Raw genomic sequence first — 60,948 nt, 5'->3', positions numbered from 1 at the left:
TTTTGGTATTTCTAAAAAGAAATCTTCGATATATTAATTTAAATATTTATTTCAAATTTTATAATATATTTGTTTATTACTTATTATGTTAATAGATTAATGTTATTACTTATTATATAAATAAGTGATTTTTCAATAAAAATATTTTATATACTTTTAGAATTACAATTGAATTGAATATAAACTATAACTGATCATTATAATATATTGAATGGAATTTTTTTTCATATTTATAGAATTTACTTAAGACCTAATAATAGTGTTATTAAACGGCTCGAGTTGGCCGATTTTTCAAAACAGCTAACTCAATATTATAACCAGAAAAATATTGCTTATACCTCTAGATTTTGATAATATATGTCTAAAACGAGCCACAACACTACCTAATAATATAGGTATATTTTTATTATATATTTATAATGTATAGATAAATTAGTATTTTAGAAAAAAATATTATAAAAATATAATGTATTAATAAGCTAAATTTCTTTAGGCCCTAATTCATTTTTTAAAGATACTCATAAACCCTTTCATAAAAAATTCTTAAACAATATAAAATGCTGAAGTTCAAATTGGTACTGGGAAAAAATACCCCAGTAAAATATTTCTTATTTTCGTAAAGATTATTTGCTATAGTAATAAATACAACCTAATTACGAAATTAAGTAGACTAAATTTGACAAAATTTTGTAATAAAATATATTTATTTTATTGATAAATAATGATTATGTATATACAAATTTAATAATTTAGAATAATAATTATATTAATTAACATCGAATATTGAAGGAAATCGCTCTTCGGTATTCCTTGCAAAGTTTCTTTAACCGAACGCATTCCATTTTTTTAATCAATACCCAGATTGATGAGTGTTTATTCCCAATTAGATTAGAAAAACGATGATTCCAACCGCATTGATTATATGTGTGTTCTTCACCGGATAGAGTGCTCTGATTTACGTTCCAAGTTTCTGGAGGAAATCGAGGCTCAATTCGACGTGTTTGGAATTGAGAATTGCTTCTTGTGACAAATTCTATAAATATGAAAAAAAAAATCCGGGGGTTTATTTTCGGGGTTTTATTCCTGGGGGTTTATTTTCCGGGGGTATTTTTTCCTGGGTTTTATTCCGGGGTTTTTTTCCTATTACCGTTTTAATTAAATATATAGATATAAAAATTATTTTAAAAAAAAACTGTATTCTTATAACATTTTTGATATTTTATTTGATTAGTTTAAGAATATTTGTACTTCTTAACATAACATCAATTAATTCTCATATTATGTATACAGCAAATACAAAAAAATCTACTACTAATACTAGAAGTAATTTCATTAAAAAATTAGCAATGGACCTTATTTTAGAAAATTAAATTATAATTATCCTCATCATCTTTAATCTAAGCTTAAGAAATAAAAATAACTAAATATTATAACAAGTTTAAGGTTATTTTTACCTTATATCAAAATATTAAATCAAAATAATGAATTTAACTGGAGATATATACATTAGAAATTGGTGTCTATTAAATAAAACCTACCAGAGTACTTGTACTAACGTCAATTTTTTCACCTAAGTATTGAGGGTTAAAAAATTATTTCCTCACTGAATAACACATAATAGTAGAAATTTTTACTATGATGAGCAAAATCAGTTAAAGGAATTTCTGATAGCAGTAGTAGGAAGCTGCGATGTTAATTGAAATTTATTGAAATAGTTCTTTATTGAAGATTGTTTTTTCATCTATAATTCTAAAATATTCACACAGCTGTTTTGATAAATTTACAAACACAATGATAAAATTATGAACAAAATGATGTTGACTTATTATTGGACAAAAATACACAGGATAGAAAGAAATTTACATACTAAACATGTTTTTCGAATAAATATTTAAAATATATTTTAAAAATATAAAAATAATCAATTACTGTCTAATTATTATTTATATATTAAAAACATTAAAATGCTAAAAAAAAAATTGCGGAAGAAATAAAAAAATTGCGATATATTTTTGCGGGAGATTTCCAATTGCGGTAGTTTTGCAAAAGTAAGATGTCTGCGTGTAAACTAAAAAATTACAGGAGTCTCCCGTTGATGGGGGGAGACATGGCAACCCTGATCGTGAATGAAAATAATCGTGATGTGAAAACTTTAAAAAAATTTATTTAAAAAAAAAATCATATGAAAATAACCTAACTAAAAAAGTGCGCAATATTTCTCAACACGATCAGCTTTTGTCCAAATGCAACGGAGCTACCCCATCTAATTTTAAAAAATTATCAAAATATTGGCACAGCACGTTTCTTAAATTTTTGATGGCTTTATTATTAGATGCCAACTTCTATAATTTGAGCGTTTTATTATTAAGTAAAAGTCGTGCTTTACTATTTACAACGACATAAAATGACAAGTTTTTCCTGGCAATAAGGCATAGGTCATAAGCCACAAGTCTAAATTTTTTAAATATATTTATGGGTTATTAAATTCTTGGTTGGGTCGAATTATCATAATTTTTGGTAGGATTTTTGGTCGAAAAAATAAGCCAGACCCAACCTATTCAAATGGGCCGATCTGTTTTTTTCTAATCTGAAAATATTGCATATTATTTTTATTTTACTTTAGCAACTCGAGTCGCGAAATGCAGTTTTAATTATGAATCTTTACTGTAAACTTAAGGAAATAGTTTAATATTAACATCGAAATGATTATATTAATTCTCTTTAGTATCTTTTTTTTTAAAATTCAACCCAAACTTCTTTGAAAATTCATCCCAATATATTAAACTTTTAAGCAAATTTCAAATACCTCTTTTATATCTCTTCTTTTACAATTCATCTCAATATATTAAACTTTTACCCAAATTTCAAACACATATTTTGTATCTCTCCTTTTTAAATTCATCTCAATATATCAAACTTTTATGCAAATTTCTAACACCTCTTTTGTACATCTCAATATTTTAAACTTTTACGCAAATTTCTAACATCTCTTTTGTATTTCTCCTTTTAAAATTCAACCCATGTATAGATATTCCAGCTCAATCCTTCCTCGATTTCCCCGATATCTCCCCAATGACCTCCCCTATTTCTCCCCAATGAGTCCCCCGATTTTTTAATTTTTCCTTTAAAATCCCCCACCCCCTCCCGCCATTTCTCCCCAAGAATTCTCTCCGATTATTCCCCTAAAATCCCCCCTGCTCACAAATACAGTTTTTTTTAATTCATTTAAATCTAAAAAAATAAATAATTCTCCACTTCTTATATTATAAATTTCTACACAATAGTCTATATATGTCATATCTCTTTTTTTTATACCCCAAAATTTTAAGTTAATTTAATAGTCTCATAAATCAACTTTTAAATTAATTTTTCTTTCATTTCGAATATATATTTTAGATATTCGTCAACTCATTTTAAAAAAAATTTATGCACAATAAAATTAAAACATCATCTTTTCTATTCCCCCTTATTTAACCCTATGTTCATTAATTTTTAAAAAAAAATTATACAACACACTAATTCTACTCAATTAACCAAAAATGCTTTCCAAATTATTTTTTTTTCTCATCAAAAATTATTACTTTTATTAACCATTTCAATTCCCTTTTATTCCTTCACTTTTTTATTAAAAAATATTATTCTACACTTTCAGACTTTACCCAAACTCTTGAAATACTGAAAAAAATCAAAATTAATTTTACACACATATACTTATTTTAAGTACTAAAGTTTTTAAAATGACTGGGGTCTGCATAGTCCCACCTTTGCAATGAAGGATAAATTTCTTTTTTTTCAAAATCATGTTCTTGAAAATTTTATATAAATATATAGTGATGTTAAGCGGCTCAATTTAAGTCGATTTTTAAAAATGGCTATATTTAATAAAGAAAAAAACTAAATATATTTGAAAGAAGAAATAAAATTAAAATTATGATTATAATAAATGGGGTATTTATAATTTTTTTAAGGAAACTGAATTGAAAAAAATAACGATTTTTACCAGGAAAATATCACTCTACCTTTTCAGATTCTTAAAAAGATAGAGGCCCAAATTTAGAAGGATTTTTATAAATTAACGCCTTAATGGTAAGGGATTTTCTTCGGCAAGCGCCTGAAGATTGAGCCGAGTTAGCCTGTATCTAGACATTACCAAATTATAGCAATTACACAAACAATATAAAAATTGTGAATCCCCCCCCCCCTAAATAAAATCGATTCAAAAGCATATTAAATATCCCATTCAAGCTCAATCTTGCCGAATTTAGGAACTAATGTTATCAAATGTATTTGTCTAAGATACATTTCTAAAATTAAAAAAAAATCAATACGTGTTTAAAAAATAGAGAAGAAATTAAACAAATCCGGCCATAAAGTTCGTATCTAATTCTGAACTAGGATGTTATAGCTGGAAATAATCGCTCGGCTAACCAACATAATAACTCATTTTAATCCTTTTTTTTGGTATTTTAGCCATAGGTGGTCGAGTAAAAATTTTTGAGTTGCTTACAGGGTTTTACTATCTAACCACAGAAAATGCCATTGCATTTTTCACTTTCTATACTTTTGGTAAATAATTTTTATTTGAACTATTTGGAATAACATTATTCATCTGAACCCCGAGTCTAAACTACGGGTCTGTACCCCGGGTCTAAACCATGAGTCTAAACCATAGGTCTGAACCTCGAGTATACACAACGTGACTGAACCTAGGGTCTAAACCATGTGTCTGAACCACGGGTCTGAACCCCAGGTCTAAACCAAGGGTCTGTACTCCATGTCTAAACCACGAGTCTGAACCCCGAGTCTAAACCATGGGTCTGAACCCTTAGTTTAACGGGTGTGGACCCCGGGTTAAAACCACGGGTCTGGAGCTGGACCCCGTGTCTGTGTCCCGGGTTTGTGCTCAGAGCATCTTGAGAACGACCAAGAAATATTACAAAACTACCCTCTATCAAAGTAAATATGCTTCTGTTGAAACAAAAGTAATTGTCATCTTTTTCAATGTATGAATTTGTTGTCACATTTTCTACAAATATTTAATAAAAATTAAGACTTAGTTTATTAATAAGTCTCGATGGTGTTCTTTTTCATTGTCATCGTCAGTACATCGATTATTTAAAATAGGGGTGAGAAACCATAGTCAAAGGCCTTTTTAAAATCATTAAATATATCTAAATCTTCTATTAAAAGATCCTTTTATTGGAATAGCTAACGGTTGGCCAAAATGCAGATTTGTTTGAATTAAAAAAATTTTTTAAGAGAATAATTTTTTTGTGCCTCCTCCTGCCCTGCCACGATAATTTTATTCTGTTAAGGAATAAATTTATTTTAAAAAAATTATAAATAATCAAATCATAATTCAAATTAATATCTTTTTACAGTCTCAATTAGTGACCATGCTTGAGACAAAATTTTTTGAACCGACCTGACCAATAGGAAAAAAAACATTCCAACCCAAGTTCTTTTTTAAATTCTAAAAAATAATCACAAAATCTCGACCAAACCCACCGAGTTTGCAGACCTATAATTTTATTCATTTTAATACTAAAATGGTTAAATAATGATGAGAAACAAACTGGAATTAGAAACAACTGTTGGATCAATAGCCGCGTTCCATTCATGTTCCATAATTTTCCCTAAGTTCCATTCCCGAAATGTGTTTGGAAAGTATGGCTATTGACCAAATTCAGTCAATTATTCAATTATATTTCCAAAGCCGTAACTATGACAGGAAAGGGGGAAGGGCATTGGAATTTTTTTTTAAACATAATATTGCAAAATTGTTTTTTATAGCGTTTTAAGCTAAAAAGATTACAGAATTAATTTAACGAAATAAGAAATTTTCTGAAAAAATGCCATCCTCCTCATCCAACTGTTTCTCAGGAAAACGTTCTTATTTACAGTCCTATATGTAGTCGAAAAAAATAAAAATATTTTTAAATTTCTTATCTTGCTAAAATTTATTCAAGCCATGAAAATTTTCAAAAAGGTTTTAAGATCTGGCCCGACCAGTAAGCCAAGTTCGGCCTGCAAAAAATTTTTCCCAAATTGTCAAGTCCGGGCCTTATTAATTTTTTCATGTGAAGGTTTGCCTATTTCTAAGTTTTAAAATTTTTTGTGAACATCAAGGCTGGTCCATAAAAATATTTTGCACAATATAATTAAATAATATAAATAATACATAGTATAAAATAAACAGAAAATATTCATGTAATCGTAATATATTTTTAAAAAAATCTTGTTCTTCACTTCTAGCTTGCGCACAAGTTATGATTCCACATATTTCGCTAGGTTAGAAAACTTATGCTTATTCAGTTTATTTAGACAGATTTTATTTCATCATTTTCCGAATCCCTAAATTTATCGAATAAAGTAAAAATGATGAACGTTTACATGATGTTTCTAAATTATCCCAAATTCTTCCAACTAGGCACGGTGCTAATATCAATGGGTTTTCGGTTGTCATAAAGTGTGGGAGCTTGTAAGATAATACCACAAGTGCCCAAAACGCAAGATATGGTAAAAATCCATAGAAAAAGTCGATCGAGGACCATTGCTATATATTTCCAGTCTTCTTTGATCTTTAGATTAATACAAAAAATATTTATTAGTATATTTCTATAGTATTAATTTCATCTTGAAAATAAAATATTCTTAGTTTATTTTTTTAAGTGATCAGATCACAAGAAAAAATAAAATAAACTACAATTAAAGTTTTCGCTGGTGCAAATTTAGGATAAAATATAAAAGTTTTAAAATTTTAATTTCCATTACTATATTTTCATATAGTTGTGTAGCTATCTTTATTGATATTAAAAAAAATAATTATTATAATTATTCGAATAAATTATTTATTCACATTCAAACGAATTGATTAATTTACTATTCCTATTTAATTATTATCTGAATTATTCGATTCTTACTTATATATTTATATAAAAGGAAGAAAAAATTTTATATTTTAATTTTGGCTTGTGATAGATGAAAATGACGAGAAACTTTAAAGAATATAGTATAAAGGGAAAATAATAAATTATATTTATAAACAATTGTTATTCTGTTATACCTGTTGGCATTCATCTTCATGCCTTAAATGCTCGGCTATAAAGTGTATTCCTTCTATAGCTAATTCGACTTCAGAATTGGGATATTTGTCGAAATCAAAGCTTTCATCGAAGGAGGAAATTTTTGGGCCCAGGCTTTCATCTTTTGACAATTGGGGTCTTTAAAAAATAAATGTTTTACTATTAATAAGCTTTTTGAGTATTAACTTTCTCATAAGTTATATAATATATGTTAGGGTCAATGTGTTTTCTCTATAAACGTGTTATTTTTTTCAAAATTAAATCATTTATTGTTTTTTAATTTTAAAATTTGATTTAAGTAAATGTATTTCAGCAGGTTTAGAATGTTTATTTACCCTTTATAAGTATTATTTTGCTCTGAACTGTTAAATCATTTCTAATTTATATTTTAAAATATATTTATATAATTAGAGTAATTCAAAAGTTACCTATAAAATTGCTGAAATTTACAGTTGTGGTATACATTTGTGGTAAAATCAGATTTTTATAAATTTAAAAATCTCCCTCAATAAAATATTTAAAATTGAGAGATTCCAAATTCCCGGTGGATTTCTAAACCCTATTATGATGTATAATTATTATATATAGATTTTTTTTTACAAATAAGGCATTATAGATAACATTCTTAAAAGATACTTTTATGCACTTATACTCCATTAGGTCTCTATAACCAAAAATAATAAAATAATCAAAAATATTGACTCTTTTGTTGTTACTTTTGGTGCTCGCTTTTCATTTGCTCCTAATTTTTTTTTTTTTAAATTTAATTTTTTTGGTTCGACAAAGATTTTATTACTTTTTGAAATAAGATCGATTTCTATATTATATATTTAAAAAAAATTAAGTAATTGATTTCAATTTATTACTCTTTGGCGGACCTTTCCGATTTTTATCTAAATTTTTTTTAGTAAAAAATCTTTTTCAAGATTGTTTTTTAATTTAGTATTCTTTCAAGACTAAAATTGAACTAATTAAGAAAAATTCACTTTTAATTTGGAAATGAACCATAACTTTTTGATTGGTCTAAAAATTATTACAACTATAAAATTTGATATAAATAACATTAAAATTATCAAAGAAAAAAATACTTATCAATTTTTATTAGAAAATAAATATTATATTTTTAAAAATAAAACTATCGAAATTAGTAGATTAAATTATTCGCCCTATTTTCTAATATAATAATTTTTGGATTAATTTTGTTTTTTAATGCTTTGTCATCCTTTTGGGTTTTTTGTTTTGATTTTTTTTTGTTCTGCCTTTGGTTAATAACAATTTTTTGCTAGAGCCTTCTTTACTACGATTGTTAAAAAGCCGGATTCGGGTAGATTTATAAAAACGTCCCGATAAGATTTTAGTCAAAATAATATTATGCAAGCCTCGAGATTTGCCAAATAAAGGTCCAAACCTTTCTGCCATCTATGAGCAAAATCTCCAGGCTTGCATAATATTATTTTGGTTAAAATCTTAATTGGGTCGTTTTTAAAAATTCTACTCTCTACATTTTATTTTTTATCATTTGATATATTATATTTCTTTAAACCAAAAATTGAATCAAAAAGTATAAATTTTTATAAGTCAACGAACTAAACCGTATCCCAAAAATTAATGATATGATGGATCAGAATTTACAGAGATTATAAAAATCGAAATAAATAAGCCCTCTGACCTCCCATATGCAGATTTATTTGCCTCCATTATTTTTATAGTTTGTATTTATTGTACCATACTAAAAGCCATTTACTAAAATGGAAGGTAGAAATTTCATAGAATTTCATCTTAACTTAAATATTCTGCTTTTAAAATTTTTTAATTGCTTTTAGTTAATTTTTTGGTGGGAAATTAGCAGTACTTTATTTATTTTTTGTCAATATCACATCTTCTAATTCTGCTGCCAACCGGATTAAAGCCCTTAATATTGGCATATTTTTTTATAATTATAATGCCTTAAGGTTTTGCCACCATGCGATGATACAGTGTTAGTAGAGCACATTAAACAACATTTAAAAAAATTATTTTATAAAGTACTTATTTAAGTTTAGTAATCAAGTTATAATGTTATAAAATCCTTTTCAACCTGTTTCTAAAGCCACCATAACCATATTTATAAAACTCATTCGGATCTCCTCCTATACTTTCACCGTGTTCATCAGTCGTTCTCATGTAACTCGTATCATCATCTATATAACGTCTAGTGTTTGGTCTATATTTGTTATCCCCGAACATATTGAGATGGGGGGAGGGGGTAATGAGTCAATTTAAAAAATACTATTGCAAATATAATAAAGGTGCTGCTCTCTATTCTATTAAGGGGGGAGGGAATATCTTCATTGAAATTTTATAGGATTTATTGCAAGTATGCAGATAGTTATTTTTTTATTTAATATATTTTTTTGTCCTATGCAAATTGTTTCTTTTATTATTTTATTTAATTTTTGTACTGATGCAAATAACTTTTATTTATAAAATTAAAATAAGGATAGTTATTATTAGGAAATTAAAATTTTAATAAGTATTGTCTGTAAAAATATTAGTTATATTTTGATAAATATATAATTTTATTTTATAATAGACATGTAAAATATTATATTTATATTTATTATTATTAGAATTAGAATTTAAAAATTGCAAGTGATAATGAATTCAAATTGCAAAAACGAAGATAATATATATACATAGCGAGCGAAAAATATGTTTCGATCGTTTTTTAATAATCTTAATTGATTAATTTTGTAGTTATAATTTAATTTAATTCGTCTACCATTGACTTCAAAACAGGTGTAAAAGAATATTAATAAAAAATATATAACCTAAGAAATATAAGGATCACAACAGAAATCTAATTTAATTAATTTTATAATATTCAATCCGTAAATAAATTTAGGATCAATTTTGGAAAAATAGGCATTTCACAATAATTATAATTTATATTTTCATGAATAAATCTTAAAATTTAAGTATAATTAATTATAATAATAAAAAAAATTAATGGTAAATTAACCTAAATAATATATTTATTTTACCATAAATTTAATTAAAATAATGGGGGGAAACATATTTACTGACAAATCAACAGAGTTGTTAAAGTAGCGCGCTAGTTAGCGCGATCTTTCTTGGTAGCTATAGCTAATGCGCTACTTAGTTACTTTCAAAAAATATAATGAAGGTAAGTATAAACATGAAAATTTAAATATAATATCATAATTAATTATAATTTTTATGATTTATTATTTAATTTTGAAATTGAAATATATTTTCAATTTGTAATTTATATTTTCATTTGTATTTTAAACCTAAATCACGTGTTAATAATTTTAAATGTCATCGCCTATGGATATTCAAATCGTTGAAAGTGATTCAGACAATGATATTTGAAATTTTTTTTAAAATAAATATAAAAACCAAAACTGGCTTCAAATTTGTTTAAAATGTAAAAAAAAATTTCCTCAAATCAATCCAGTTATAACCTCAAGAAACACTTAAAGGTAAATTGTCATTTTTACACACTAATAGTATTTATTTTATAAGACTGTTCATGCCAATAGTTTTAAGGAAATGGAGAAACATCTAAATAATTTTGGCATAGCGACTCTACAACCAAAAAGACTAATTCAATTCAAACTAAATTAATTAATAATACAAATGCCAATATTTCTCAGAAATTGGCTGATAAAGTTATTGTTGATTTTATAATTGATACAGTACAGCCAATGTCATTGGTTGATAATCCATCATTTACCATGATGATAAAACTCTATCCCCTTGTACAACAATTTTATGTCGCCAGACACTAATGAATAAAATAGCAGATAACTTTAAAGTGATGAAAGATGCTCTAATAGTAGAGTTATCAGAGATAATCTTTTCTAACACATTGCTAACATAGTTTAATTGATCTTAAATTATTTCCTCACACTCCATTTTAAATTTGTATTTTCTCATTCTCAGAAATAGACTAAGGAATTGCATTTTTACTCAGATCAGAGTCACATCAACAACACATATAAGAAATATTCTATTGATTTTTATTATAATTAAAATAAATTTGGAATGCAAGCAAAATATAAAGTATGAAATATAATAAGTTAGAATTCAGATTTAGCAAAATTATAATTGTCATGAATAAACAGTATTTTATCGAGATTTGTGGGACATAAAGAAGTCCTTTTAGCATTGAGTATTAATCCAGCAATGGAAAAATTTTTTTCGCTGGGTGTACTGGTTGGGTATACAAAGAACCATCCTAGCTAAATTAGCAAGCATAGGAAGTTCCAGTCGCTTTTTCTTCCAAAAGATTAATGCATTCTTTTCTGGGATATTGTTTTAGCTGAGCAAAATATGACATTCTTGTTCTAGATTACTAATATTGTTATAATCATTACTTGGAAGGGAATGTTTATGAGCTAATTTAGCTATATAAGAGCTTTATGTTTAACCATTATCCTCAACTTGAATTTCACTCTGTGTATTTCTATCATGCTCTAAAGTTTTGTCGAATTAAAAATTGCAATGTTGTCGTAGAATTCGAATTTAAATATTCTCAAACAACTTTAAGATTTTGAAATCTGGGATCAAGTAGAGTTGCTAATATCTAATGTTTAATATATAATTATATTAATAAAAATATAAAATAACTTGAAGTTCAGTAATGGGAAACCTATGTGTTGTAGCTGTTGAAAAAAAAAAGAAATAAATTTAATATAATACATCAAATGTCAGTTATTTTCTGACAGGGGAATTAATTTTCCTGGTGGATGGGAGAAAAACGAAATGATCACATGGGTTGTTTTTAGAAAAGAACAATAAAAGTTTCTTTGTTTGCGATTTGAAGTGAAGAAGACATGATATTGGATGAAGACGGGATTGATTGGGAAGATTTAATATGTTTATGAAATATAATGTTATATGTTTTGACAAATAAAGAGGATTTGTAGTAATGTTTATTATATTTATTTAATATTATTAAAAGGATCGTTTTGGATTGTTAAGTTATATTTTTGAGAGTAAGGGGCTTTTTTTTCAATACTATGGTCAAGCTTTTTTTCAAATTTTCTTTTAAGCATATAATATCTGAGCAATCAGATATATTGATTTGTATATGAGCTTCTATTTCACTGCGAAATAATAACCCTAAGTTTATTGTCGATCCTTTTTAGGAGGAAAGAAATTCCACCGACTCTCGGAATGGATTTAATACTGCGTAAAGCTCATCAATCATATCCCATTCATTATTAAAAAGTTTTAAAGATTGTTTTCCTATTTTATTTAGAACATTATTTATAGGAATTTTGTCTACACTGCGAACACTTTCTAGCATAATTAATATGCTATGCCAGCGGGTAGGGCAATTTAATTTAAAAGTTTTGCATTAATTAGATTGGTTGGTGAAATGCCATTTCTATTATCCGATTCATCAGACATATTAAAATGGTCATCAAGGTATGGATCAGAATCATCAATATCCAAGATATTACCTGTCTCATAAATTGACTGCAGACATTTATATGTTCACCTCAATTTCACATTCTAAATCAGCTACTCGATATCTAAGGGCTGAAATAATTTCTCTAATTTTTTTAATGAGAATATCAATTTTGGTAACTTTTTTTATGCCATCAACTGTAACCAAATTATGAAGTCCATGCCCTAAGCATAAATGATGCTCATAATCCCTAATCTGACGCTTCTTTTAACATTGGCCCCAGCTACCATTTGTATTATTTTGGCTTTTAAATGGAACTCCTCTTCAATACTATCAATCTCAGATAATATTGTTTCCCCAGTATGCTTTTGAGTCACTTTCCAGTTGCTAAAGTAAAATATTTTAAATAAAAATTTCCATTTAAATGATGAAGACTAAATGTGATATAATTTCGACGCTTGAAATGATCGGTTCATAAATCAAAAGTGATACAACAAAATTTTGGTCCAGAATCAATCAGATTTAAAACATTGGCCTTTATAGACAAATAAACATCGTCTAGTGCACCCCGACTAATGGTTGTCCTATTTGGCAATTATCTTATATTTCTATTTTTTAGGCAATTTATTTTTTAATAATCATTTTATATAAATTTTAAACCTTTAGAAAATCTGTGATTCCTTTATTGTTTATAGAATCAAATGGTATTAACTCTAATCAGCACAAAACATAATTTCGCCCTATTAGATTTGATATTTATTTTAAACATTAAAAAGATATTTAAAAAACATCAAAATAATTAGAGCTGGAATGAAACAAATTATAAATTAGATTTAGTTTTAACTTTAAAAATAAAGCTTTACATAATTAATTTAATAAATTATATATTAAGTTAAGCTTATACTTTAAAAAGATATTTAAAAACAAAATAATTAGAGCTGGAATGAAAAAAATTATAAATTTGATTTAGTTTTAACTTTCTAAAATAAAGATTTAAACAGTTAATTTAATAAATTATATATTAAGTAATACTTTATAAAGATATTTAAAAAACATCAAAATAATTAGAGCTGGAATGAAATAAATTATAAATTTGATTTAGTTTTAACTTATAAAATAAAGTTTTACATAATTAATTTAATAAATTATATATAAAGTTTATACATTAAAAAGACATTTAAAAAACATAATAATTAGAGTTGGAATGAAAGAAATTATGAATTTGATTTAGTACTAACTTTTAAAATAAAGTTTTACATAATTAATTTATTAAATTATATATTAAGTTTATAATATTTATTCTATCCTAATTTCACCAGAAGACAAATTTATTTAAGATTAGATTAAAAAGATCTCAAAATAGAGCTGGCAATAAATAAACTAGAACTTTCAAAATAAAGCTTAATAAAATTAATTTAACAAACCAGTTAAAAATTTTAAATGAATAATAATAATAAACAATAATACTAACCTAAAAGCCATTTATCTTTTATATTGTTGCTGCATTTTGGTGTTGGCTTTAAAAACATCTTTAGACTTTGAATGGATTTATTATTATTTATTTTTTCTGAAAGTTTGTGATAATTAATTAAGTACCGAGATAGATTACTTGTACTTATATTTTTACTAAAACTTTTTATTTCATAACTAAAATATAAAAAATATATAAATATAAGTCTAAAAAAAAATAAATTATTGTGAAAATGAATTATGTTTATTCGAATCTTCTTCATCTTTTTCCGCCAATTTTAAGCAAGGTTCACAATAAATATAATCAGGCATTATTGTGCTTTTCTTATTTTCATTCTTCAAAATAAGATTTCCAAAGTACCTCGAGACATAACTTGATTCATGATTAGTAGAGAGAGTTGTTATTTTATAATTGTATATAGGGTGGTTTAAAACGTGCAAGTCCATAAAAATAATTAATATGAATTGTTTGTGGAAATAAAATATGAGGTATGAATGAATGTAAATGATATACACTAGTCTATTATATATCGCAATAGAATACAATTTATATTTTAATTTTATTAATGTTAGTATTCAAATTAAAATAATAATAATTTAATATATAAATATAATTAATATGCTTTCTAAAAATTACACACGCCGCGCCGCTACCATAACAAAAAGGCTTTTCCGGCGTGAATAAAAATACCGGTGGCACCGGAGTGAGCCGGCGGCGCACAGGTCTACCCGAAGGACGAGCTTGCAGGTCTTTGAAAAAAAAACATACCTAAGAAGTACAACTTCTGAAAGTAGATTGAATGGTATGGATCTTTTGAATATTCATATGCATTTGACGCCAAGCAAGGATGACATAATTGAAAAATTAGCTCAATCCCAATGAAGATTGTATTTTACATTGTAAATATATAACATAAAAAATACAATTAACTTTTTGTATATTAATTTATATTTTCAACATTTAAATTTTTTATACTTTATATATAAATTTTAAAGGCTCAAAAAATTCTTTCTATTTTGGGTCATTTAAGTGATTCATATGGTAGTTATATTCACTTTAAATTTTATAATTCACATTTATTTTATAGTTTTTCATATGCCGCCAGTTATATCCAATTCACCTTTATTTTATAGTTTTTTATATGCCAGTTTATATATATAATTTTTTTCTAATTCACATTAATATAAAATTGTGTATTAGAAATAGTTATTAGTCCTAATAAATGTATGCTTGATATTTTTAAATAACAATAATATTTCTTAAAAGAATTTATTATCCCCCCGCCCCCCCCTTCACACCAAATTCCTGCGTACGGGCTTACATTTATATGTAAGCAAATGGCAAAATTTTTAAGCTCGGCCCGGTTGGAAATCCAGTCTGGCCACTCCAAATTTGTACCTGCCCTGCCAGTTTTATTTTTTTTTATTAAGAAGGCCATGCAAATATTTAACTACCTAATATTGTAAAATATATTTGATCTTGCAATAATGGTAGATTATTAAATTTAAGTGTCTAAAATATTTTATATGTTTCAATACCAGTCATTTATTTATACAATTACAATATACTATGGACAACTTATAATTATTGAATGGAAATGACTAGGAGTAATAAAAAAAAGATATTTTTGATTGCTGGCACTCTAAAATAGCAAAATACAAAAATATTTAAAATGGTAATTGATTGATAATACACTTTAAAAGAGTTAAAATTTTTAAATTCAGACTGGTTCACATACCTTTTTAATCGATTCAGGTTCGGTTTAGGTTCAATTAACGACGTAATACTTGTGTACAAAGTTCTGTTTGATTCCTTAATTTTTTCCTTCCAAAATTTTCATTCTTTTAAAAAGAAATAAATCAATTTATAAATAGGTTTTAAGGGTAAAAATTTGGTCACAACTTTGGTTGTTTATTTGTACGAAATATTTATAAATAAATATATAATTAAAAATAAGCGAACCCCAAATTATGAATTTTGCGTTTGGGACCGAAACCGTAACCCATCCTCGAACCAGAACCAGAGCCGGAAGAATTGACGGGAGATTTATTAGACTTATTGGATCCATTGCTGGTGTTTTGGTCCCTGGGAGGTCTTCTCATCATCAAAAGCTTTGGTAGAATCTTCAAAAATATCGTTCTAACCCATGGAGACATTTTTTTGTGGGTAGCGGGAGTTCGAAAGTGAACGTTGAGTACTATAACGGTCACAAATATAGAAAGGGTGACTAGGATCATAGTAAACAATAAGTATTTGCCAATCAAGGGAACTACGAGGCTAGTAGGAGGTATGATTTCTGCTAGAAGCAAGAAAAAAACAGTCAGGGATAGAAGTATAGATATACAGAGCGTTATTTTTTCGCCTGTGTCCGAGGGTAAATAGAAGACAAGAACAGCTAGGAAGGATATTCCTGTAATTTCAAATTATATTTTTTTTGTTTTAAATATATTTAATAAGTTTATAGCCGTTGATTAATAAATTTAAAAAATGTAACTTAACTGTTATATTCATTTTACAAAAACGATATAAGATGTAAAATATTTTCAGCATGATCATAATTTTAGTCTAAACATTTGCAGACTAGATACGTATCAAATGTTAAAAAAAGGTATACAAAATAGAGATGATCAGGAGATAATGCAATGAATCTACCTACCTACACATGGAATAATGAGATTAACGGTATAAAACAAAGTTTTCCGTCGAATGGTGATATTAAACGTTATATCAGGGTAAGGTTCCGCGCAACATGGATAATATTTATTTGTTTTACGCGCTGGAACAGCCAATAGGTCCCATTCAACGCTGGGATAATATTCTGAAAGATCTATTCCGTACTCGTAATAATCTTTATCTTTAACCGGAACTTTTGTGGAAACGTTACTAAATTTCACAAGGGACGTGGAGTTTGGATCACCCGATGCAAGGAAAGTAGTTTTTTCGGATGGCGATGACGCTATAGCCATCATATCGATATGAGCTATATCCACCTTTTGATATATCCGTATATAAATTTAGTTTTAAATTTTTTTAAATGGCGCCAAGGAGTAAAGTTGACTTTAATCGTATAATTTTAGTTTGCGCAAGCCAATATTAAATCCTAATTTGTTTGACCATATAATAGTATATGTGCATTTAAATTGGTTTCATAAAACCTCTGCAAATAATTTAAAACCCGACGAAGCTTGAAAAATCAACATTGTTTAAAATTAAGGGTCGAAAGATGTTAGACATTGATTTCTATTAATTTAAAAATACACTAAAACTTTGTTTAATTTGAGATCTTTATACTCCGATTTCCAATTTGAGCAAATAACTTTTGTCTGTGATTAATAAATTAAGCAAAATATCATCATTTTAGATCAATCTAAGAGAAAATGACAGGTTCCCTTAAATATTTAAATTATATACATATTTTGGTTGCATCAATGCAGCTTTTGGTAAAGACGTTAAGCTAGTATATATACTTGATAGCCATCATAAGTCCAGGACCCAAATTTCATGCTACAAAGTTGTTGATCAAAGGGGAAATATTCCACATCGATCGGACAATAACTTTTGTATATGGCTGGTGGTTCCCATAATACTCTGCCACTGAAATGCAAGGTTGCTTTCGTCATTAGCGTTATTTCGTAATTGCCATCCGCACTTAATTTTTATTAATTATAAAAAATAGGAGTGAATAAAATAATAGAAACAATATAATAATTTGCTTATGTGTATCTTTAGACTAGTTATGAAAAATTAACAAAAAAAATATCTATATAATAAGCTTGACCAATTACTAAAATAATACGGAAATTTTAAAGGAACAATTATATATAATATTAGTGATTGTCTTATGACCTGAGCAGTATGTGCAATCAGCAAGAATGTGAATATCTTATTAAATTGTCTAAAATTGGAAAATAGAAAAATAATTTTGCTGAGCGCGTTTTTTAAATTTGAAGATCTATGAATTTCTAGACAATTTAGTAATGAACTTGTTATTTTAATTTGTATATGTTAGTGTCGGTAATAGAAACCCACGGAAAGAAACCCTGAAAAAAATACCCCCGGAAAAAATACTCCCAGAAAATAAACCCCCAGGAAAAAAAAACCTGGAAAAAAACTCCCGGATTTTTTTTTCATATTTATAGAATTTGTCACATGAAGCAATTCTCAATTCCAAACACGCCTCGATTGCCTCCAGAAACTTGGAACGTGAATCAGATCACTCTATCCGACAAAGAACGCACAAATAATCAATGCGAAGGTTGGAATCATCATTTTTTTTTCTAATCCAGTTGGAAATAAACACCCATCAATTTGGGTATTGATTAAAAAAAATGGAATGGTGGCTACGGATGAAACCAAACTTGAGTGTAGATAGCTGGACACCAAAATTAAATCGCAGAGCTATAATGCCCAGATTCGGTTAAAGAAACTTTGCAAGGAATACCGTTATGGGGTGCGAAACCTTCCAGATTTTATAAGAGCGATTTCCTTCAATATTCGACATCGATCAATATAATTATTATTTAAATTATTAAATTTGTATATACATAATCATGATTTACCAATAAAATATATATATTTTATTACAAAATTTTGTCAAATTTAGTCTACTTAATATCGTAATTAAGGATGGATTTTGTATTAATTACTATAGCAAATAATCTTTACGAAAATAAGAAATACATGGGTTATTTTACTGGGGTATTTTTTCCCATTACCAATTTGAACTTCAGCATTTTATCTTGTTAAAGCGAGTAATCTTTAAATGATGAATTAGGGCCTAAAAAAATTTAGCTTATTAATATATTATATTTTTATAATAATATTTTTTTCTAAAATACTAATTTGTATATACATTATAAATAAAGTATATCCATTATAATCCAAATAAAAATATATCTATATTATTAGGTCTTAAGTAAATTCTATAAATATGGAAAAAAAATCCAGGAGTTTTTTTCCGAAGGTATTTTTCCTGAGGGCTTTTTTCCGGGGGTATATTTCCCTGTTTATTTTCCAGGGGTTTTTTTCCGGGATTCGTTGCGTAAATGTGTTTTTTCCTGCAATGTGTTATTTTTACAACTTTAAATCATTTTTAGAGAGCGTTTTATAAAATTTAAAAATCTGATTATACCGAAAATATATTCCATCATATTTAGAAAACCTATCTTATGAATTGTAGACAATTTTGCTGTTAGCCTTTAAGTCATTTATAATTTATATAAAAATATATGGGAAATTTAATATAAATTATATTAAGTTTGAAAGTTCATGGAAAATTCATAGGATAGGTATTCCCAAACATGACATCCTACATTTCCTTAAAGTTGAAAAAATAACACATTGCCGGAAAAAACACATTGATGCTAACATATATATTAAAATTACACAAAAATTATGCACATTGTCACTAATATAATATATTGCTTTTATATAATAGTCGTTTATTTACTTGTTATATAAAACTATGTCTGGTAACCATATTTTCTCCGATGGTATATGAAGCTTTTCAACGCCTCCGTATTCTTTGGGGTCCCAGACTAATTTGTAGTCAAACCATTCCTTATAGAATTTTAAAAATAATTCAAAATCGTTATTTATTTCCTTATTAAGGTTTGAAGAAATGGCCGTTATCAGAATAAAATCCTTAAATATATATTTTTACCTGTCTGACCCACATATTAGTTGTCATTATTTGGTCTTTTTCGTGCTTTATTATTGTTTTTAAAATAATTATATTTTAATTATATATTAAATGTTTCATAGAGCTTAGTTATTTAAAATGACTATTTTTTAAATATTCAATTAATCATGTAAATGGACTAATGAGGCGGTTATAATAATACTCCATTCCATCTTTGTACAACTCAATTTTTTTTTAATACTGAAATTCAATGGATATAAAGGGAAAAAACTATGCTATTCTCCTTTTCTCCAGCCAGAGAGAATTGTTGAGTAGATTCCATAACCTTTCAAATTAGTAACCTAATTCTTTCATATGGAGAGCATAAATCTTTGGAAAATTGCAAATAATTTTTTTAAAAAAATGTTTAGTTTTTCGTTTAATAGACCTTTTGCTAATGTTTATAGGTAATTTTTAAAAATATTGTATCACTTTGATTATTATAGTGGTCTATCTTCATGATTTCTTTCATTTATTTCCATATTTATATTCAATCCTCAAACCCCTTGAAAATCTGAAGCCCCTGAGAATTTGGAAAATTTTAAAAATTAAAAAAGGTCATAAACAATAAATTAAAAAAAAAATTGAGAACGTTGAGATTGCAAAGACTAGTGACGTCACTGCCCTTTTCTAAATAAAATATTTGCTCAAAGTGGATATTAAACACAATATAAATCAAAATATCTATAATTATTGAAAGTTGTTTTGTTTGTATGAGTTTTACCCATTATAGCGATAGGTAATCTGAAATTCCCCCTATCTTAATTTTTAAAATGATGTTCTCATTTTTTAAAATTAAAGTAAATGTAATTAACAAATTTTTAGTTACCAACTACTATACGAATTTTCCAAAAAAATCACCAAACTAAAATTTCTAAAATTTCCCACTAAATTATTTAAAAAAAAAAAAATTATTTAAGGCGTCCTGAACCAGAGGTCTACAAGGGGCAGGTTTTTAAACCGCCAGTCCACGCTCACTCATACTTTGAACGAGTGTAGACAGGTGGGTTTATGATCATTTAAACATGGAAGGGGATTAATGGGCCGATTAAAAATATTTTTAAAACAATGGGTAAGCTGGCGGGTGAATTTGAAATATATTTACGGGGAAATAAACAGAACGAGTTGATATTTATTAAAAATTATTTTTTTCGTAATATAGAAATAAATTGGCGGGTGGGTAAATTTTTTTAAGAAACTATGGGTGCTAGTGAAAGGGTTAAGTTTTTTAAAACATTGAGTGAGCGGGCTTTCGGGTCGATAATTGCATTCTTTTACTCTAGACCCAAGTCTTTGACTTAGAAGCCTCCTCTCTCTAACATTAATGATGTGGACAACCACCCCCTTTTCGATATTATTTTTATCTTACATGATGCAGTGATACTTTCAGCATCTACTTTTTTATAATTTTGTTTTATTGTGGTAATTATAGTAAGAATAAAATATTGATAAAGAAAGTTGTTAAAGATAGAGTAATACCTGTCTAATTTTGGCAACGTTAGAAACAAAATTTTTGCCCAACAGACAATTGCCCAATTTATCAAGATAATAGCAGTTAATAGGAATTTGATACTCAAAATTTTGGTAAAATTAGGTAGTTTCGAATTAATAAGTGCCAATATTAGACAGGTTTTAGTATATAGAAATGTTTTGCAACAAATCATATTATTAATACATTGTTTCTTAGAAAAGTAAATCAGCCTTAACGTAAGGTAAGATAATATTTAAAAATTTATAAAATAAATAAAATATTTCGATTGAAAACCGCGGAGGAAATCTACAAAGTATATATCCTTCTCAATTCTCACTATCAGAGCTTTTTCAATATCTTAGGCTCGCTACAGTCCATCCGTCCAGGGCTCTCCTTAAATATACGACAATATTTTTCTATTTAAATAAATATATTATACTTTCAATTAAATATCACTATCCTGTGCTGTCTATCTATCATAAATAAATACTAAATATTTGTATAAATTAATTATATTTTATTGTTTGCGAAGCATTGCTACATCCAATAACACCATTAATTTTAATATTATATGAATTATTCATTAATCAAGTATTATATTATTATATACTATATTGATATATTAAAACGACATAGGTCTATCTATTCCTTATTCTCTCTCTTCCTTTTTTTAAAGAATAAATATTAAAAAAAATAACGAAAAAAACAATCTCATCAAAAAAATATTTTGTTTAATTTTTTAAAAAAAATGTAACTTCTATATTTTGGCTATTTTTTGAAAGATTTTATTGCATTATATATTGTTATATCTCATAAAATTTTCAGATATATTATTAGATATGAATAATTGATTGATTATGCTTAGTGGCATAACCAAGTAGGGTAAGGGGTGGCGGCACATCCCCCCATTTCAATTTTACATTTTTCAAGCTTTCATGAGTATTATTTTAATGTAATAAAAATTATTCCCCTACACTGTCATTATAAACAATAAGCATATAGTTAATAAGTTTTAAAAATAATTACTCTACTCAAATGGAAACCGGGAATAAATGGGCATGTTTTTGTTAGTGACAAATAAACCTGTGTTGCCTAGCCATACAATTTTATTTAAACAGTTTATCACTAATATACTATAAAGTTATACTATAGTCATAGACTTAACTTACCGAAATCAAGCCGAAACTGATATTTTTATTTGAATAGAACCCATATTCGTTTAGATTCAGTCCTGGCTTAAATTAATCATTACTTTTTATAAATAAAACCTGTAATTATAATAAAGAAATATAGTTAAAAATATTTTACATTATGATTGTTATGATCAGTTCACTGGTTAGTCACAATGGCCTTCATATGGTGTTAAAAGAAACAGCTAAGTTCCGATTTTTTGTAAATATATAGCTTAGTTTGAGTAGTGCTGTTAAACGGCTTGATTTTAGCTGATTTTTAAAAACAGCCAACTCAATATTTTATCCAGAAAAATATTACGTAATCCTTGTTTGCGCATCCACAAAGATTTGGACATCCATTAGCGAAATTTCTAGACTTAGGCAATATTTTTGTGGCTAAAACATTGAGTTAGCACTTTAAATATAATCGACATTTAGTAACATTAAGATTGAGTACTAAAAATTCAAAGTATTTTTTTTTTATTAGATGAATCAATAATAAATGAAGTTAGGTAGGGTACGGCACTTTGTTTAACTAAAAATATTTGGATAAATATCTGAGAAGTTAGAGGGAGTGGACAGTAAACCTTTATGTCCTATTATTCCTGGTATCTTTTAATCAGGACCACAATTAATTGGGTGCACTGGAGGAGGGCATTTTTTTTAAATTACATATTTCGATCATATTCTTTATGTTATCCTTTTTTTTCTCATGCTACTCGGTTTCGTTTTATGGGATTCGTAAATAGGTTCAGAAATGACTAATTAGATATTATATTACTAGTTGATAACCCGTCAAGAATGACGGGAATGATAAAATCTTGAACTTTTATATGAAATTTTTTTTAAAATAAATGACAATTTTTATTATTCATTTTATTAAATTTAGCCTAAAATATATGAAATTGTAATAAAAAATGTAGGGTAGATATAGATAAATTGGTATTGTATGTCATTTCCAGAGTTCAAATATTGTTGTTGAGATAAAATTTTTATACTGGCATATTTTGGGGTGGTAATATGAGATAAATGTTTATTTTTCAATTGGCTAAATATAATTTAAATTTATTTGTTAAATCTAAATTGTAATATTAGGATTAGTGAGGGAGGTTAATTTTCTAGCATGGAAGATATTGATAAATAGGTATTTTATATTGAGATAAAAAAAATTTACTGCCATATTTTGGGGTGGTAAATAATTTAAATTTATTTGTTAAATCTAAATTGTAATATAAAAATAATTTTAAAAATTTAATACTTTTGAATATAAATATTATGCTAAAATAATATGAGATAAATGTTTATTTTTCAATTGGCTAAATATAATTTAATTTACTATTTTAAATTTAATAATATTCATTCTTATCTTACCATAATTTGAGGTGAGATTAGTATTCTTTTTAATATAACACAATAAGATCTAAATTATATAAATTAATTGAAAAATAAATAAATTTATTAAAGAAGGTGGTGTGGAAAGAACCTTTGCCTTTAAAACGTTAAGTCATAGGTTCGAATCCCGTGATGTACAAAAAATTTTCTTAAAATTTAACACTAGAGATATATAGTCTCCAGCGATTTATTTAACATTAAGAAGATAGGAAAGTTAATAGAAAAAATAAAAATTAACATTAAGATGATAAGAAAATTGATAGGAAAAATAAAAATTAACATTAAAATTATACGAAAACGTTCATTTCTTGATTACGGTATAAATGTATGAAAAATTTATTATTTATAGCACATTATAAATAATTTGGATTAGATGACTGTGTTTGTTTAGTATTTTTACTTTAAATTAAGATTCTCTTAAAATGTCATAAAAAATACAAATATTTTATGTTTATTATAATTAAGAGAATATTTATAAAAAAGTGTGAATTCAAATAACAATATACCCTAACTAAAGGCCTATAAATAATGAGTCTTATGCCCTTTAATATAATTTAAAGTGAGAAAAGTTACGCAAAGTCCACCTTTTTAGAAATATTTTGGGGACCTATAAAAATGAATATGCTTTTAATTTATAAAATTGTTTATCGGAAATCCGACTAAAATCCCGTCCAAGCAACTTAGGGCAAAATAATCTCCTGGCGGAACCGGGAAATTTGTGCAAAATATTTTTGGGCCTCTAGAATTTTGAATCGAGCAGGATTGGAACTTGTAAAAAAATATTTAACTGATCGGATGAAATATTTTTTTAAATTATTGAAGGGCCGATTTGAGCCAAACTGGTTGATCTTCAATGCACATTGTTTGTATATTCTGTTAAATATTAATGTTTTGGTGTTTATTAATAATTACGGAATTTTAAGAATGGTGATATTATTAATTATTTGTTATTAATCATATTAACGTCATTTGATAAGTTTTGTTAAATTTTTGTTGAATCATTGGATAGCGATCCAGGGGAGAGGAGAAGTAGGAGCCAATAGATCATTTTTTTATTGCTGTGCTACACTCTGAATAGAAAACAATATTAAACTTGTCATAAATATTATTAGAATGTTATACAATATTATACAATATTATTTTGAATGGTTCAATATACCCCATATAACATTAAAATATGCATAGAAAATCTTCTTAAATAAAATTTTGATTTAAGCATAATATTATATAATATATTCAAAATTTATATTCGTATTGTAGAATTATCATGATAACCAATATAACAGCTGTATCTTGTTACATTACGCAGTAATTATATACTTTTATGCATTTATGTATATATTAGATAAAAAAAAATATTATGGTATAATTAAACAAAAACTTTATAGAAAGAAAAATGAACTTCGGTGGATAGATAGTTTAATTGTATAAATATAATTGTTTCTTTTGAGAAATTTTACGTGATTGGGTTGATATCTGTTTTTTTCTCCCGTTTTATTTATTTATTTATTTATTTCTTTCTTTCTTTCTTTCTTTCTTTCTTTCTTTCTTTCTTTCTTTCTTTCTTTCTTTCTTTCTTTCTTTCTTTCTTTCTTTCTTTCTTTCTTTCTTTCTTTCTTTCTTTTATACTTTCATTGCAAATTGTTTTTATAAAACAAAAAATTCCAAAACGATAAATAAAATATATGGTGAATTCCATATCAAATCAACAAAAAAAAGTCGATTTTCAACCCGACCCCCTTCAATTTTTCTTAAATTTTGTATACTGGTAGTATATATTATAACTAAGAAAAAAATGAAATTTTACCTTCCAAAACTATTTATCCGCTAAGATATGGCCGTTTAAAGCGAGGAAAAATGGTACATTTTTGAAAAAATGCACCTCATTTATTTTCAAATATCTCGAGAAATAATTATGTTAGAAAAATAATTAAAATTTTATTTTGTAGCTTAATAAAAGTTCTTTAAAATGACATAAAAATAAATATGATGGACATTTTATAAATATCGAAAACCGGATGTGTAAAATCGGAAATGGTCATAGAAAAAAAAAGGTATTTTTTTTTTTCAAAATTTTTTTTCTGTAGATAGATATCACACTGCTTTATATTTGTACAAAATCCAAGACTGGGATCAAAATGGGTTTAGGAGTTATTACTCTTTATATGGCTAAAATTGAACAAATTTAACATTAATATCATCATATTTTAATTTAATGAATAGTTATGAAATAATGTTATTTAAAAATTATGTCTAAATGATAGGCCCTTACTTTTTTTTAAAAAAAATTTTGAGAGGTGGCTGGGATAATGAGCTGTTTAAAACTTTAGTAAATTTTATCTCGAAATTAAAATTACTTGACAAAATAATTTTAAATATTTTTTTAGCATAAAATAATCAACCAAAATTGAAATTCAACAATAAATTTTCCCCCATATATTCAAAATTAAAAGAAAGGCTTAATATATTATTTGATGAGAATTCTATAGATTATAAAACATTCAAACAATGGATAGCAGTTGATCGAACTACCCTCAAAACACTGACAAAATCCGCTGATGAATTTGTAGATTATTTAATTGAATAATTAGACAATTTAATTCCTCATTTATTATAGCTTCACGATAATCATTAATTCGAAACTTTTTAAAGGATTTAATCAGACCAATAATCAAGCCACTATCAAATCTTTTATAATTTATTACCGTGAGAACAACATAATAAAACATGTAAATTTAGTGGTTATATCAGATTGTTTAAAGCAAAACGCATGTGCATTTTATTTATTTTAAAAATTGATCGTATTCTTGGAAAAAAGATTTAATAGAGTGGCTAAAATTTATTATTTTTCTGATGGAGCAATAACCAATATAAAAATAATAGATTTTATTAATCTCTACAATCATGAAAATGATTTTGGGATAAAGGCTGAGTGACATTTTTTGAAACCGCACAAGGTAAAAGTCCATGCGACATTTTGGGGGCCGTTACTAAACGGTTAGCAGCTCGAGCAAGCTTTAACGTCCATATGAACATCACATATTGACAACAATAGATTTATTTAACTATGCAAGAAATAATATCTATGGGGTAAATTATAGGTTTGTGAGCAATAACGAATATATGAACATAGAAAGTCATCTTGAAAGCAGATTTTTGAGAGCAAAAAGAATTTCTGGAACACAAAGTTCCAAGCTTTTATTCCCCTAGATGAAAACAAAAGTCATAATATATTAAAATTCCTTGGATGATTATAATATATGATATATTTATAAATTTTTGATTGTATTATATGTAATGCAATTTGAGGCAAATAAAGTTATAAATATGTTTAGAATTATTTTGTCAAGTAACTTTGAGACAAAATTTAACTAAAGTGTTAAGCAAAGCTCATTATTCCAGCTACTTCTCAAAAATTTTGATAAAGATAAAAAAATGTAAGGGCCTATCATTTAGACATAATTTTTAAATTAACATTATTTCATAACTATTCAATAAATTAAAATATGATGATATTAATGTTCAATTTGTTCAATTTTAGCCATATAAAGAGTGATAACTCCTAAACCCATGTTGATCCCAGTCTAGGATTTTGTACAAATATAAAGCAGTGTGGTATCTATCTACAGAAGAAAAAAATTTGAAAAAAAATACCTTTTTTTTCTATGGCCATTTTCGGTTTTACACATCCGGTTTTCGATATTAATCAAATGTCTATCATATTTATTTTTATGTCATTTTAAAGAATTTTATTAAGCTACAAAATAAAATTTAAATTATTTTTCTAACTTAATTTATTCTCAAGATATTTGAAAATAAATGAGGTGCATTTTGTAAAAAATGTACCATTTTCCCGCACTTTAAACGGCCATATCTTAGCGGACAAACAGTGTTGGAAGGTAAAATTTTATTTTTTTCTTAGTTTCCCTTAAAAATATGTATAAATAATTTATTTAGGCAGGTGCATATGTAAAGAAATCACACAAGAGCACTGTTACGGGCCGGACTGAGATGCTTTCTTGAAAAATTCGTAGAATTTGTATTGAAAATTAATTTTAATCTCAATAATTTAAAAAAAAATTTATATTCATTTCATTAGCTAATTTCTTTAAAATATATTTTCGATAAAAATGGTAATATCGTTCAAGAAATTTTCAACAAAAAAATCTAATAATTCTGAAAAAGTTGGCTTCCTAAATGGTTATTTTGCTCGTTATAAATATCAAGCCAAAATTGGGGCAGTAACTACAGGGAAGGATTTTCAAATTTTTTTTAAAAATACCTTTTATTTTATGAAGTATCAATAATATGCAATTAAAGGAGTAAAGCGAATATAACATAATTTAGTCATTTATAATAATTTATCTACATTTAATAATATGATATACAATTTTTTAGTCGCATAATGTCTTTAAAAAAAAGTAAAATAGAGCCTTTAACAACCTAGTTGGCATAGAAGGAAGATATTCTTTTATTTAAAAAAGCCATTGTTTCTGAATAAGAACATATGCTTCTAAAAAGTTATATACTCATATAATATGCTGATCATATTCTTAAATTATGATTTTAAACTAATATTATTAGTATGAATTATTTTCTAATAACTTATTAAATTATTTTCCAATAAATGGCTTTCCCACGGTGTCCCCTTCTTCTTAAATGAAATTCCTGGTTACAAATCTGGTCATAAATTAGGCATTTATTATTCTAAAAAGTAATAAAATAGTTTATTTGAAAAGAAACATATAATAAGTTGAAGAAAAAAATATGCTTATCCGATACTTATTTTGGCAAATAAAGAAAGTATATTAAAAATAAAATTGGCAATTTATGAAATCATTATATAAGTATAATAGAAATCCCACGTTCTTCGTATTAGCAAAAAAATAGAAAATAAAATATACATGACTAAATTTAAATTATATATCAAATCGATGAAAATAAAAGGCAGGACCATATATTTTTTAAAATTGTTTATAAATTTTTTAAAAAATATTAAAGAGGGCGGAGCTTAGAGAATTAATGAAGCTAAAATTCATCGAGATAAAAATTAGAGATTATAATATAATATACAATCAAATTTAGGCCTCGTTAATAGAAGCAACAAATCCCGCGATGTCGTTCAGGAGATGCGTAAGTTACGAAATACATAATGTTAAATTATACAACTATGCTAACTTTTAGCGATGAATTATGCATCTTTGAGCGATATCGCGCTTACTATAAACAAGACGCCTTTTGATTTAAGCCTGAAAATCTTATAATTGTTTCAAATATCTGTTAAGCGTAATAAGCTTTATATTGCAAATTAGAGCCCTAAAAAATATACTTTTCAATTTTTGTTGAATTTATCTGGCTATTCACAAATTTGAGTTAGACATGAACTAATTTTATTTGATTTCTCCTATTTTAAATTGGAAATCACAGAGAAATATATTTCTCTCATATTCTTATTAAGCTACGTATAAGAAATTTGATTTGCTTTGAAGTCGAACCTTATTAATAAATTTAATGTTAATATAAAGGTCAATATTGCCGGCGACGTGTAAATTGTTAATAAGCAACAAAGTATTTTTTTTTTAAATTAATACATCGTACACATATGTTGCTTATTTTCTTCAATCCTAGATCTTTCCTCACGATGATCAATGAAAAAAAATTCGATAGAGAATAATTTCGGTTAATTTAAAATTAAATTGATTTTTGCTTCATTTTATTTACAGGAAGAGGAAAAAAATTGTGTAATGAATTTTAAACTCATTTAATATACAAATATAGAGAGGAGTTTTACAAATTCCCGTATAGAAAATTATGCAATGATCATTAAATCGGAGTTATTACATTCTCTTGTATCTCGATGACCCCAAAATATATTCTTATTATTGTTATTTAAATAGAATTGTAATTGTTTTATTGCAATGTATCCAACTCTGACAATTAATTTTGCAGACCTTTCAAATCTCCCTTCCTTCAACAACCAATAACATCCCTCTGATAACTCAAAAATAAAATGAATGTATACTGACTATTATGTAAGTTATCTAAGATACCACCTCCTGAGTTAACTCCGCCCACCCTGATTCTGAAGATTATAATGCAATTGAATCGTACCCCTCCCCCACCCCACTTCCTTTCCGTGTTAAAGAGACCTGAAATTTCGAACAAAATAATTCCCTCCCTGAAAGAATGAATAAAAAATAGAAGTATTAAATATTCTTATTAAACATACCACATCTAGAATTTGGGTGAGTCTGAGTCCCAATCTAATCGTCAATTTATCGCTGTTATTCCCTACTGGTCTGATCAATCTATTGTAATTACTTAGCAAATCATCGTATAGCCTACAATTTGTTGTTGTTTTTAAATAAAATCATTAGGAATAAATTTCCATAAGGTAGGAAACTATATAGTAGAATCCCCCCCCCCCCCCGATTAGAGTAAAAAGAAAGTAGACTTAAAAAAAATTTTTGTTGTATTTTAAATTTCCTTTAGATTTAAAATGTAAAAAAATTATCCTTTAAAAGTAACCATGTTACCTTTTAGCATCAGGGTTGGCGGTCACTAGAGTTAACCCCAGGTTAGAGTATGATGAAATGAATCCATAAAATTGATTTCTAATATTCGATTTATTAGCGATATTCCCAATATCTTCCCGGCTATATCGCGAATTTATAACGAAACTAAAAACGAAGATAATATGGTATATGAGTTTTTTAATGTTGGAAATCGTTTGGGAATGCCGTTGATCATTTTTACCGATTTCCGATGGCGAAAAAATTGCAATCAGGTAAAGCGATAAGCTAAATATCCAACCTATTTTTATCTCACCTGTCCATGGATTTAATAAGAATAAAAGGAACAGTATGTATTTACGGGAATAAAAAGAATTCATTTGTATATAATATTCAATATTTTTAACAAAATAAATTCTTTAATACATTTCTCTAAAAAGAGATTATCTTTTTTATCTACATCATCATTTATTATTTTTTTAGTAATAATAAAACCGAATTAGAAATTTAAAGAAATTTATTAATCTACCAAAATTTAAAAAATAAAATAAAAATAATATTATTTAAAAATTTTCTTGGCATTCTACTAAATATTTGAAAAAAATAATTTATGATAATAGAAAAAATATATTATCATTCAATAATATGAAAATTACTACAGAAAGTAAAAAAGTCCCAAAAGAGATTTTATAAAATAAAAATTAAAAAGTTATTATTATTCCTTAAATATAAAAATTATTTTAAAATTGATTTGATAGAGATTTATTTTTTCTCCTATATTATTTATAGATTTTTTATTTTTTTTTGTGGATTTCAATAGATCGATTCATCAAAATTAACCAGCAGCTCTTATCTGTTCGAAGCGATGACTTTAAGAAAAAACTTAAATGACAACCCAATTTTGAAAAATAACCCTATTTCGAATTTATGTAAGAAAGAAATTGATTTTACCATCATGGTCCAGAAATGTTAATATATATGATGGGGAAAAAGTTATTATAGTTTTCAAAATTTCTAAAGGAAAGCTAATATCAAATATATTAATTTTCCAAAAGATAATTTAAAGAATTCATTGTAATTCCTTTTATCATAATAAATTAGGAGGGTTATATTAGAAAGATAACGATCATTTTGGCAGTTGGCATCTTTCATTTTAGGCACAAAAATTTTGAACAAAATTCTTCATCTACTTAGTGTTGTTAAACAGCTCGATCTGAGCCGATTTTTAAAAACGAACTCAACATTATAGCCAGGAAAATATTGCCTAAGCCTCGAGATTTCGCCAATAGATGTTCGATCCTATGTGCCATCAATATGAGCAAAATCTATAGGCTTGCATAATATTTTTCTGGATAAAATATTGAGTTAGCCGATTTTGAAAATCGGCTTAAATTGAGTCGTTTAACAACACTACATCTACTAAATAAAAAAAAGATTTGTTCACTACTTAATAATATTTTAGGAACTATAAATGTGACAATTTATCAAATTTACCCCATACCCAAGGTAAGATGACTAAGAGGGTAAAGAGGTTAAAATAAATTCACAACTTTATTGTTATATTGAACAAATTATTAACACTTTTGAGATTTGTTAATTACTTTTAATTATAAAATAATTATTATAAAAGGGAATGCAAAGAAATTATCAAAATTAGTGGGCCCATTTTGGACACATCGGACATTTTAATTATTCTTCACCTGCCGCTTTACCCAATATAATTTTCATATATAAATTATTGCAGCTTCTAGTTAAGCTATAAACTTCCAGTATGTATGCCCAATTTTAAGGGCTAAAAGTTATTCGCGTTAACTCTGTTACCCCGTCAATCGCCTCGGTCTCCCCTATGACTCCAGTCTGCTTGTATGTAATTATGATGACGTATTTAATCCATAAAATCTCTCTTCCTTTTGATCATTAATTTTTGGCCATCATTATGCCATTTACATAAATTTGAATTTAGGAAGAGATAGATTTATGGATAACAGTATTTTTTTTTAAATTAAAAGTGTCAAAGTAAGTTTTGAAAAACTTTAATCTTTCTTTTTTTAAAAAAGAAAATATATAATAAATATTTATATATCTAATCCGTCAGATTTTTAAAAAAATATTATTTATATCTTTTTTATATCATTTATATAATCCAAATTTTATAGTGGTTTAATTTGTTAAAAATTTTAAAAAAATTTATAACATTTTTTCCTAAATAAATAAATATATGTGTAATATAAAGTTTAAAAAAGTTTTATTGATTTAAAATGATATAAATATTTTGTAATTTAGAGTTAAATGGAATAGGAGGTGGAAGAAATGAAGGAGGGGAGATGGAGAGGGGAAAAGGAGAAAAAAAGAAAGAGGGGAGGATAGGAAAAGGAGATGTTTTTGCAGTGATTTATTTTCAAAAATGCATTTGCTGGATTTATTTTTTACAGATTGACAATTGCGTTAAGGCTTTCTGCTAAAAATTCTGATACGTTAATGTCATAATCATTCATTAACACATTTTCGGGTAAAAAAACAAGTTATATGCTCAAATTAAAAATTATTTTTTATATGATATGGGTCAAGATTTTCTGGCATGGTTTCAAGATAATATTGTAACTCTCGGCTAATTGGCTGTAACTTTTGTAGGGGAGAGTGAGATACTTGATGCTTTTAATGATTCATTGTAAATTAGCATAGTATGAAGAGGGGGGGGGATAATTGAAGCTTTATTATATATTTTATATTTAATCATTTGGGATCTTTGGCCCTCCAGGAAAAAGATTACAGCAGATATAACTGAAATCCGTTACGTGCAGTCAAATAAATGTGAAAATGTATTCCCACCTTTCTACTTATCACCAGTGCAACCCTAAATATTATCAGCTTTAAATGTATAGTTATATTTACAGAGTTTCTCATTAAAAAAGGAAAAAGTAAGGAAGTGGACAATCAAAAAAGGAAAAAAGTCCAACAAAAAAAGAAAACTCCCACAAGAAACGAAAAAGTTCCAATCATAAAAAGAAAATAATCAAAACATATCGTTTTCGTATCTTCTTAATGTATTTAAAATTTAAGGAGACTATATAGCGTATAATATTTTGCCATCTATCAGTATCGAACCGAAGACCTCCCGTTTAAAAAGTGTACACTTTAAGCATGCACCAACTTGAATTATAATTAAATTTAAAATATTAATTATATATATTAATTAATAGCTGATATTTTTAAAATTTCCCCGTTTATTACCATATTAAATTGAATTAATTAGCTGATATTAAAAATTTTGCCGTATATTACCATATTTTTGTGACATAATAATTTTGGAAATTTTTTCCCAAGCCAGGAGATAATTTTCAAGCCAGGAGATAGGTAAATTTCTAAAAACATAGCTATTTTTTATTCGTTTAAGGGCATTTATTGTTTTCATAAAGGGCCTGACAGGTTAATGATAGGTATTGCCTTAAGTTAGTACTTATCAAATTTGTATTTTGTTTATTTTTCATTTGGATAGGCATTACCAAATTTATTTATAATATATATTTAAAAAATGGTGAATTTTGAAAGGCGTCTGTGGCCTAACCGGTAAGAACCTCGCTTGCCAATCCGATGGTTTTGGGTTCGAATTCCTGTAAAGACCATGTTTTTTTAATACAATTTGTGGTTCCGTCCTTTGGGGGTTGATATATAGGATGCCGGACTCGACCACAAGATTTCGTTATAATATATGTTAAATAATATGGGTCTTATTAGATTTTAATAAATTTTAGTCGGTTGGTATTGGTATTTAAATTCTTATACATTGACTTGGTAGTATCTATCATTAACCGACTATTGGCCTGAAATTTTTTTTTGCAGACATAACCAGGCCTGATCAAAAAACCAAGTCTACATACAACTTTAAATTTTGCCATTTATTTCTATTGTAATTTATTAACAATGTCTTAAATTTAATTTTATATTTAGAATAAAATTTAAATTTGTGATAGAAATCATATTGTGTAAAATTTAAAATAGAGATGCTTGAAAAATTTTAAATATGGGCTAGACATTGGCCTGAAAATTTTATTTTGCAGCTGATCAAAAATCAAGGCCCATGTGATTGTATTTTTAAATGAAATATGACTTTTATATATTTTATTTCAGTTCTCAACTACTAAAATTATGACGGGCTTGAGAGAATTCTCCCAACATTATAATGTGCATGAACCTGGCTTGTGAATTTTTTTAATAATCGATATTAGCCATAATGCTTAACACAGAATATTTATATGGGTCTCAGGTAAAAGCTAATTTAAATAAATTTTTACTCAAAAAATAGTATTCACTCTTAGTCTTAATGGGTTAGCTTTGGTCTGAAGTAGGATTGAGTGGAATTAAAAAGAATAAAAAATAGATATGGTTCTTAAAGATTTACCTAGCTCCAGGGTTGGGAAAAAATTGCAAAATTATTATCGGTTGGCCAGGTTTAAGAAAAAAATTTTAAATTATAATGGGCCGGGCTTGGATTGTTTTTATAAATTATATTGGGCTGGGCTTGGGGAAAATTTTTCAAAATTATTATCAGCTTGGATGCTTGGGAATTTTTTATTATTATCTATGGATCAGACATTGACCTGAAACAAATTTTTTTTGCAAACTTGGGCTCTGCTTGATCAAAAAACGAAGGCCCATAAAATCTGATTTTGAATGTATTTTTAAATTCATTATGAATTTTTAATATTTTTTTCCAGTTCTCAACTACCAAAATTATTAAGATCTTTGGTTGGGCTTGGGGAAATTTTTTCAAAATTATTATGGCCTTGGACCTTGCTTGAGAATTTTTTAATATTAAATATTAGGCATAAATGATCAGTAATATTTTAACAAATAATATTGATATGGGTATCAAGTAATAGCTTTAAATATATTTTGGCTCAAAACATAGCATCTACACTTAGTTTTAATGGATTGGACCTGGCCTGAAGGGAGGAGGGGGTTATAAAGAATAAAAATTGGATATTATTTCCAAATAACAGGTAACAACTATCATAAAAGTAAGGATAAAATTCTTATTCCCCGTCTTTTTGACGGGCTCAGCAATGCTGACTAACGAGAGCTTTGGTAAACTTAGTTATTATATTTTCATTTTGCCCATCAAGGAAGACGGGTCATCATACTTTTCTCCCTTATTCGATGATAGATGAATCAGAAATTAATAATATCTTATAAGATGTGATTCACAAATTTACCTCTTTTTCTCCTAAATTTTAATATTTTTATAAAATATATTAATAAAGTATAATTCAACCCCGTTATTCTTGACGGTTTATTAGCTAGTTATTATATAATTGCTGTTATTTTTTCCTTTTTTTATATTTTTCTTTTTTAGTTATTTTTAATTTTCTTTCTTATTTTTTTTTCTAACGATACCAAACGATAAGTGAATTATATATATTTTAGAGATCCTGCAGGCCAAGAAGCCCTGACTAAAACTGGCCTAAAAATAATGAAAAATTACAGATCCCGGCGGAACCTAAAGTATTTTATTAACCCTGGGTTGGGCCAAATTTGCCGAATCGCAATGAGATAATAGTAAAAATAATGTAAAAAGAAATAATTAGAATGACAATAAATAGAAAGTTGAAAAAATAGAGAGGACTTATTTATAAAAGGATAATAAAAAATAATAGGGCTAAAAAATATATAAGAAAAATCAAAAACGACAAAAAATAATAAGAAAATTGAGAAAATATGACAAAAATAGTTTAAAAATGATATAAAATTAAAGAGCCGCAAAAAGTATGAACAAAAATGTGACGAAAATTTAAAATAACCAAAAATTAAAGAAAAATGTTATTTCAAGATTATTAAAAATTATAAGTAGGACTTTTTCTTTTCTGGAACTTTTCATTTTCTTGTAGAACTTTTCCCTTTTTTATTGAACATTTCACTTTCTTCTAGGGTTTTCTTTTATGTGCAGCTTTTCCCTTTCTTGTAGGACTTTTCCTTTTCTTGTGGGACTTTTCCTTTTCTTGTGAGACTTTTCCTTTTCTTCTGGGATTTTCCTTCATGTATGACTTATCCTTTTCTTATGGAGCCTTTCTTTTTCTTGTGGGACTTCTCTATCTTGATCGGACCTTTTCTATTTTTGATTCATATTTTTTTTGATCCGTTCTATTCCTTATTTGATTTTTAATATTCCTTTTTTGATTGAACTTTCTGTTTTTTTATAAAACATAAATCTCTTTTTTCTTCAACAAAAAATTAAGAAATTATTATATATATATAAAATAATTACACCATATCTCAATATATTCTCCTGGGAAAGCAAAAATATGTGAGGAAAAAAAACCAATTTTTATTCAGTCGTCCAAAAAAATTTTATCCATAAATTCCTAAAACAAAAATTTTGATAATCGATGACTTGCCTCTATAATGATTACAATATTGTCATACTTATTTTATTTTTTTCATTTTTTCTTTTCCCCCATTTTTCTCTTTTAGTGACACGTTCTCCATGAGTAAATATTTATAAATGGCTAATTTTTGTTAATCTAACAAAAAATAATTATTATAACCTCGTTTTGCTTTGGGTTAAAGAGCTTGGCCTGCTTAAGTTTAAAATTCCTATAATAAAAAAAAATAAAGAATTAGTGAAATATAATTTCAAAGATAGCCAAATGTTATATCCCCATCCATCATGTATTAATAATGGTATTTCAAAAAACTACCAAAAATATCTTCTAAATAATTTAAAATCCTTATTTTTTTCCTCATTCAAATTTAAAATAATATAATATAAAAATCCATTTTTTTAAAAAGATATATTTTACTGAACCTAGGTATGGGCTAAGATCTGATATTGACTATAATATAAGAGACAGTTTTGTTTAAATTAAATATAATTTTTTAAAAGGTATATAGGCTAAGATCTGATATGGACGGACCTAGGGTTTTTATATATAAGATGGCCAGGGTTAGATACATTTTACCCAAAACTAGGTATTGGCTAAGGCTTGATGGTATGCCAACAAAAATATGAATCGAATATTTGCATTCTACATCTGAAAAAATTTATTAAGTTACAAAGAAATGAAAGAAATATCAAAAATCTTCTATTCTCATTTAATAGATTTAAAAAAAGTTATATGGAGTTATTTATTTCTTATCTTAACACTTACATTTATTTTCAAGTAGCAGTGACTTACCATTTCATTCATGTGCATGTGAAAGATAATTATATATATCGAAATTCTTATAGGAGGATTATAATCATTAATCAGGTTCTTTGGTTCAAAAAATTATCTCATATTAATTTGATAAGTAAGAAAATAATGTATACTGTTTAATTATATTATATATTATATATATATATCAGTGAACTCTTCTGCAAGGAAACTATTCTTAATGAAGCATTCTATTCTATGTTTGAAAATAAAAAAAAATATACATTTTAAGATTAGCGAAATGTGTTTATTTATATAACTTCTATTTAACCAAATTTGATTCCGATACTTCTAACATAAATATAATATTAATTTCAATTAAGACAATATATTTGATTCCTGCAGATATTTTTAATTATATAATTAATTTAATAATTTTATTTTTTGCAATATTTGTTTTTTAATTTTTTTTCCTATTTATCCCTTCCTATTCTTTTTTTTTGTTTTCGAATCTCTTTCTGATTATTCTTTCTTACATTCTTTTTACAATAATAAAATATTTTTTCAATTTTAATAAAGAAATCAAACATTCTATATCTATTTCTAATAATATCTTATTCTTATTATATTCATTTTTGAAAAGAATATGATATCTTTCTCATATCGATATATTAATATTATAACTTTTATTAAGAAAATTAATGAAAATTGAAATGTGTGTGTAGTTAGTAGGATTAATTCGTCAAAAACATTTATAAGTTTTTTTTGAAGTAGCAAAATTAGAAAAAAAAATATTTGCAAATTACTTTTGGCAAAAGATTAAATAATTATATGGAGATTTAATTATTCAATTTTTTATTTTATTGATTTTTTCCTATAAATTTTGTTTTTCGTTCATATTACATATAAAGAATTTATTAAGTGTGTAATGATTATGATAAATTTATTTACTTATATTTGTCTGGGTACTTCTCTTCGTTGTATGCCGAAATTTAACATTTTCCGATAACAAATCGTCATTTATATAAGAGGTCAAGCGATTCCTCGCACATCTTACTCGTGTTGTTATGAAAATAAAAGAAATCCTAAAAAAATATCGTTAAATTCCTTCCACATTGCATCTAAAGTTGTAGGTTTGAAAACAAATATAATATTTTATTTTGCTCCCCTGTTTCCATAATAATTAATCAACCAGATAGAATCATTATGGAAAGTTTTTCTTTTTAACCTAATTATAAGAAGAAAAATATGTCTAAAAGTTGCATTAGGGCTCAAAATTAAAATAAGTAATTATTTATCTATGGCTGCACTATGATGTTAGCCAAGACTAAAAGTGCCCGAATACATTTTGAAAAATTTAGCCATTGATCAAAGGAAGATGTAAACGCAAAGCTTGCATTCAGGATATCATGCGGAATTTAAGATACTTTTAGATTGATTTCGAGGTGTAACAATGGGTCAGAATACATGGAAATGGGGTATGAGTGAAATGCGTGTAAAATTTTGGAAAATCGCAAAGTTTTTAATTAAATAAGATGTTTGTATAATTCAAATTTTTTTTAGATTTTTTTAAATAGAGATTGGCCATTACAAAGTAGGGTATAATAATATTGCATTCGTTAAAAAATAAAATTTTCATCTGTATTGTATTATAAGCAGGGTTGACAAGTCGGTCAATTGACCGGTTAAATTCAGTCAATTTACAGGAGGAGTATTTGATCTGGTCCAATACGGTGAGATCAGGAGGACTTTTTTGTAAAATAAATTTCATTTTCAGAATGCGGCATATGCTCCATGATAAGAGTGGGAAATTATTTAAAAAATATATAAAGTATATTCGAATGACCATAAATTTTCAAAAAAATGTCAGGCACATAATACTAATTTTATAAAAATTATGATTTTTTTTGTAGTTAAACTAGTTATAAATTATAAAATAAATCATTCCATCTTTTTTGAAAGACTGGTCCTTTCGCTATTATCCATAGGTATAAAATTATGTTTTCGAATATAATACTTTAAAAATAAATAAAATATGAATCAAAGTTTTGAAATACAAACTCCTCTCGTTATAAGAAAACCAAAGTAGAAAAATCAATATAAAAAATGATTGATAAATTTTGATAAATTTTTTACGATGCACATAGTATTGCAACAAAACATTATATGAATATTAATTAACCCTTATTTAAAAATGAATTTTTTTTCAATGAATATTAAGAGTTTTTATATTTTATTTATGCAATTACAAACTAATTATGCCTATTCTTGAATTTTTTTACTAGATGAATAAATTTATTTTATACTATATTTGTAAAAAAGAAAATGAAACTTTCTGAGATCCTTAATAATTAAAAGAAACAACAAAAAAATATTTATCTAAGGTTGACAGGTAAAAATTTCTGAAAGGAGAGTTTTACTACACATGAAAATGAAGGCTGAGACAAGTGTTGTTAAACGGCTCAATTTCGACGATTTTGAATTAAGATTTTAGCCAAAATAATATAAAACAAACTTCGAGATTTTGTTAAGGATGTCTAAACCTTGACATCTATGAGCAAAATTTTCAGACTTACGTAATATTTTTTGGCTAAAATATTGAGTTAGCCGTTTTTAAAAATCGAGCTGTTTAACAATACTAGCTTCTACCCCATAAGCCTTTTGAGGGCCTTCAGTCCGCTTTTCCCGTACTTGGGCTTCGTTCAAGTTCAATCCAGGTCAAAAATTTTAAATGGCCAACAGAATAAAATGCATTTGGTGAAAATTTATCTTAATTCGTAACTAGCTTTATTATTGTAAAAATTATAATCATAATGGGTAAAAAATTAAATGATGTTCAGTAAAAATATCGGGCCGGGCCTGAAATTTTTTTAAAAATACCCAGGCCGGGCCGGGCCATATTTTTTTAAAAAATTTATACAACATGAATTATTATATTCGTCAATTAGATATGGTTATAATGATTATATATAGTTATGTATGATTAATATAATGTTTGGTGAAAATACATTTTTATATAATATATAATATATGTTATATTTTTTATTAATTAAAATATCATTTTTATTTTTTTTATAAATACATAGTATATTCTCAAAATATTATTTACTTAAATTTTTTATAGTATCAATTTGTAATATATTAAATATCTTTTTAGAATAAAAAATAAATAAAATATGTTATGGTGTTGTTAAACGGCTCGTTATGAGCCGATTTTTAAAAACGGCTAACTCACTGTTTTATCCAGAAAAATATTGTGCAAGCCTGAAAATTTTTCTCATAGAAGGAGCAAAGATCTAGACATATAGTATCGAAATTTCGAGGCTTAGTCAATATTTTTCTGGCGAAAATATTGAGTTAGCCGTTTTTAAAAACGGGCTCAAAACGAGCCGTTTAACAACATTAGCTAATATACTTGCTTATTAAATGATAATACTCGCCGAAAAATATGATAAAATACGAAATAATGAATTTTTTGTATATACCAGGTCGAATATAATTTTAAAAAATTCCGAGCCGAACTTAAAATTTTTTTTTTAAAATCCGGGCCAGGCCCCCAAATTTTTTTTTTAAATATTCGGGCCGGGCCTAAAATGTTTAAACCCGGGCCGGGCCGTACAAATGGTACCTCTGCAGGTCTCTGAAAAATATGTTAATGATTTTATCAATTATCGCCGTTTATTATAAAATCTACATGAAGTAAAAGCTGCAAAAATATTATATATTTTTATCAGAGACCTGCAGAGGTACCATTTGCACGACCCTGCCCGGATTTTTTTTAAAAATAATTTTTTGGGCTCGGCCCGTATTTTTTAAAAAAATTTTTTTAGGCCCGGCTCGTAATTTTTTAAAATTATATTCGACCTTTATATACAAAAAATTCACCTATTCGGTATTTTTTCATATTTTTCGGCGATTTAATAAGCAAGGATATTAACTAATGTTGTAAACAGCTCGTTTTGAACCGATATTTAAATAAATTTCGATACTATATGTCTAGATCTTTGCTCCTTCTATAAACAAAATTTTCAGGCTTGCGTAATATTTTTCTGGATAAAATACTGAGTTAGTCGAAGCCGTTTAACAACACTACATATTACAATTTTTTTTTTTATTCTATACAGACATTTAGCATATTACAAATTGATACTATAAAAAATTTGTGAAAATAATATTTTGAGAATATACTATATTAATTGTATTTATAAAAAAAAATAAAACTGATATTTTAATTAATAAAAAATATAACATATATTATATAATAATGTATTTATTACCTATTATTTTTTGCGTATTTATTCCATGGCAGGAAAACTATAATTATATTATGTAAAAGAAACAATGAGTGTTAGCTTGTGTTAACTTTCACCCAACATTATGTTAATCGTAACTATATATAATCATTATAACCATATCTAATTGACGAATATAATAATTCATGTTGTATAAATTTTTAAAAAAAATTTTACGGCCCGGCCCGGGTATTCTAGCCTGCAGGCAGGACGTTTATTTATCACATTCATCTACTAAGTTATTTTATCAATTAATTTCGATTTCAAGTTTTCCGGCGTTATTTACTTATTATTTTCAAATTTTTAGTGGCTTAATATTTATCTACCATTTTCAAATTTCTAGTCAAATAATAATTATTTCTGAAACTCCTTGTCCAGCAGGGAGAAAGAAATTGCAAGCTTATCCAACGAGATAGACTTCGCCATCAAGCAGTAACAGCTTTTATGGAGTTAGAAGAGCCGATTATTTGCTATTACTGAAATATCACAATGACCTGAAAGTAATATTTCCTCCGAAGCAAGAAAATTATTGGATTCAATGCTTATTCCAAATTTTTTTTCTCATTAGAATGTATTATTTAATTATACAACTATATGTAATACTTTTCAAAAACATGACATTGACTTGATTAAGAAGATGAGAATAGCGGAGAGCATTTTATTAAAACTCAAGGAAATTAGGGCTAATGTTGATGAAGAATTCCATATTTTATATGTTATTGTTGAGTCAAAAGTAGAGCCATAGGTGTTTAATATTTGTCTCCTTCTATTTGCAGCAAGGCAAGCTCATCGTTAAAACATTAACATAGGATCAGTAGAAGAGTATTATAAAACAAATGTCTCCTCTCTTAGATACATTTATAACCCAAATAAATGAATGGTTTTTAATTCATCATGCAGCACTTACCAATCTGCAGATATTACTTCCACAAAAGACTTACCAACCTTTTTCAGATGGTGATAGAAAAGAAATATTTGTTAGATTTTTATCATAAAGATGTTAAAGTATCTTATGATGCCTTATTAGCTGAATAACTATGTTTATAAATTTAACTATGGTTGATATAATCCCAAAAAATTCTATGGATGCTTTGCATTTCAAACACATTTAAATTATATTCCCAATGTTTTAAAAGGGTTTATATATATTAGCAACTCTTCCCTTTAGTAAACTAATGAGAGAACTCTTTTTTAAGAAGAATAACAGAGCCCTGCAGAGGTACCATTTGCAGGGCACGTACAGCCCGGTTCAGATTTTTTTTAAAAAATTTTCAGGCCCTCCCCGGCTTTTTTTTAAATAAAATTTTCAGGCCCGGCCCGGATTTTTTTTAAAATAAATTATATTTCTTTTTGATTTTTATAGCTAATAATAACGATTTCGAATATAGGCTGTTTTAAAATATACAACCCGGCTCGGATATTTTTTTAAAAAAATTTCCAGGCCCCGCCCGGGTGTTTTTTTAAAAAAAATTTGGGCCCGGCCCGGGTATATTTAAAAAATTAAAATACGGTCTGGCCCAGGGGCCGGGCCTGCAGGTCTCTGAAAAACATACCAAGGAGTACAACTTCTGAAGGTAGATTGAAAGGTTTGGTCTTTTGAATATTCATAGGCATTTGACGCCAAGCAAGAATGAGGTTTGAAAAATTAGCTCAATCCCAACGAAGATTAAATTTTACATGTAAATATATAACTTACAAAATACAATTATTCCTAAGAAATTTTTGTGTATTAATTTATATTTCCAATTTAAATTTTTTATGTATATAAATTTTAAAGGCTCAAAAAATTCAAATTTCTATTTTGGGTCATTTAAGTAATTCATATAGTGGTTATCACTTTATATTTTATAATTTTTTATAATTCACATTAATTTAAAATTGTATATTAGGAATAGTTATTAGTTCTAATAAATTTATGCTTGATATTTTTAAAAAACAATAATATTCAGGGATCTAAACCGAACCTGAACCGAACCGTTAAACCGCTAAAAACCTGTATTTTTTATCAAACCTAAACCGAACCTAAACCGAACCTAAACCTCTAAAAAATTCTAGCCGAACCTGAACCGAACCGCTAAAATGCCTCTGAACCGGTTCGAGTCTCATAATTTTATGCTTATAAAATAATGTGTAAGTTATTACTAGTAGTATATTGCAAATATTTTAATTATATTCAAATTGTTTTAAAAATTATTATCAATCACATTTGATTGATAAACGTCAGTCATAATTTTTATAAACTTTAGTATATTGCCATTTTGCAATATTTTTAAATATTTTAAGCTTATATATAAAAAATTAATAATATATAAATTATTTACATATAGTATTATAAATGACACATCAAATCTGATATCATACTGGCAATGCTAGCTACCCAAGTTAGTGTGGAAGGATGTTTTTCAACAATTAAATTTATATTATCTCCTTATAGATGTAATATGAGTGAGACGAATTTTGAAAATATATTAATTGTGCAGCTTAATAAAAAATATTTAAGTAATTGTTCATATTTAAATTAATCATTGATATATTTATTTGTTATATTTATAAATTAAATATTATAATGTGCAATTAATAAAAATGATGGTTTTTATTTTAATTATGAAATAAAAAAAAAATTTTCCCGATACATAATCCTAATGTAGGTTTGAATACAAATGTGTTCAAACCGGTTTTTAGAGGTTCGAACCGAACCGATATTTTTATTTTTTGCGAACCGAACCTGAACCTTAAATCATTATTTTTATCCGAACCTGAACCTGAACCGAACGATATTCGTTTCGGTTTGGATACCTGATAATATTTCTTAAAAAATTTTATTATCCCCCCGCCTAGACCAAATTCCTGCGTACGCGCCTGCCTGCAGGTCTCTGATTTTTATACTACACAATAATAATTGTAAAATAATATTAATTATATTTGAGTTGTGATTTGATTTGATTTGGGTAATAAATGACTACCTTCATAATGGAATAATAGTTTTTTGCTTAACCATTAATTCTCTTCCAGTATTGCGAGCAGGAGCTTGTTAAGCTTCTTTCTCCAAGTAGTTCTCATTAAACCGAAAATAAGTTCAGGTGAAGTATTATAAAGGTGAAGAGAAAATATGTTGACACATTTTTTCAAGATAAAGATATTCAGCCCTATCATTGAGAAATCTCACCCTGTTTTCCTTCGTTCTCTTGTTTAAAATTTTTGGAATCGTAAAAACTTATCCTATCAATTGTAGAACCAATATTATTCATCTAATTGGGAGATGGCATATTAATTCACAACATCTCATATCACTCCATTTATCTAATTACCTGAGTAACACGTTTTGTCGAAGAATTGAATTCTTTGAAACATTTCAATACCACTGTTTCTATATCAATATGACATAAATCCCATATCGGCATGAGTTTACCACTATAATGCTTTAATTCGCTAAATAAATGGGTTTTTTTCAAAATTGACTGAGGCGTCATCATCATAAAATGCTGAAATATTATTAATTTTTAATGTAATTTTGTGTTATTTTTAAATATGTTAGTATATGTCTTGACATTTCCGTTTGAGAGGGAAATAATTTTAACAATTCAACATTTATGTGCCTTTATTTAAAAAAAACTAGAATTGGAATGTTATAATGTTTTCCTGATGCATCTGTAAGGATGGTGGCCACATTTTAGATTTTCTATAATCATGTTTTATAGATTTCGGTCTCAATAAATTGATGATTTCGTTCTCCTATATAAAAAAAACATTTTCACTATCAGTATTTATTTTTTTTTAAATTGAATTTTCGACTGTTTTTTTAATGTGAAGCTAACGATTAATGTAAATGAATGAAACTAAAAATTCGAAATCCGAGTATATTCTAAGGTATAGGGAGAGATTTAATTTTTTTATAAAAATTTGGAATAAATTAAATTATTATTTAATGGGAAGATTGTATTTTTTTAGAAACAATTATTGGAGGAGACTTTCGGAAATTTTGAAAACTGGAAAAGAAATTGAAGATTTTTTTATTGGGGGAGATTTTTTTTTCTCGAATATATAGGGGGTGCCTTCCCAGAAATGGGTGGGACCTGGTAAACCTGATTGGTTCCCTAACAACAATGAAAATGTTTAAATTAGACTATAACCCCATAAACTATTTGTGCTAAGACCAGCCCCTCATTTAAATTTATGTTGATATTTTTAACCCATACGAATCACTTAGTTCATTTTCACATTAAAAATTATTGAGAAAAAATAGAATTAGAAAATAATTTTAATTATAATATTTGAAAGAACCAAAAAAACAATATTTTATTGTATACGACCAATAAAAATTTTAATCTATTATTATTTATGTCTTGTGTCTTCTTTTTAAATGAGTCTCGTATTTCTAAATATTTTTTGTAAAAATTAAATTAATGGTTATATTGTAATTAATTTTTTTTAATGTTATTAGAAAATAAATAATTCCTGAAATTTAATTTTTTTTCCCCTATACTTAATTTTTTTTAAAATTTTTTTTGTACGTTTGCTTTATTAAAAGGCGAAAACAAATGCAGAAATGAAGGAGTTAGGGGGAGGGGGCGGGGGCTGGGGGTAAAGTTATTTAATTTAAAATCGGTTAATATATAGCTATACTTTATAATATTCTAATTTTATTAGAAATAGCTAAAACGCCGCAAGTCGCAACCCCGACCCAAAGTTCGGGTCGTTTTTTTCGACCTCGACCCGAGTTCAAGCCGAAAAAAACGACCTCGACCCGAGTTCAAGCCGAAAAAAACGACCTCGACCCAAAATATGGGTCGTATTTTTCGACTCAGACTTGAAGTTTGGGTCGTTTTTTACGACTCAGGCTGGAAGTTTGGTCGTTTTTTTCTACTCAGACTTGAAGTTTATTTTTTAAGGCAAATATGTAAAAATATATTTTGCAAACAGTTAAATTAAAATTTCAGTGAAAATGTACCATAGGAAAGTGGCAATTGTCATAATCGTCATTTTTGAACTTTTTGGAATTTTTTTTAGACAAATGGGTAAAAATATATTTTGTAAACATGTTAAATTAAAATTTCAGTGAAGATGTACCATAGGAAAGTGACAATTGTCATAATCGTCATTTTTGAACTTTTTGGAATTTTTTTTAGACAAATGGGTAAAAATATATTTTGTAAACATGTTAAATTTAAATTTCAGTGAAGATGTATCATAGGAAAGTGACAATTGTCATAATCGTCATTTTTAAACTTTTTTGAATTTTTTTAAGGCAAATGGGTAAAAATATATTTTGTAAACATGTTAAATTAAAATTTCATTGAAGATGTACCTTAGGAAAGTGACAATTGTCATAATCGTCATTTTTTAACTTTTTTGAAATTTTTTTAGACAAATGGGTAAAAATATATTTTGTAAACATGTTAAATTTAAATTTCAGTAAAGATATACCATAGGAAAGTGACAATTGTCATAATCGTCATTTTTGAACTTTTTTCAATTTTTTTAAGGCAAATGGGTAAAAATATATTTTGTAAATATGTTAAATTAAAATTTCAGTGAAGATGGACCATAGGAAAGTGACAATTGTCATAATCGTCATTTTTGAACTTTTTTGAATTTTTTTAAGGCAGGGTAAAAATATATTTTGTAAACATGTTAAATTATAATTTCATTGAAGATATACCTTGAAAGTGACAACTGTCATAATCGTCATTTTTGAACTTTTTGGATTTTTTTTTAGAAAAATGGGTAAAAATATATTTTGTAAACATGTTAAATTAAAATTTCATTGAGGATGTACCATAGGAAAGTGACAATTGTCATAATCGTCATTTTTGAACTTTTTTCATTTTAATTGAAGCAGATAAATAAAAATATATGCTGTAAACATGTTAAATCAATTTTTCAGTGATAAAAAACTTTGAAAAAATTAAAATAGCCATGTTGATAATTTTTTTGGAATATTTTGAAGAAAATGGTTAAAATATAAATAATAAACTAGTTAATTAAAATTTCAATAAAAGCCATAGAAAAGTGATAAAAGTTTAAATTAAATAAGAATGTTTATATATTTGGATTATACTTTCTCATCGCTAAAGTCGGGGATAACACTATATTATTATTAAGATACAAATAAATATATATATTTAATATTTTATTCATATTTATTTTATTTGTGGAAATAGAGATATTAAAAAAAATTTCAAAGTATTGTAAAAAGTGGTTAATAAGACGCTACTTTATTGAAAAAATAGCGGACACTCTTATAAAAACAGGCTTTGAAATACTAATTATAAATAAAATCAGTTTTCCAAAAATAAATAAATATTTATATGAGATAGTTTGCCACCATGAATCTTTTTCTCGGGTTCTTCTACACTAAAATATTAATATAACATGTTTTACAAATATTTTTACTATTTGATTAAATAGAGGTTAAAAATAATTATGACTTTTATCACTTTTCTAAGGTACCTCAATGAAATTTTAATTTAACATGTTTACAAAATATATTTTTACCCATTTGCCTTAAAAAAATTGGAAAAAGTTCAAAAATGACGATTATGACAATTGTCACTTTCCTATGGTACATCTTCACTGAAATTTAAATTTAACATGTTTACAAAATATATTTTTACCCATTTGTCTTAAAAAAATTCAAAAAAGTTCAAAAATGACGATTATGACAATTGTCACTTTCCTATGGTACATTTTCAATGAAATTTTATTTTAACATGTTTTCTACCCAATTGTATTTGTCTAAAAAAAATTGATAAAAGTTCAAAAATGACGATTAAGACAATTGTCACTTTCCTATGGTACATCTTCACTGAAATTTTAATTTAACATGTTTACAAAATATATTTTTACACATTGGCCTTAAAAAAATAAACTTCAAGTCTGAGTCGAAAAAAACGACCCAAACTTCAAGTCTGAGTCCAAAAAACGACCCATATTTTGGGTCGAGGTCGTTTTATTCGGCTTGAACTCGGGTCGAGGTCGAAAAAACGACCCAAAATTTGAATCAGCTCTGTTCGAGCCGACTCGGCTAAGCCGATTAACAACACTAAGTACACCTATTTATTTTATTTTAATTTTTAATTTAAATTAACTCTAGACCATTTTGTGTTTTGGTGGGATCGGGCAACTCAGGTCAAATTATATTAGACGCGCAGCTTCCCATATAATCAGAGAATCATATGATTACAACAGTGGCTCTAAGTTATCACTATGATCTCATTGGAGAAGGATTTCACGTCTAATATCAAATTGGTTTGTATACTGCGTCTAGGTTCAAATTTCTATTCTGCGCCACGCCTAGCATTATAATTATTTTTTGTTTATATGGGTAATTCTCGGTATTAGTGAATATTTTATGAAAAATACCACCTGCTCATTTTTAAAAAAATATTTTTAATCAGCCCACTATACTAGCCCGCCAAATCTTTAACATAGCCATTGCAGACCTCTGATTTTCACCCCCCCCCCCCTATTCAATTTTTTATTTAACTTTATTTTGATTAATAAAATTTTAAAAATGTTATTTTTTACACCTCCCAAACAGGGTTGCCAGCTTCCCCCCATCAGTGGAAAACTTGCGTAATTTTTCAGTCAACATGTAGAGATCTTCCTCCCGCAAAACTCCCGCAATTGGAAATCTCCACCAAAACTTTCCATCAATATAAAAAATTTTTTAGTTAAAAAAAATAACAATAATCTTAACTATAAATAAAGATGTTATTTTATACAATTCTGTCTCGTTTATCAGATCAAAATATTTACTTTTATATAATAAATATAGTAACTCCAACAAAGAAGTACAAATATAAACTTAAAATTTTTTTCCAAATTGGTATCTATTTGGAAATATATTATAAAACGATCTGTTTAAGTATGGCAATGCAAATATTATAGGAATAAAGGGGGGGGGGGGGAGGATAAAAAGACATTTTCATTAACCCTACAGAAGACAATATTCCGCTGGAGGTGTTGAATTGTTTTATATATCTTAGAAATAAGTTGAAACCATAGGCCCCTACATCATAGGGGCAGCGTCACTCTCGCCAGCATTGACAATGTCCATGGAGGCAAAAAATAGATGACTTATTATGTCTCATCTAAAATAAAACGAATAGAAGAAATACATATTATTTATTATATTTCTAAATTGCTATGCTTTTTGGCCTCGCCACGCCCCCATAAAGAATAGATAAATTATTATATCTAATCCAAAAATGAAACAACAAGGAAAAGAAACATTATTAATTATTATAATATTCCTATATTGCACTTTCCATCCCCCTCTCGCGCTGGGCTCCCATAAAAAAAATTAATGGATTATTATATCTCTTTATTATATGGTAAGAGATTTAAATATAAATGTTATATCGGAAACAAATTCTAAATTTAATATAAATCAGGGATGGGTAAATTTAAAAAAAATATATATTTAGATATACTCTTTAAATATAAGTATTTAGTTCAATAAAATACAAGATATAGATACTTTATAAAAAATTAAAAAGAGTGGTTTCTAGATACAGATGCTTCAAAAAGATGCTATTAAAGATTGATATGTTAAACCATATTTTTTAACATTTTAAAGATTAAGACATAATGTTAAATAAAACATTTTATTTATATTCATTTCTCTTAATACAATGTTATAAAGGGTGTATAATGTAGTTAATATATTACAGTTATGATTATAGATGAAAAAGTTTTGCCAATAAATTTTGTAAAGGTAAGATGATATGAATAACTAAAAACTATTTGATTATTTTTTACATGACTATTTGGAAAAGCCATTTAGTAAGGGCTGTGTTATATATTTTAAAATTTTTTTTAATGTGCTTATAATGATGTAAGCCTCTGGTATCAAGACAATAATTTTTAATATAATTTTATATTTTCAGTTTAATTTTATTAGCCTCATTATTTTCAAAAAAACAATAATTATCCTCTTCAAAATAAGAGGATGAATTTGTAGACTGGTCATATGCATTATCCTTGTCCTTATAAATAGCATATGCTTCATCAAGCAACAGATTTTGCAAATATTAATTTTAACACCATCATCCCATCTAACTATGACATAAGGATTTGAAAGAGTGCTAAAAGGCCTTTTTATATTTATAAAATTAAAAATATTTTCAAATCTTTTATTCAACCAAATTTCGATGACTTTAGAAAATGGTAGGCGGAAGAAAATGTAAGTCGGTCGGTTTGAAATAAATCATTTATACTTTTTTTACAACAAATAAAATTGGAACCCAATCCCCACGTGACAATTATTTTGTCACTGCTGCTTATCATTAGTTATTGCTAAGGGATACATTGCTTTAGTTTCCTTAGAATGGTCTTTTAGGCTATTATTGGTGTTGTATTCATAAGTAGACTAGAAACATTTCGAGATAAAAAATGTTTTCGCCCTCTGGCTGGCTGTGGATACAACAGAGCTACGCTAGATTTTCCTCAAGGGGAGAAAATGAGGAGCCCTTCGCATGTTTGTGGGCAAGCCGCACGTACTTGTACGCACAACAGTCTGAGAACTGTTGTTTAAACGTCAATAGGCTAATAAAGAAGAATTGGGCAAAACAAAAGCCTATACCCGAGAACTACAATATAATTACTTTAAGGGTGGGTAGTGGCTGATTTTAAGTTTAAATTCTTTAGTGTAAGCCTTAATGATTACTATCGATATTGAGATAAGTTCTTATCAATTGGAATTCGATTTATCCTAAAAAAAAATTAATATATATTTAACTGTTCGGTTTTTCCGCAAATTTTAGAAATAGAACGTGAAATTCCGGTAAATGAATAAAAGTTAGTGTCAGAGAAGAATTACTGATTACCGAGCCTTAGTCTACACATCCTGTGTCTCGAAGATTTTTATGGTCTTATCATCTACACCTCATCTTTTCCCCCAAATACATATGAGAGTACATACCAACAAAACATACTGGAGACAAAATTAGCCCTTCCTACTTCAAATTCGTAGATTTTGGTAGAGTCTTTGATAATGTTAACCATGTAGCTCTACGGGAATACAGGAAGTGCTGTCAGAGTGTGTTATAGAACCCAACATCATTCTCATATTAAAAAAATCACTATTCTAACTGGTTACATGCTACAAAATCAATGATAAAATATCCCCTTCCTTCAATAAAAAAGATGTAAAACAAGGCTGTATTCTATCGCCACTCCTGTTTAATATCATAATAAATGAAGTCATAAAAGAAGCACTGGGTGTGGCCAATCTAAGCAAATATAAGTTCAAATGAGACTTTACGTTTTGAAAAATAGAATAATATCATACGTAGATGACAATTTGTAATAACTAAAAATATCGAAGAAACCAAAAATTTACTCTACCTATAAAAGGTCTTGAGACATAAAGTTGGACTATCAATAAACATTCAACAAAACAGTTATTTCCTCTTCCCCAAACGCATCCCCGCTCGAATATCTTACGGTTAAAGATAATGCAGTTAAAAAAGTCTACAAAGTAAAGTACTTAGGGGTCACACTGGATAATAAAGGCAGTTGCAAAGAAGAAAAGAAGTTTAGAAAATAAAAGGCGAGATCTGCTTTTTATACATATATGAAAGTATGAAAAAAAGAGGTCTCAGTATTTACCAGACTGTGGATCTTCAACTCGACAATGATTCCTAAACAGAAAATAGATGACTTCAATCCTTTATCAATAAATGCCTCCGAAACAATAAACAGTATCTTCTAACCAAGAATAATCACAAACTCCAATCTTTGGAAAAAGTGAAATCATGAAATTATACGCCAATAAACATAACATTAATAAAACACTGAATTCAGTTCCTAGCCCGAATAATGAAAAACTCTGATCACAATCTAGTACACGATGCCATAACATAATTTTACACATACAAAGGGAAACAGCATACGATACAATCACACGAATGAATTGCATATGTATTTAATTACTATAAAGGCAATGGACGGGCCAAAATTTAATTTAAAGTAAAATAAATTAAATGATAAGCTAAAAAGAAAATAAATGAAAAGCTAGTGTCAGTGAAGTTGTAATTGAGAGAATAAGTAAAAAATAAAAGTCAGAGATTAAGTGTAAAAAGATAAATAATCTGAATCAAAGGAGAGTTTATGGGGGATCTAGGTAATTAGATTTGATTTTTAGTTATTTCCTTATTGACCTTTTGTTTTTATTCAACGTCAGGAACTGTTTCATATTTAAGTTTAAATCCATTCCTCCAAAGCCCTGTAGAACCATAATGTCTTATAATTGCAATATATTTTCCCATTAAAGGAGTATAACCAATTAATGGCATCGATAACGAGACTATTATTACTATGGTATCTCAGAATATGGGTAAAGAAAGTAAGGCCCTTCTTTTTTAATGCCATGTGTACTTGAGTATGGTTTGACCTTTTCCAAAAGTTTTCATTCGAAATAATATTAGGGTAGAAGATGTCATCTATTATTCTCAGACATTTATTTACAAACGTCTGCAATTTTCTAATCACAGTCTTGGTAATTTCCCATATGTCACCGCCATAGAAGAGAATCAGAATGATGGTTGAATTGAAAATACGGAGTCTTGTAAAAACAGATATCTCCCTAGCTTTCCACACTGAAAAATTTGCAAAAAGCTACCCTAGGATTTTGTTTGCGGATTTTTAGTTCTTCTTTGCAACTGCCTCTATTGTCAATGGTTACACCAATATATTTATAGGATTTCACTACCTTGGCCATCTTGCCCTCTACTGCCTAGTTATTTAGACGGGGTGCATGAGATAATGGCATTATCACTGTTTTATCAAAATTTATATCTAGGCTAACCTTAAGACAACAGGAGTTTAGTATAAAAATCAAATTTTGAATTTCTTCCAAACATTTTGTGATCAACACTATGTCATCCGCATAACTTATCATCATCCTGTTCTCCAAGAAACACGACTGATTGGACCTTAATTCTAAAAGATTCGCAGTTCACATCATATCTATTATGATTTTGTTCATGACTATATTAAACAATAACGTGGAAACAACACACCCTTGCTTTACCCCTTACTTTGTTCTGAAGGATGGAGAAACTTTATTGTTGATTTTGAAAGAGGCGAAAAGACTGTCATAGTGTGTTTTAAAGATCCTTATGATATTTATGTCAACGCCTCATCCACAGTGCGTCATGACTAATATTATCAAAAGCACGTTTAAATAGATAATAATAAAGTAAAAAGGTAACTTATATTTCTCACATTTCTGCATTATAATCTTTAAAGTTAATATTGTCGTTTATATTTCTTCTTGGATGGTAAGCACAAATGTATTTAGATAAAAGATTCGGTGTAATGGAGTGAATGCGGTTTTTAAAAGGACCATAAAAACGTTTGACGCAAAAACATAAGGGCAATGACTCTATAATCCTTGAATTTGGTTGGATTTAAGATTTTCGGAAAATTTTAAAAAGTAGTCATGTTTCAATCCGCTGGCATCGTTCCAGTGGCCATATCTTGTTAAACAAAGTCAATAAGAACCGAGAAATGACTGAGGGGGCTACTTTCAGATGTTCTCCCGTAATGTAATCTGTGTCCGGGAATTTATTATCTAAGTTTCGTAATGGCAGCAGCAATTTCGGCCAATGAAAAGTTCGCGTCAGATTGTTCTACATTTTGGCTAGTGGATGGAATTAAGGTTGTGTTCCTTGAATCAAAGATACCATATAATAATCCAGCCAGAACGCCATCTGTTCTTTTGGGTCAGTAGCCAATTTATTATTTTCCAGCCTTATCGATGGGAGTATTGAACACTTTAGCTTTGCAGAAGTAATTGATCAAACGTTCTGCTTTCCCTCATATTCCTGTCTATTTCGAAGCTTTTTTAGCAATAAAGATCCTTCTATCCCTCCTAAGAAGTCTATGGATTGTGTTCCATAGGTTACCATTGCGCCTTCCTTGTAGTGAATTCCGCTATCATATGAACGGTATCTTCGGATAAATATTCGAGTCTCGGAGGAAAATTGTTAATTTTAGGATCGTTGCTGGCACCAAATAAATTATTTTTAAAAGACCACTAGCATTCCTCTACAGAAAAAGACTCCGATGAAGCTAAGAAAATTGCCACCCTATTACTTAGATTTTGATCCAACTGCAGCTTTACTTAGGTACTTTGCATTTCTTGTCCAGAGAAGGTATCTGGGCTGATTAGTAGAGATCCATTGGAAGTTTCCCCATAATTCCTTACAGTGATGCTCACTTTAGTTTATAATCGGATATATTAATGTTCGGCATTACTTTCACATCTTTAAACTAACTATGAATGTTTGAGATGAAGAAATCAATTTAAGATTTGATGTTATTTCTTCTAAAGGTTAAAGTGCTGTTTTCATTGTTGAAGAAGGTGTTCTCATACTAAGGTTAATACTCTTACACATCTTCAGGGTCTTCCTACAGTCATCACTATTTGATCAGCCATAAGTTTAAGCAAAATCGTTAACTTACTCATTAAACCATTAATGATAAGCGAGGATATGAGTAAATTTCCTTTCAAACCAATCGAACACTCCATTTTGGTGTACTCACTTGAAATCCGAGTTAGTTAATCTAAAAACTTATTATTAATAATATATTATCTTAAAGAATATGTGAAAAAATATTATTTGAGGAAGATATCATTAGGATGTTAATCATTGGTGGGAAATTTTTTAAAAAAATGTTTAATATAGTTTGACTTGGATTTAAATTAAATATTTAACCTTTTATATTTAAAAATAGAGATACTCATTTAAAAAGGTAATTATAATATGGATGCAAGATTATTTTTCAAAATAAAAAGATATAAGATACAAGATACAAGATACTATTTTTTCTTGTCTCCTGTATTTAAGATACGAGTATTTGCTATATTGCCCAACCTTGTCAAAGATATATTACTTGAGATTCTTTATACATCAAAAAAATGCTGAAGTCATTGTTATTATAGAGCCTCTAACGTTATTGGTAAGGTATCTGTTTTACAAGTGCGTCTTCATATTGAAGAATATAAAGCAATCTATTTTCATTGTGCAGGCCATACATTAAATCTAGTTGTACAAAATTCATTTAAATACTATTGCAATAATTTACAATTTTATAGTATTAATGAAAGATTTATCATCTTTGTTCGTGATTCTCCCAAACACATGGAGATATTTTATTCTATCTAAGATAAAAATGATAGTTCAACTTCTGGCCATTATGCCCTACACACTGGTGTAATACGAATACTATTGATAAAATCAATAGAAAGATAAAATAATTATAAAACATTTGTTATAAATACATTTGGAAGTAAGTTGACAAGCAAAAAATTTACTAATGAAAATATTTTATTTCTTAAAATGATGTTGACAATATTTGAGGGAGAAGAAGTTTTAAATGATGAAATGTAAAGTTCTTCATTGTATTTTCAATGCTACTTATAAAATAGAAATCCTGATCAAAATTCTAGATGCAATAGAACAAGACGATATTTTCGGTGATTAGGAGTGAAGTTAATTTAAAGGCAAAGGAATTAAGTTCAGAGGAGACCATTTTAAAGCTACAGAAAGAAAACGCCTGATTAGGAGAAGGCTCATATTTAGCGTCCCATTATTTCGGCGAAGTTAATGAATATTAAAGAAAAGTTTATTATTAAGTTTCATAATACAATTGTACATAAAATAGTTTCAACAAACTAGTAATGGATCATTTAATTAATATGGAGAAATTTGCGATTCAAAAACTTGATGAAAATTATGTTTCAATATTCTATGGGGATGATTTTAAAATGGATCTAATAGAGATATGTTTTTGGACTACTCTAAGTTGGAAAAATATATATATTAAACTTTTTAGAGGACAACATAACCATAAGAATTAAGTATAAAAAAAATTATTTCAATTTTTTCAAATAATGTAAAATTTATTAAAATGCTATTAACAATTCCCAATCTTCCCAAAAATACCCCAAAGGCCACATACGCTTCTCAAATCGTCAAATTTATTTGTATATAAGGATAAGATTACAAAGCTATCTTATATTTTAATAAAATACATAAAAAATTTATAATATATAGGGCCAAGCATCATTACTCCTTATTCTGCAGAACGTTAGTTTTAAGGACTAATGTCTTAAATCTTCTTTACATTCTACAATAAAACCGCAGAGATTAAATCATATCGCAATTATAATTATTAATAAAGAAGGAGCAAAAGGACTTGATTTAAATGAGATGATGAATATTTTTAGAAATTAAAATGAAATAAGAAAAAATACACTTTACTTTAAGAAATATTAACATTTATTATATTATATCATTCACAAATAAATATATATTTGTTGCAATATCCGATACATTAATTTATTTAATAATATAAAATATTATTTAGTTATATTTTAGAGTAATTTAATATATTCATTCATTTAATATATATTCAAATTATAGTAACCTCACTCTAATGAGATTGAGGTTGATATAAAATGCAATAGACTACAACATGACGCATATAAAAAACTAAAGATTTTCTGCAAATCTTCGAATTTTAGATTTCTTCCCAAACTTAAAATAAATAATATTATCCGTGACCCAGAGGAAGAAATGGAAATACTGGATCACTATTCTACAATGTTCAACTCCGAACATCTGGTACCATCTATGAGGAGTGACTAAACCCCCCCCCCCCCCCAAATCAAATCTTACAACGTTAGATATAAAGAAAGCTATTCTCAAATTAAGGAATAACAAAGCTGCTTCAATCTTCCTACTGATGTTTTTTAACATAATATGGGTAACAGGCATTACCACAAAAGATTGAAACTTACCTTTTATTTGTAATTCCCCGAAGATTCCATACCCATCTACTTTCGATGATTATAGAACTATTTGGCTCACTTCCATTGCATCACATGGTACTAATAAAACCCAAATACTAATGTCTATAATCACCTGCTATCCAAAAATATATGTGCATATAGACCTGGCAGGAACATCTTGCAGCCTATTTTAGCTTTAAAAACTACCTTTAGATATAAACTACCTTTATTATTTATCTTCGTATATTTTAGGAAGGCATTTGACTGTATTAAACATGAACTGTGGAAAATCTTAACGGACATTGGTGTAGACTCGATATTGTAAAAATTCTTAGTAATAATTACGGCTCGCTAATGTCTACTTTTTAGTGAAGAACGTTCAATTTCCTTCCTTTATGGTATGTAAAGGAGTAAAGCAAGGGTGTGTCCTGTCACCGATTCTATTCAATATAGTCATAAATAAAATTATTACGGATCGCTTGGAGCTTTTAATTTATTAAGCTTATCCTGTCGTGATAACCTCCACTTGAAACACCGCATAATTTTCTATGCTGAGAACATAATAATAATTATTAAATCCATGGCAAACCTCTAACATCCTGGATATACTCAAATCATATATTGGAGAAATCGGGCTCACGATTAAGTAAAACAGTCATTAGGAATCAGATTGGTGTGTACCTCAACTTGTGACCTCCCCAAGCAAATTTTTTCAGGAAAATGCTGTCATAATTTCTTATAAAAATTGATTGTGTCTCTCTCTTCCATATATTTGATTATTTTTTCATTATATTTTTTCTGTATGATATTTAAAGGATCGAATAACTCCCATGTCCAATGGTTGAATAAGTGATGTAATATTTGGAGGTAAAAAAATTGTTGTAATATTATTTATTTCTAATTTCCTTTTGTGACAAAATATTTTTTCCATTAAAGACAAATCTCACTTTTTTAAGATGTCTTCAAAGGTTGGAGGGGTCATCCAATTATTTTTATTAGAATAATATTTAACAGGTAACGTTTTATTTTTAAAACTTTTAAATTTTCCAATTACATAAAGTTTTTTATCTGAACCATTTCCATTTATGATAAAGAGAACTTACCTTTTCTTTTCTTATTTAAACCCTAATGGTTGGGCCCTACTAAATTCCATGGTTCCCAGTAATGCACGATAATACAGTCCAGTTTCATCACACTTATATATGTTGTATCGAGCATAACCATCAATCAGAGAAGGGTGGGTTTTCTTGCTCCAACCATTCACTTGTAAGATCTGCACTCCCTTTCGTTGCTTGTGTGAAAATTAATATTATGCCTTTTCCTAAATCTTTGCAGCCAACTGGCGGTTAGAATTCCTAGAATGTAAAAAATTATAAATATTTATAAAAATTTAGAACTACCTTCATAAAATGTTTTGCTATAAATTCAACTCTTTTCCAACATGACAGGGTCATTTCGGGCACAATTTTTGATTCTCATCTGTGCAAACCAAATTAATAATGCTGCCTCTGCTTTCGGGAAACTACTATTTCTGATTCTCTTAGTTACTGTTGGTTTATTTGTAAGTCATTGCGATAATATGATTTTTTTGTTTGATTAAATCCTGTAGATTGTATAGATGTGGCAATTATAAACTTTTGCTAGGTGCTCTTTCGTAGATTCATCGTATTTATCAATAACTTCAGCCTTTTGTTTATGTGTCAATGTTTTAAATTTATTCTAAAAATAGAACAATTTAAACTTAAAATAATAATTAATTACCATAATCCCAATTGTAATTCAAGAATAATTTTTTAAATATTTAGTGCTAATCTCCAATTCAAAAATCATCGTCTCGCCCTTATCTGATAAAAATGACGTTGTTGACATGTAAATAGGACTTATTTTTCGCATTTAACCGATTTTTCGCAATTAATCGATTTGCATTTAAAAATATATTTTAACATTATGCCAGTGTAAATTTTAACAAAATGGCGCATTTTTTTCGCATTTAAAAGTATTTGCAATTAAGCGATATGCAATTAAGCAGTTTTGACTGATTATACGTCTTCTTTAATTGAAATTTATAAACTTTGAACAATTATTCTGAATTTCATATTTTGCCATTTATTCATACAAATAATGAAAGTAAAACAATACAAATCATTTCTAAAGATAATAATTTTTAATACAATCCATTTATTACAATATTAAATAATTTTGATTGCGGATATAAAAAAAGATTGCGTCTTAAGAATTACAAGTGATTAAAAAAGGTTAATAAATTCTAACACTGCCTAGACTAATAAGTAAAAATTTGTAGGCCTAACCAAATCAATAATTCATGAAGAAGAGAATATAAATAACCAATCCAAATCATAAAACTATATGGTGGTTGTTGTAGCTGTTGAAAAAAAGGAAGAAATAAATTTAATATAATACATAAAATGTCAGTTATTTTCTGACAGGGGAATTAAGTTTTCCTTGGGGGAAGAAGAAGAGATGATGATCACGGTGTGTTTATTAGGAAAAACCCCTAGTTGGAGATTGGGAGATATTGGATTAATGGTAGAAGATGTCAGCTGTGGACCTTTAGGAAATGAAGAATTGGATAATTATGATTTATTATATTATATTATATTTTTCTGATATTAGATTGTTGTTTTATTTAATGAATAAATTTGGATCGTCTTGTTATGAAATATGGTTTGTTTTATGTTATGAAATATGGCTTGTTATATTGGTGCCGTGACCAGGATTTATCTAGGGATTAATGTGAAATCACAACGCAAGTACTAAAAACTATAATAAGTGAGATTAAGGGGTGAGTTAAGGATTTCTATACTTATATATGTAGCTTACAACGATCACGATAGAAAGTATGTAATGGGTATTAGGCAAGAATATGGAAATAAGATCAGGAATTTAAGACAGTAATATTTGGTATATTATCTTATGTCTAGATGTATATGGTACTTCCAATTTTGATTATTATTTGATATGCCTTAAGACTCATTGAATGGTGTTATAGGTATTCCGTTATAGGAAGCTAGACCTCATGATCAGCAGGACAGAAAGGATTGCTAAATATTTGAAATTTAGGTAAATATATATGGAAATAGACTTTTGTAATAAAGTGTGTATATATAATTATGCATTTTGGGTTTTTAAAGGGATGGACATGTGGGGGATCATTTATTATTAATTAATGTTAATATATTGTATTTGTAATTTAGTTTCAAATAAGGTTGATATGTTATTAAGGGATCCATTGAGGGTGAGTTAATGTTGTTTATTTTGAAGTAATTTACCATTTTTATGAAATAGGGTGTAATGTGAATTACACATATGATATATTAAATTTTGTTTATTTTAAAGTAATTAACCTTTTTTATGAAATAGGGTGTAATGTGAACTACACATATGATATATATTAAATTATGAATGATAATTTAAAGAAATTGAAGTATGATGAAGTCAGAATAATATCCAATGTTAGAGGTGGATAATTATTTTGATTTAGTGTCTGCATTTGAT

General features: G+C 27.1%; 1 protein-coding gene across 7 annotated transcripts; it reads right to left on the bottom strand.

The window, feature by feature from the left end:
• Nucleotides 1-781: 781 nt before the first annotated feature.
• On the bottom strand, nucleotides 782-30,618 carry LOC135926205 (acetylcholine receptor subunit alpha-like). Of its 7 annotated transcripts, none has more exons than XM_065461975.1 (11): nucleotides 30,230-30,616; nucleotides 29,923-30,034; nucleotides 19,641-19,685; nucleotides 19,428-19,537; nucleotides 17,446-17,626; nucleotides 16,635-16,968; nucleotides 15,941-16,388; nucleotides 9,163-9,288; nucleotides 7,067-7,223; nucleotides 6,394-6,581; nucleotides 782-1,033 (listed from the first exon to the last, which is right to left on the bottom strand). In XM_065461975.1, exons 1-10 carry the CDS (start codon nucleotides 30,583-30,585, stop codon nucleotides 6,408-6,410), a joined length of 2,043 nt encoding a protein of 680 aa, XP_065318047.1. In that variant the 5' UTR covers nucleotides 30,586-30,616; the 3' UTR covers nucleotides 782-1,033; nucleotides 6,394-6,407. The 7 variants fall into 7 exon arrangements, with proteins under 7 accessions (XP_065318047.1, XP_065318049.1, XP_065318045.1 ...); XM_065461973.1 differs by lacking the exon at nucleotides 782-1,033 and adding an exon at nucleotides 1,982-2,116; XM_065461972.1 differs by lacking the exon at nucleotides 782-1,033 and adding an exon at nucleotides 2,010-2,150.
• Between the last annotated feature and the right edge of the window lie 30,330 nt (nucleotides 30,619-60,948).

This window comes from Gordionus sp. m RMFG-2023, chromosome 3 (genome assembly GCF_954871325.1).
Source record: "Gordionus sp. m RMFG-2023 chromosome 3, tfGorSpeb1-WG-v2, whole genome shotgun sequence".
Lineage (NCBI taxonomy): Eukaryota > Metazoa > Nematomorpha > Gordioida > Chordodea > Parachordodidae > Gordionus > Gordionus sp. m RMFG-2023.
The sequence above is the reverse complement of the archived record's forward strand: the minus strand, read 5'-3'. Positions and strand labels throughout refer to the sequence as shown.

Coding starts and splice junctions, on each gene's coding strand:
- LOC135926205 (XM_065461975.1), bottom strand. CDS start 30,585: ATGAATTCTTTTTATTCCCGTAAATACATACTGTTCCTTTTATTCTTA. Junction 16,969..17,445: donor GGACTTATGATGGCTATCAA/GTATATATACTA, acceptor ATATATCAAAAG/GTGGATATAGCTCATATCGA. Junction 16,389..16,634: donor TCTCATTATTCCATGTGTAG/GTAGGTAGATTC, acceptor TTGAAATTACAG/GAATATCCTTCCTAGCTGTT.